The following is a 60,642-nucleotide window of genomic DNA, read 5'->3' on the forward strand; positions in this document are numbered from 1 at the left end:
TCCTAAAAATATAAACGGTGTTGACGGTTCGGCCCTTTGAAATGGAACAGGTCTGGGTTTGTGCGCTCACATCGCAGACACAGAGGCACAGTCAGTGTCCGGTGTGTTGGTAGGGTAATGGTTAGAGGAGTGTGTGTGTATGTGTGTGTTGGGGGGGTGTGTAACTTGGCATCGGCCCACATGGCCCAACTCAGTGCGACCAGCCAGCTGCAGCGAACAGGGCCGCCATTCATACCATCAGGTGACCAAACGCGCTAACTTTGGGCTTTGGGTGGCCGTAAATTTTGCCTTTGGCCCGGGCAGGTGTAACACATGAATGAGCATGAGGACATGAAAGGGGGCGCAATGTTTTTAGTGTTGGGTCCAGGCAGAGAGAGAGAAAGAGCGAGAGTGAGAGAGGGGATGAGAGAGAGTCAGAGAGAGACAGGGTTAGAGAGAGACAGGGAGAGAGAGAGAGAGACAGAGACGGGGAGAGAGAGAGAGACAGGGAGAGAGAGAGTGGTATACAGAGAGCGTAGGAGTAGGGCTTTAGAATGGAGGATGGGGAGGTTGTGTGGTCTGGTAGACAGGTGCTGTAACATCTGCTGCCTGCTCCACTGGGTGGGTGACAAGTTCCTAATGAACACATCCCTGTCAAGGGGTGTGGAGTCTGGTTCCACTCTAATTGCTGTTATTAGGAAATATGGATTAGTAAGCTTTGACATTTAGACAACGTCATCCCATTCTTACCAGGAAGTTGTGTAACAGGGGGTGTGTTATGTTCTCACCTCTTATTATGCACAAGGAATATGTCACAAGGCTGAAGCCACTAATCCTCAACCAAACATAATGAACGTGATCTTTCTATGACATTCTGGTTCTATTCATTTCACCGCGGCCATTTCCCCTTTGTTTATGTGTGTCTGTCTGTTCGTGGATGTGTGTAACAAAGGTTGCACGTCGATGGGGAATCCAGAAGAATCGACCAGCTATGAACTACGACAAACTCAGCCGATCGTTACGCTATTACTACGAAAAAGGCATTATGCAGAAGGTAAAAGAGGCCTAAGGCTGCACCCTGACAAGAGACATATGACGATGGTTCTGCGTGTGATTAGCTGTAATACCTTCTTCTCCATAGTCAACCATGTGCTCTGACAAATGTCCCTTTGGGGACAGTAAAGTTAATCTCATTTTATCTTATCTAATCTTATCTTATCTCCAGGTGGCAGGGGAGAGATACGTGTACAAATTTGTGTGCGACCCCGAGGCTCTGTTCTCCATGGCCTTCCCTGACAATCAGCGGCCCGTGCTGAAGACGGACATGGAGCGGCAGATCAACGAGGAGGACACAGTGCCGCTGTCACACTTTGACGAGAACATGGCCTACGTACAGGAGGCGGGGCCCTACTGCAACCCGCCACACCCGTACAGCGAGGGCTACGTTTATTAACGTGAAGCCCCAAGACGCCGAACTGCAATGTACTTCACAGTCACTACGAACAGGGGGGGAAGACTTTGTCATTCAGAGGACCCCGACTCACCCTCGCTCACAAACACCACCCTTTTTTTCTTCACATGTTTGTTGACCTCCAAGCCGTACTGCAGGATAGAGAGTGCACTTTATGACTTGACTGACAGTGTGTGAACCTGCGGGGGCTAGCTATGTAATTGGGTTGTTTCAGATGTTTATGTTGATTTTAAAGGAGGGATTCCCCCCCGAGCATGCCGTATTCGTATGAAACAGGACTCAAAGGCCAAAGGTCACATATGGACATATTCCTGCAGTCTAGGCAGGTGAATCCTCAGAGCTTGAAGGGGGGAAAAAATCATCCTGATCTTTTCGACAGTTACAGGAAACATCCTCAATTATTTCTCTCAGTCCTCTTTTTGTTCAATTGTACTTTCATCTCCATCATGTGTACTTTCTTACTCATTTAAGTGAATAATGCAATGTATTGTAATGACATGCTTTTAAGATACTTTTATGGTGAAGTGACATAATTATATACTTGAAACAGTAATGTAATTATACCAATCTTAGTTGACATCTACATGCTGCCTTGCTGCCAGTTTTAAACGTGCCCCTTTGCTAATACTGACTGCCCAACAGTACATCATGATATGACTGAGTTTTGGGTTCCTTTTCAAAACTACATTGACTGTGTAGACCTGTAGGAATTCGACACGAAACGGTCAGATGCAATCAAATTCACCCTAAACATACTTTATTATATGTAATGCAAATGACCTGTATTTAAGACAATGGAAGCGGAGACTGTACCTTTATTTAGTCTTTGCATTTTTATGTATATCACACCAGCAGTCGACTTAATGAATTACATATTTAGAACAAACATTTCATTCTGATTTGTCCTACATTATATGACGCAAATGGTTTTTATGTTGATGATGTGTAGCAGTTCAGCCATAACACTAGTCATCCGATATTTCAAGGCCACAATGTGGGAAATGTACAAAACAAATGTTCCTTTTAAATCCCATTACACAATGTTGCTTTCCCCCTTTTAAAATCAAAGGCAATGTGAGGAATGCATCCCGTACAAAAAAGAGAAAAACATGCTAAATGAAATCATATCTAACTTTTTCCTTTTTTTTTTTGTAGACAAATTATGTAAATGTTGCATACAGGAGTTGCATTTTAATAAAAATGTATCAGAAATATTTGGAATTTTATAGTATTATAAAGATCCATGTTATATATGAAATAGGGTTTCCATGTGTTATCAGGTAAATGCACATTGGTTGCTGCTTCTAATTGTAACCGTCATTTTATAGTCTAACAATAATGGCATCTGCAATTCTGCGTTCTATGTTTAGTTGTTTTGTTTATTCACATGTTTTGTTTTATATTCTTCAAAAATGAAAAAAATGAAGTCACCACGATGAAGTTCTGTAAAAAGTTAACAGGTTGGGATGGGATTAGCAATAGCCAATAATTCTGTAATAAAATAGTGCTGAAAAACTGGTATATGCGTGATTGTCACCCATGAAAATATATATATATATTTTTTTTTTACCATGAATACAATATTTTCTGATTTATTTAAGTCTTAACAAGTAAACATTTGTAAAGATAATAGAAGTATGGGATCTTGGTGAGCTATCTATGGCAACTATTGAAATAGAAAATATAATTTTTGTCGTAATTTCCACAGCCAATCTTACCACAAAACCTCTTGTTGCATTTAATCACAAATATTCTGTAAGGTTTCAAAACCACATTACTCAGTAGATTTACTGACAAGCAAAAACACAATTAGAGCAGTTCAACCAAGCATGTGTGGGTTGGTGTAGAGAAGGGCAATGGAGAAAAGTAACTCGTCAATTTCCAGGTTGGTGGAGATACTCTCTACCGCAAAGCATTTAGCCAAAAGTGACACACAAAGAAAAATCAATGTCTAATTTAAAGCAGTATTTTTTTCATGTTGGACAATTGTTGGTGTCTTTTATTCCTACTCTTAAAAAGCTGGAGTGTCAGTAATGAAAAAGTAACACTGCCTTAAAGTTATTATTGCCTTGTGTAAAGTGTCACTCGCAAAAAAAAAATCAATGACTAATTTAAGGAAGCGTTGTTTAATTGGTTTCACTGGGGGAAAAATGAAAACGGATGTGTAAGTAATGAAAAAGCACAGCTTGCCTTAATTTGTCAGGCCAGGTTACAGGCAAACCCTATTATAGGTCCTACTCCTAGATGTTTTTATTGATTGCCTATAGTGCAATGTATTGCCCCTTTAACTTTATCCATCTGATTGCTTTTTGGAAGCATTTACTAACACCTAACTTTTAATATGATGGATTACATGTTTGATTACAGGGTCGTTCCACCAATTCAGTGCTTTGAGAAGTGTGACTTGGTAAAAGAGTTGACCTAATTTTACCATTCTGTCATAAAGAACACATGTTCAACTATACTGAACAAAATTATAATTGCAACATGCAACAATTTCAGTTCATATAAGGAAAATCAGTCAACTGAAATAAATGAATTAAGCCCTAATCTATGGATTTTGCATGACTGGGCAGGGGCGCAGCCAATCAGAATGAGTTTTTCCAGACAAAGGGCTTTATTACAGACAGAAAAACACATTTTTGTTAAGTATACATAAAAAACTAGATTGACCATAACAGGGTTGGAGATTTCATCTTAAATCAGCCATAAATCCCCTCGTGATAGGAGGAATGGAAGCTTGTGTGCAACAAGCTTTTAATGTGGCAATTTAATTGCAAAAATATTTCTAGTCTGTCTATTTATGGATAACAGGGTTAACGTGGTATGCTCAACCCGCTCAGTTATCCACCACAAACATCAGTAAATGGCCAAAAATGGTCAAACCAGCTCTTCTGATTTGACACTGATTTGACTGTTAGATGTCCAATGTTTCTTTGGGTTAATATGTTTTAAAGGAATAGTTTCACCATATTAAAATGAGAGTTCAGTTCATGTAACAGGGTTGACCTTAAAATGAGGGACAGAAATGACTTGATAAAAAGCAACAAAATAACTAGGGCTTTGCAATGATGGCGAAACATGGACCTTTTTCACTTTAGCAAGCCTCTGTTCATATTACAAATGTGATTATATGGTATATATTAAAGGACATTTCATTTAATATAGCAGGCATTTAAAATATTGATGCACAATATCTACTTAAAATATCAAAAGAACATAAAATGCACTCTTTTCGTGGAACGACCGTACAGTCAAACTTGTGCTTCCGGAAAAAAGCCTTTTTGTCTTGGTGCCTCATCGCAGTTGTGTGTGTCCAAGGCTGTGGTTGACTTTGGCTGTTGAAATGAACTTCACGGTTCCAGAGCGGACACAAATGACTGTGGTTTATTCAAAGTTCCACATTGAAATCCCATGCAAACCTCTGTGTTTTAAATACGTGGTGAGCATTCATGTCATCAGGGAAATTGAATTCCCTACAAAAGAGGACTAAGCAAGAGAGCTTTGAGAGATCCTATAACATTTTATTTCACCAAGAAATTAACAGGTTTCAGAGAAAGGAGTTAATTTTGTGAAGCCCTCTAGACTTCATGTAAGGAGCTGAAAAACGCCATGCTAATCCTGTTATCTGGTTACAATACATAGAACATGGCTTAAAGGGATAGTTCAGCCATTTTACATTTTTCTTTCATTGTCCATATACTGCTTTTCAAAGAAAACACGTATCTTAGTATGTCAAATCACTGAACTATCACTTTAAGATTATTTTTTTTTAAACCTTATGCATTGTGTGACAGTAGCTACATTTTTCCCTTTACTACCAGTCACGCTAATATGGGATGATTCGTGTGTCTCTGAACTGTGATTCTGTCCATTCTGTCCTCCCCCACTGGAGCAAGCAGATGGCCCTTGGTTCTTGAGTCATCACAAACCCATTACGGGAGTGACTCGTGTTCACCGTGGCTGCCTTGATTCGTGCCCGATGGTCCTCGCTATACCTCGCCGATGTTTGCAGAGGCTCTAAGTTCTCTTTGGGCTTTATGACACACCATGTTTGCTCAGGTTAAATGGGTTGTGTTGCCAGCCGAGTCGCCTGATTGGCTCTGACACTGTAGTATTTGACAAGTGAAATGACATTGGGTCACCCCCATGTAGCAAATGTGTTTGGGCTTTCGAAACAAGTGTGCTTTTAATATGGTGTGTTTACCCGTGAGAAAGCCCCTAAGTGTGTTTCTATCTTTCCTGCCAGGGTATCTTTCCTGCCATGGTCTATCAGTGGCCAGACCAGTGAGCATAAATCATTCAGGGGTAAATCAGAGGAACAACAGTGGTTTTACAGGGAAAAGCAGGGAGATAATGAAGCCTTTGTAACAGCAGGCCCATTACAGCTGTTGGGACAGTTAAAGGCACTGTCTGCTGATTTAAAAAAAATTAATAGCGTGAGGAGGAGGCTTGAAGTGCAGGGCATCTTGCTATGGCATGCATTATATGAACTAGGTCTACAGAATTATAACCTAGGAGAAGCCACTTTTATCGAGGAACTTTGAATGTCCTTTGAGCTAGCTAGCTAGCAAGCTTGTGTGTTCAGAGCGCCACCAGAATTAAAAACACATCTTACCTTTTGTAGTTAATAAATCCAACGTGAAAAGTGGTATCTAGGCCTATAGTGTCCTTAACTAACATTGAAAAATGTTAATCCATTCTTCTCTAGTTTATAAAAAATCTATCTCCATAATCTCACAATCACGCTTGTAACTTCAGTAGCTATACTAAACTATGCTTCAGAGGGGACACTGGAATACGTTTCTGATTGAGGTGAGGGCTTTGCATAGGTGCTTTGTTGTGGGAATGTAAAAAAAATGTCTGGAACATAAAATAGCATTATTAACCGATTTCTATGCTTTAAAATAACTATTCTGTTCTGGAACAGTATATGGCTATTTCGTTCCAAGTTCCATTTCTGTTCCTTGAAAAATTTCATTCTTTGCCGGTTTTCTGTTCTGTTCCCTGAACAGGTTCCATATACAGTACCAGTCAAAAGTTTGGACACAAAAAAAGGGGGTTTCTTTATTTTTACTATTTTTTACTTTGTAGTGAAGACATCAAAACTTTGAAATAACACATATGAAATCATGTAGTAACCAAAAAAGTGTTAAACAAATCAAAATAAATGTAATATTTGAGATTCTTCAAAGTAGCCAACCTTTGCACACTCTGCATTCTCACAACTAGCTTCAAGACATGGTCACCTGGAATGCATTTCAAATAACAGGTGTGCCTTGTTAAAAGTTAATTTGTGGAATTTCTTTCCTTCTTAATGCGTTTGAGCAAATCAGTTGTGTTGTGACAAGGTAGCGGTGGTATACAGAAGATAGCCCTATTTGGTGAAAGACCAAGTGCATATTATGGCAAGAACAGCTTAAAAACGAAAAGAGAAACGACAGTCCATCATTAGTCAATATGGAAAATTTCAAGAACTTTGAAAGTTTCCTGTGCAGCCGCAAAAAACATCAAGAGCTATGATGAAACTTGTTCTCATGAGCACCGCAACAGAAAAGGAAGACCCAGAGTTACCTCTGCTGCAGAGGATAAGTTCATTACAGTTACCAGCCTCAGAAATTGCAGCCCAAATAAATGCTGCACATTGTTCAAGTAACAGACACATCTCAACATCAACTGTTCAGTGGAGACTGTGTGAATCAGGCCTTCATGGCCGAATTGCTGCAAAGAAACCTCTACTAAAGGACACCAATAAGAAGAAGAGACTTGCTTGGGCCAAGAAACACGAGCAATGGACATTAGACTGGTCCTTTGGTCTGATGAGTCCAAATTTTAGATTTTTTGTTTCCAACCACTGTGTCTTTGTGAGATGCAGAGTAGGTGAATATGTATGGTTCCCATCGTGAAGCATGGATGAGGAGGTGTGATGGTGTGGGGGTGCTTTTGCTGGTGACACTGTCAGTGATTTATTTAGAATTCAAGGCACACTTAACCAGCATGGCTACCACAGCATTCTGCAGTTTGCGCTTAGTGGGACTATCATTCATTTTTCATCAGGACAATGACCCAACACACTTCCAAGCTGTGTAAGGGCTATTTGGCCCTACCTGGCCTCCACATTCACCCGACCTCAACTCAATTGAGATGGTTTGGGATGAGTTGGACCACAGAGTGAAGGAAAAGCAGCCAACAAGTGCTCAGCATATGTGGCAACTCATTGAAGACTGTTGGAAAAGCATTCCAGGTGAAGCTGGTTGAGAGAATGTCAAGATTGTGCAAAGCTGTCATCAAGGCGAAGGGTGGATACTTTGAATAATCTAAAATATTAAATATGTTTTGTTGAGCCCTTTTTGGGTTACTACATGATTCCATATGTGTTACTTCACAATTTTGATGTCTTCACTATTATTCTACAATGTAGAAAATAGTAAAAAATAACGAAAACCCTAGAATGAGTGGGTGTGTCCAAACCTTCAACTGGTACTGTATACATATATATATATATATATATATATTACACACCAATCATATTTCATCCACTAAACATGAGGAATAGAATGAAAGTAAAACATGAAAACACACATTTTCATAAATACACATTGGCCCTTTAATGTCCAATATAGGTGGGCATACATCTACAACAGTTTCATCACTTGCACCGTACCCATCCAGGTCGTGTACTGTATAGGCTGCTGTAATTGTTATCTCCAGTAGCCAGTCACAGCGAATGGATCAAAGGTCTCGGAGAAGCTGCTGACTCCTGAGACGAACAGCGTCATCTGTAATTGACGAGGAACCCTCTCAGATCTAGGCATCGCCGGTGGTTCCATCCACACTCATTACACTGTTGCCCCTGTTGATCTGGTTGCCATCTTCCTGTTCTGGAGCAGATGAAACACAAAGAGCAGACTGGGCGCTGACTGACAGAAACTGACACAACGATCATGGCAGTAATAAATAGGGGCGTGGTCCATGTTTAGAAAGCTGTGAAATTGGATATTGAGATGCTTTCAGGTGGGAGCGTCGGGTCGAAGTAGTTTCTGACTAGACTGTGGGCGGAAGATGTTCTGATCATTGGGAATGTAAGACGGGGTAGTAATCGCTTGACAGTCCTTTCCTTTTCCCAGGGTGGATCTGTTGTAGAATGGATGCCCTGCTTGTTTTCAATGGGGATTTCTCACATTCATCTCATTTTGTCTACTACCATTTAAATGAAAACAAACGTACTTTGCCAAAGTATTTATGTAGGTCTACCTTTCTTACCATTTACACAATGTCCTTTGTCAAAATGGCTGACACTGTGTTTGTGTCTTGATGATGATCTGTGATTGCATGGCAGTATGGCATCTATTGTTCACATAGCTTTGAAGTTATGATTGCTGCCTGCATATGCAAATTGTTTTTGCATTTAGTGATGATGATGATGATGATGATGATGATGGTGATAATTTGTTGTTGTACTTATTGCTAGTGTGGCTACTTTTTTCATCTCCTGCCTGCACTACGAGTAGTGAGGGTTAACACTCTCACACGACAGCCCCAACACACCATGTGGCGTGCCACATTCCCTGCCAGCCAACGCTCGACTCCGGAGACGTTTTGTACACACAAACGGGAGGCTGTCAAAACCAACAGTCGAGGCAGGGTTGCCACGACGGCGCCTCGTCTCGCATCTCCTTCTCCGGGTGTCACACAGTTGGCCTGGCGCTCGACCCGTCTCTTCACCTTCCACAATGTCGTTTGATCTCTGCCACGCCAACACCACAGATCAGTCTCACGACAGACCCTAGTACACACAGCCACCCAGTGTCAGTGTGGTGGCCAACCATCTGTCGCCGGGCCCAGAGACCTTAGCAGCGTAGGGCTCTACCTCCTCACGCACAGTTTCCCCTCCCCTGGACCATTAGCTCTGCTACATACAGCAAGTGTATCCAGGGGGGGATCTTAATAGGCACAAAATGGAGTCCTAGCTACATAATTCCCATACGGCTGCTTTTCAGTGCATACATACATGATTCATTTTTTCAACCATTTACATGTTCTGCCATATAGACAGTAGTGTAAATAATAATAATGACAACACTAAGAAAAATGTATCTGGGAGAAGTTATAAAAAGTCTTAATATAAGAGTCACGTAACCCACTCGTTTAATTCCTAGAGAGAGTTTAGTCAGTGCCGAGCCTGGAAAGTACACTAATGTAGTCAGATGATGATAGATGTTGCATGGCTAAATTTAGACCATCTCACATTTATAACGACCTAATGCTCTTAAAATAGGCTTAAGAGGAGAAATAGAAATAGGTTCTGAGGCAATTATCAGTTTCTTTCTCTGTGGAGTTTTTACAGACGCGCTCGCTGTGCTAATACATGGCAGCCATGTCAAATCTACTAAATAATGCACCTATTACAATACACCTTCATTTCTTTGTGATGATAATTTATGGGCCATTCACATGTGAGATTGAGTACAGGTGGTAATATTCTAGTCATAACTCTCTTAAAGTTATTTTATTCTTTTCTAGCTCAATGTTAAAGTTTCCTCAATGTTAAATAAGGTAGGCATAGAAAAGGACCAGGACCTGATCCAGGACCTGGCAGGATTCTAAGGATGTGCATTGGAACTTAACAGAGTCAACAAAGTAAGCGAAACCAAAAATAGAAACACTATGATTTCAAGCTTAACAAAATGCTCCAAATGGTGTACATATGAAATGACACAAGCAAACAATTGTCTGCGGAGGCCTACACAGACCCTGGCCAATGATTTGTAAAGAAGAAAAATAAACCCCAGTGTGGCGCCTGTCAGATTTAGAACACTGTCTCAAAATACACGTCATAAACAAGGGAGACAAATATATTTTTGAATGTGTTTCTTTCAAGGTGTAAACAGAAGACAGAAGACCAAGAACCCTCCTCTTCTCGTCAACCGTATTGGGAACAACAAAGGTGCTGTGTGATATTGTAAATGGCACACCCAGGCTCCTCCACGAGCTTACATGATGTAACGTCATATATATATATATATGTATATATTACACTGTAATATATGCCTATATATGACATGTACGGTATATGAAATATATATGAAATATATATGAAATATACACAAAACCTGAACAAAGCCCGAGAGACAGCCATGGCAGTGAGTTTGAGTTGACCATTACAAACCCACTCATGTGAGGATCAATTCTGCTGTAGACCCCCGTCGTCTTGTTTTGGCAACAGAGGGCCGAAGGATTGGATGCCGAGCCAGGACAATATGTTTTTTCAAATGCCCCTCAGCCAATATTTATTTAGCTACAAGCTGGCATGTCTGAAGAGTTTTACAGAGCCAAGGCTACTGTGGAACCCTGGTTTAAACACAACGAGACATTAGGATCATCAGGCTTCAAAACCCTACTTGACATTGACCACAGTAATCTACCGCTCAAAGACTCTGGCAGGAGACTGTCATTTCTGCCCTAGTAAGTAACACGACAATGAAATAATCAATAGGGGATAACAACACGTATTGTGTGAAGTCAACCAATGAATAATGTTGCGGACAGAAAAAGAGAATCAAAAAAATATGGGAGGTTAAATGAAGCCTATTAGACAGCGAGGAGAGTCCTGAATCAAGGCCATCTAGGTGTCGAGAAACACTTGTTAAGTCATTCCTTTAAGATAGAGACAATAGGCACATTAGACACTTTTAACGCTATTTCATTGGCTATTCAGTGAAGTATGAGGAGTAGCCCTGTTGTAAAACACTGTTTACTGTAGCATGGCCATAGAAGGATGGGAGGAGGGAGGAAACGGGTGGTATAGAGAGGCTCTTTATTTATTTATTTTTTTTGCCTTTAAACAGATGGTTCCTTATGTGCCGAGCGGAAGTGTCTGTTAACTCAGTTGGCTCGCTATAGCGGTGGCTGCTGGCCAACGACAACAACAGGATCGGGGAGTGCGAGCAACAGTGCAGTTTGCTATCTTCAGATGCACTGCTAACAGAAGGAAGGCAGTCTGTACATACTGTTGCACGGCCATCCCATATCTATCTGTGCCAGGGGGACTCACTGTGGGCAACGGCTCGTCTTTACTCCTCCTGCAAGTCCAGGCAGGGAGAACAGTGGAAATGGGGGGAAAAGTAGTAAAAAGTGATGATGATCCCGACTCTTTGTGCAGAATGTGGGCCAAAGATGTCAGCATTAAGTCTGTTGGGAGGCAGGGAGGTTGTTTGTTTTGTCTCTGGCTCTGCCCTTCAGTGTCTGTAGGCTGGAGAGGGTATGGTTATAAGATGTGTGATTACTTTATGAGAAGGTGTTCATTTTCTAGTGTAGTGAGAAGTGAAGTATTTAGCCACAGATGTAGGATCTTAATTTGATAACTCTTTTGTTGCTGGCAATTTTCCTGCACTGTCGGAAATGCAGATGAGCTTCATGATTGACATAAATTCACTGAAAACCTGCACTTAAACACGGTTATATTAACAGTATTGCACTTTTCATGTAGCCTACTTTTGGCCAGCTAGTAGCCTAACCACTCATCAAGCAACATTATGGACTAAACGTTCAAATCCTGTTTGCTGTGACAATATAGGTTAAATTAAGACCCTACAACTGCATACTTCTTATCTTTAGATAAGATTTCATCATATAAGAAAGATATATACATGTTCAAGCCAGAAGGTCTGAATGAGTCATCCTCATCCTATATGAGATTTCACTCATTAAAAATGTAATTAATCTCTATGTTAATGAAGCAATATTGATCAACTTGAATCTACAGTATAGGTCTGGCCATAGAGAGGCTTTTATTCTCTATTTTTGGTTAGGCCAGGGTGTGACTAGGGTGGGCATTCTATGTTCCTTTTCTATGTTTTTGTATTTCTTTGTTTTTGGCCAGGTATGCTTCTCAATCATGGACAGCTGTCTATCGTTGTCTTTGATTGGGAACCATACTTAGGTAGCTCTTGCCCACATGGGTTTTGTGGGTAGTTGCTTTCTGTTTTGTACCTGACGGAGCTGTTTCGGTTGTTCTTTTTGTTACTTTGTATTTAGTGTTCAGTTCTATTTAATAAATGACAAACACGTACCACGCTGCGCTTTGGTCCTCACCTTCTTCCACCAACGGCCGTTACAAGGTCCCTATAGCAACAAAAAAAACTGCCATCAAATGTGTGTACTGGGAAAGTTGCTTCGCTAAAGCTTGATTGAATCAAACATCTCCCAATACGTGTCCCCCCCCCCCACATTGAGAAAAACAGAGTTTCTCTCTCTCCCTTTCATATTGCTGTTTTTGTGCTGCGTCTGGCCCAGTGAGCGATAGACAGTTACCAACCTATATTTCCAGTTGTATTCTCACCTCGCGATGCTGAGCGGCAAAGTGAAAATTGAAGACAGAAGGCTCGTGTGACAGGATTAATTAGACAGGGCCAAGTGAAGTCACACTCCTCATGGCAAACACACTTCAACCTTCAATTACACACAGTGCACAAAGCAATTAAAAGATCATTCTCCCCTCCTTCCTATGGAGTTCTACCTGTGACTGGCTCTCAGGCTCCAGGTCTGTCTATAGCACCGGCCCCAGGGGCCTAAGAAGCAGCACTACAGCACTAGGCTAATCCACAGGTAGGTAATTACAATTGATCAATTGGTGTTGGAGGTGTAATGGCTTATAGTTATTTTGGACAGGGCCTATTTTGAGCGAGCGTTCACCTAATTTTGGAGTTGTTTTGTAGGTGAGGATCTGTTGGAGAGGAGGGGGGGGGGATTCGGGGATAACTGTGTTTCTCAGTTCGTGAGACGTTGTTGCTCTAATGGGCTCTGTATATTTGTGTGGCGCGTGTGTGTGGTAAAGCTCATGTTCGGAAACATTTTTATTTTTGCCATTTAGTCTATATTTCACCTTTCTATTCATGGCATTTCAGAGGAATAGAAAACTGTTATTTCCACTGTTTTGACTGATGTACGTACAGTATGTACAGTAGGTTCATCAATGACCTATTACCACATATCTGTCATATCTGTCACAGTAGAATGACAGAGATCATGAGCCCACTCTCACTAAGTCAAACAGCAACGTATTATAAGACTGTAATATGGACACGATTGCTATAATTAGCCTAAAGTTAAAGCTGCAGTCTATAAAACAGTATCTCTCCCTCTTATCTACTGCACAATACAACACTAATGTGAGTTTTACACTGTGCTCTTCTCGTTAGCGCTGTCTCTTCATGCTATTCCTCAACAGGGCCATTGGCACTGTGCGCCATTCACCCCCTCCTTTGCTACCCCTCCCTTGCACCCCCTCCCTTGCACCCCCTCCCATGCCCGTGGTGACCCCTAGGCCTGGGGCTGGGTACACCCTGTTACCACCCATCCACCCTTCTCCCCACCGACCGGACACTTGATTGATTTAGATGTCTTGCTGGTGCTCCACCGCCCCTCCAGTGTTCCAGTAACATGTACAGCGCGGCGCTAGACAATCTTAGACACTACCGGATGGGAGTGATGATGTTTACTATATCAGACGCCTTTTTGCACTCTTTCTCTTTCTCTCTTTCTATTTCTCCCCCTCTTCTGTTTCTCTCCCTCTCTTTTCTTTCTTTCTCTCTCCCTCCCACGTCCTCTCCCTCTCTTTTCTCTATTGTTGTTTCCTTTCTGTTTCTTGCTCTCTTGTTCTCTCTGTCTCCTACAGCGATTCCTAGCTGGAAGCTGTTTGCAGTGTCGGTCTCCCTCACAAATAGAAAGCCTTGGGGAGAAGTTATCTTACAGATTTAGACCTCAAAGCAGTGATTTTAGAGATTCTGAAAGTCCAGCCAAAAGCGCCATATCTCTCTCCACGGGTCCTTTGAGTCTTTTTATGGATGTTTTATAATTCAGAGATGCACATTTACTCTGAAAATCAGTTCATTTAGGGATGCATATCCAAATGGAAACAACACGGACCTCTTTAAAACTGTGTTCATTTTTCCAACATTTAAATGGTTGTGTATTTGCACATGCCAGTGCCCAAATATTCAAAGGAGAAAACCATTGGTCTGTCTGTATCTTGTTACATCAACAGATTAATAAATGAATGAACATACATTTTTGTGTCTCTGACTAAGAATGATGTGGCTCTGCGCCTGTTCGCGCGCTGTGTACATTGCTAACAGAATTTGCCTCCTTGGAAAAACAGACCTAACTTGAGCAATACTTGGGTTAATTCCAATTGAAGCAGCAAATTGACATACTTCCCTTAAGACCTTGACATATTATTAAGATTTAATGGTTGAATTATGATCATTAAAACAACATGACTGATACTGAGGGCAGATGATGAGCTATTCATTTAAACCTACTCTTCCTGTAATAATATTGAGACAGTCTGCCAGTTATTAGATCATAATTAGCTGGTGCAATCTGTACGGAATCTGAGGAAATGACGCCAAGTTAGCAGTGCAACAGAGCTCACTCTTCAGTGTGTACATTTCACTGTAAGGACCCACAGATATCAGTAACATTGTTGCTTACACAATGACTTACAAATGTGAAGAAATGATTGCAGTGGATGGGGTAATTATTAAACCTTCAGTTTGGTGGCTAATATAATGAGCAGTAAATGAAAGGACATGAGTACCTCCCTGAGCCAATTTGAATTGGAAGGAACACAATCCATTTGGCACTGGGCCAGATGGTAGCTAACCAAAACATAACTGGTCCGGTGCTTTATTGTGATACCGCCACCACCCAAACATCAAACCTTGTTTTGATTGTGTGCTGTCATTGACTCAAAGCAGAGGTCAATTGAGGGTTGGACTCACTTCCTGCCAGCTTGCCCTTTTCTTTGTCCCCGAGAGAGAGAGAGAGAGAGAGAGAATGAGAGAGAGAATGAGAGAATGAGAGAAAGAGAGAGAGAGAGAGAGAGAGAGAGAGAATGAGAGAGAGAGAGAGAGAGAGAGAGAGAGAGAGAGAGAATGAGAGAGAGAATGAGAGAATGAGAGAGAGAGAATGAGAGAATGAGAGAGAGAGAGAGAGAGAGAGAGAATGGGAGAGAGAGAATGAGAGAGAGAATGAGAGAATGAGAGAGAGAGAGAGAGAGAGAGAGAGAGAGAATGGGGGAGAGAGAATGAGAGAGAGAATGAGAGAATGAGAGAGAGAGAATGAGAGAATGATAGAATGAGAGAGAATGAGAGAATGAGAGAGAGAGAATGAGAGAATGAGAGAGAGAGAATGAGAGAATGAGAGAGAGAGAGAGCTCATTGTGACTACATTTTTAGACAGGTGTAGACATTCAAAAGACACATTGTGATCTGATTGTGATCAGAAACCATTTAAATCATCATTATTCTGATATCTATTATTCTGATAGGTGGCACCATTGACTGATTACATCAATATGTATCTTACAATAAATAAATAAGTATTATTTTTGAAAGAATAGCTGTGAAATAATTTGCATAAAGGAAGGGACCAGGAAATCTGGACACAGTGCAGACACAGTGGATGGATAACAGACACATTTTAATAGCATGTGTCGACACATTTCTGAAAATGTGGGCACAATCAGAATGTAGACAAGATCAAGACAAAGGACCCATGTTAGCACCAGGTATAAACAGGGCTCTCTCTCTCTCACACACACACACACAGTTTGTCATGCATGGCTGGCCTAGCTCTCTGATTTCCATACAGTGCGTGTGTTTGTGTGTGTGGGTGTGTGTTCACTGTGCCAGTTTCAGTGATGTCAAATCTGCACCATCAGCTGTTTCCCTCACTCACATGAGAGCGTTACCCTATGGGCGCCCTTCTCCCAGCCTCCCTTAGGCATTTCTCCAGGTAGCGTTCGCCAAAGCCGCCCTATTAATAAGCAACATATTTGATTTTCAATACGCAAGGTATTGTGTCGGGCTCCAACTCTGTTCTGATATCCAACACGGAGACATCAGACGTATGGTAAGAGTTGAATTATTCACGGTAGATCAGGAGTGTGCGAGAGGTGTCATACCACCCTGGGGTGCACACCATGTTTTAGGTGGGTGAGAATGTGAAACTGAGAACGTAGAGGCTCACTACATACATACCGTAGCCCCAGGCGGACTGGGAGCTGAGCAGGCCAAGTCTTGCAATTAGATTCCATTTTCCTTGCCACAACATGTTGCCATATAAACCTGTACGTCTGGAACCCACTGAAGTGGTAATGAAAGGCTTCCACTGTACACTGATATCATTGATAGGAATCATGCACAGGAATATGTTTGTATTGATCAGAAAACAGAAAAAAACATCACATAGCATGAACATTGCACTTATCTCCACTCAGTGTCGATAACCTGTCATGTAGGTATTGCAAGTAACGTCTAATGTGCGTACAATTTGAAAAGAGCTCATTGGAATGTCCAACGGTTCAGATCCTTTTCGGAGACACAACAACAACATGAGATTGGTCCATGCTGGTTGCCCCGTCGCTGTCCTTGCGTGTCATTGTTTGGGAGTGGTGAGTAAAGGAGAGGAGCTTGTCCTGTGTTGATTACAGTACTGATGGGCCTCCATTTGTCACGCTCTCGCTAGCTCCAGCGCCGAGCAGCGGGGTTCCCTGATTACTTAATTGCTTGTAAGAGCTCATTAAAGCTTCCTATCCATCATAAGTCATATGGAGACTATCAGTTTGAGAGAGAGAGAGAGAGAGAGAGAGACAGAATGAGAGAGAGAGAGAAAGTAAGAAAGTGTGTAAGAGAGAGAAAGATAGAGAGAAAGAAAGTGAGAAATGTAAGAGAGACCGAGAGAGAGAGAGAGAGAGAGAGAGAGAGAGAGAAAGTGTGTGTGAGAGAGAGAAAGACAGAAAGAGAGAGAAAGTGAAAAAGTGAGAAATGTGAGAGAGAGAGAGAGAGAGAGAGAGAGAGGATGACAAGGATGATACCACAGCAGCTCAGAATTTGGTCGATGGGAAACTGACTAGTCGAGATGTCTATGCATTTGCTGAGAGACAACTAGGTTAGTGGTGTGCTATAAAAGGACAAAAATGTTACATTGTACCTGGTGATCAAGACAAAAAAATGAACTGAGATGGTGGGCCAGTCATTTGCCTCGGTTTGGATTTCAGGAGGATTTAACACACATCACCAATACAATGAGGATCTTTATGGAATTTCAATCCATTGGATCCTCAGCATGTATTAGATTTGGAGAACGATTCTTCTCAGAGACTTAACCAGGTGCAGCACTAGAATTGGATGCTGTTCGTATTAATTGGTGTTCATTTGCAAAGCGGCTGGAAAAAAAAACGTCTTTTGCCAAGAGCAAGTCTTACAAGCCCCCAGCTGGGGTTGTCAGGGGCAGGCTTGTTGGCATTGTGGCAGCATATGTTTGGTGCCAAGAACACCATCGATTTGCATTTCTTTTATATCAATTTCACAAAGCAGAAATGCTCTCTCTTGTGCAGAAATGATCCAAATGTGAGTGTTGCAATTAATCACAAGTGAAATATATCAGCTGATGAAAAGCCGTAATTCTAGTTGCGACATTTTGGGGGAAAGTGGGAGCAATCATTTACGACACGCGTAACATCTGCACCATGCTCGCTTTCACTTTTTGATAAATGTGCCGTTAAAGCGGTGTGGCTGGGCTCCATTTGAGACTGGCTGGAAGGATAGGAAGAGAAAGAAGCTGTATGAGCATTGAGATATTGCAAACACAATAAGTCATGAAGATTGTCCCTGCTGTCTCAAAAACATATATAGCGTAATGACAAGACACGTAAACTTGAAAAGTGTTTTCATGATTGAAATGGAATTGAAATCTTTGTGATACAGGCCAAAGCCTACTAGATAAAAAAAAATGCCATATGTTGCCTAAAACCTTGAAAGGATCAAGATTTAATTCAAATTCCACTTTAGAGACACTTCATACAATCGTTTTCAACATTTTTGAATAAACGTTTGGCGGATAACATTTTTTATGTAGGTGAATAACCCATACTGAAGCTGAAAAGTAGCAGAATGGAACATGTTGTTATATTGCGTTAAAGTTTGCCATGAATTTACAAACCAGAATGCAACTGGGGCAGATCAGTGTGACCAATTGGGATGCCTAATTGATCCAATTACACAATTAATTGTTTGGTAGGATTAGAGCCTTGAACAGCCTTGTACAGTATCTGTAGAGAGACAGGGCTGGCCTTGCCAAGAGCTGTTCGAGGTCCAGGTTTTTGCTTCCTCAAAGCGGTCTCCAGATGGGTAGGGGACTCAACACTCACCAATGGCCAAATGGTACAAACCGCCTACTGTTCCACAGATTCAGTATCATCCAAGGCCATATCACAATCTTTCTTTTGGTGGTAACTGAGGAACATACAGTACAGTCCTTCACCAATAACAGAAGAGGCGTTGGTAAAACTCAGAGTAAACAGTTTGTTCAACTATCTCTTGCTGATGCTGAGCGATGGTGGTTTCACTTTACTTCCTGTTTTCCCTGCTCACTTTCTGTCCCTCCATAAGATCCCCAGTGATCAATATAGATGAGGGGAAGGACAGCGCTCCACCAAAGGCTCTGTGGAGAAACCAACCTGTATCTCCTCTTGGTGCCTTGAGTAAGATTTGTTTAATTAGCTAAGTATCTCACTCGCTCAACACTCCCGTGCAACTCCCAGTTGACTTCTCAACACACATCCCCGCGTTGATAGAAGTTGCGATCACAAATCCACAACAACAAAAATGTACCACCGGGAATTTTTTTATTTTTTTAATTTTTTTGACAATGACCCCACTTTTCATCAACTTTTTCTCCTTACACCTAGCATTGTTATACCCAGTCCAACGGCCGAGAAACGCTACACCCCTTTTTTATTTTCCTTGGATAATGATTTACAAAATGCCTCTCATCAAAGAATTCATTAACAACGAACATTAATTTTAAAAAAGAAATGAGTAAACATCAATATCAAATCTCAGCACTGTGGAAGTGAATACATTATGCACAGTAATGATGTTTGAAAGGGGCTTTAGCACCTCTGTGGGACTCTTTTAAACCCCTTACCTCTTTAGGCAGTTGCTTATTTTACTACCCTTTGTTGTTAAACAACAAAGAGAATGGGCTCTCATAATGTTATATTAATCAGCGGATTAATATTTCAATTTGATTTGCTTTATAGTTGAGGTGCTGTTGGCATTTCCATTTTCCCTCCATATGTGCAGCGATGTTAAGTGGTATCATTACCATTTTCTACCTGGGGGTTCGGGAGATAACAGGCCCCAGTGATAGCTCTATTGGAAGGAGGGAGAGGGAGGTTTAAGGAGCGCTCATGCATTTTTAAAGGGCCTGTTTGGTGTGCCTTCACATTCAGTTTCTATAATGCAGCATGGAAACAGCTGAGTCACAGGCTTTCTGCTCGCCACAGGACAGGAAAAAAACAATAACTCCTCAGATTTAAATCAAATCAAGTGTTTTCTTTGTCACATGCTTTCATAAAACAACAGGTTTAGAGACTAACAGTGAAATGCTTACTTATGGCCCTTCCCAACAATGCACAGAGGGAAGAAAAGAGAAGTAATAGAAAAATAGTAAGACAAATAAATACACAAATGGTAACGTTAACTCAACTTCAATCCTCATACTCTTGGTTAGTAGTGGTGTTCCCTAGCTAGGAAACATGGTAGGTTTTGGAGGGGACAGGTAGAACTCACAGATGATAAATCTGATAAAGGCAGACGAAGAGTTTCCTTCCAAAACGCTATATATCCATTTTCAGAAATGTTGGTAAATAAGCTTTAATTGTTTAAAGAAATTCTGAAAGAGATTGGTGTGCTTTTTCACTATATAATCATGGAATGGGTTGTTCAATGACAGACATGTATTTGTTTTAAAATCTATCACTTGATGGTTTCATTACAGAGAGACAAATAGTCATGTTTTTTTTTGCAAAATGCTATATATCCACCTCACTCTCAGAGAAAGAAGTAGTAGTGCTAGGATTTACAGAGTCAAATGTAACACTTAACTATGTTTAATAAAGAACTGTACAATGACACATGTGACATCAACATTTGTTTTAACACATAGTTAAATCAAGTAATATCTGTATGTAAAACATTTACATTTGATATTTTAGTCATTTAGCAGATGCTCTTATCAAAAAAAGAATAACAGTAAGTGCATTCATCTTAAGATAGCTACAGGTAGGCGAGACAAGCACATATCACAGTCAAATTTACAGGATACAAACACTGTATTCCAGTTTATAGCGTTTTGCAAATAAACACATTTTCATACTCATCTAAAATCTATGAATAAAAGAATAGTCATATTTTACACACACATGAAGGTGTGTAATAAGCAATCATTTCTGATGGAAAAACACAAATATGAAAAATGTGTGGATATAGCATTCTGGAAATAATCTTTTCAATATACACCAATCCAACGAGCCTTGAATGGACTAGATAATAAACGCCATGAGTTTTAATATGCAGTGGGAATCATGACAAACACTTCCTCTAACTTGACTCTTCAGATCTATAGCTTCGCCGTAATTATACATACACTGTAAAGCACTTATCTAATAGCTTAGATATATGTAATTTAACACATTTTGATAGCGGTGTGACGCCAAATATTTACATGTCACACATTGTCATCGCATATTTGATGACCACTTTATAAGTACAAGGTTGTTTACATAAGGTTGGCAATGTTCGTGTTAACTTTAAGGCTAATTTGTCTAATGATGTCAACCCTACTGCTAGCTAATCATACAGCACACCTCTTAAAGAAAACAGGTGCCATTACATAATGGTTCATTTGTCATAAACACCACACTGCAATGCAGTAAAAATAAACATAATTGCCAGACGGATTTTGAGTGACAAGTCATTAGATAATTGTTTGCGAAAGCTGATTACTATGACAGGCATTGTGGAATATAAACGTATCCCCTGGATGCGCAACTAATGCAAACTATTGGCGCTATAAGAAGCAGTGACTTTACTAAAGTATACCTTTGAAATAATTTGACAACACAATGAGCAATGAGCAATGACAAACAATGCATTGGTTCGAAATAACATCATCCTTAATGCTGGAATCCATAGTGGTAAAACTGCCAAGTCCGTTTGCGATATTAAAACCGAAAAGACGTTAGTTCAAACTACTAACACAGTTTTTTTCCCCATCCGACATCATTGCATGCGCGATAAAACAGCGAGTATGTACTAAGATGTATTTTTACCACAATGCTGGATGCTCATTTACTCAAAACAAAAACAATAACAAATGCGCCTGGGGCTGACAGTGGTGCTGTTGCGCCTATTTTGGATTTTGGCTATAAATACTTTTGATAATCCTCAGAAAAACACTGCATGTAACGGAATAGATTCAAAATGTGTGTGTTTAAAAAAAAATCATTTTACCTCAATGTATACTTTAGAGGGGCAGTTTACCAATGCACCACTTCCTGTCCTAGGGTAATCACAGCTGATTGGTTAGAGAGCTCATTCTCTGACTCCCTGACCCCTGCTCTTCTGTGTTTATAGGCCCCTAATGGGACAGTTAACTAATGCTCCCTAATTCCCCCAGTGACCAGTGTGTGTGTGTGTCTCTCACCCTTCCTAATCAGGGGTCTAAACTGAAAAGGCCCCTCACTCCCAATGAAATGCTCCCAGCTGTAGGCCCCTCGTAGCGCTGGCAGCCTCAGCCCTGTCATCGAGCGCCTGCCTATCTGACCTGCTAATTTGGATCATATGTAAGTGCTCTTAAAGTGGCGGCCCTTTTGACATGCCACAAACAGCAGCTGTGGCAGCTGCCCCCGAGAAAGCTTTATTTAATTCAATTACATCTTTGGGAGATATGTAAACGAGTCGTATAAGGGGCGTCAGGGTGGTAGTGGTGGGGTAAGAGGGATTTGTAAGGAGAGTTAGGTGGGTAGAGGGGGTTTGTGTGGGATGGGGGGTCACGGAATGTTGAAACAACCCCTCAAGCAGCCCTACCACCCCACCAGTCTTCCCCTTGCCCCCACAGACCCTCCAAGCCGCACCCCCTCCCCCCTCCTTCCACACTCGCCACCCCTAGTGTCAAGGCCCAGGTGGCTCGATAGGCAAATGATTGGGTGAATATCTGTTGCAACCCCCCTTGCCCTCCCTACCTCCCTCCTTCAAGGGGGGATAATCAGGGTCAGGATCCTCTACCACACTGATCAGTGCGTCTCAACCCCCGGGCAGCCCTGCAATTAATGCACCGTTGAAAGGGAGCGAAAATATTCGCCATCTGGCAATTAGGGTTCATAGGCTTCCTCTCTCTCTCGCTCCCTCTCTGGGCTTTAAATGCAATTGTGATCTTATTCTTACCAGCGCTCCACCAGCCCCTAATACTGGCCCTAGGCCCAGTGGCATCTCAGTGCTCACAGGGCCTAGCGCTGGAATTAGACACATGTAATCCAGGGCAATTCAGCAGCCCCTCTTAGCCCCTCAATAGAGGTATAATAACAACTCTACCCCTCTGTTCTCTCTCCTCATGTGGAATTCATCCCTCGTTCATCTCGTGCTCTTAGCTCCAGCTGCTTGTGGCCTGAAAAGGCCTGAAAGAGCCTGGTGTCATCAAGATCAAATTAACTCTCACTACTCGGGAGCAAAGGTTGTCAATGACACCGCGTTTGTTGTTTCACACTTCAATGATGTTATGATTAGTCATTTACCCCCCAACAATGGATGCCGAATGCGTGTGAATGCCCTTTTCACGTAAAAGAGTGAGAGGGGCTGTTGAAAGACAGTGATTTTGTGTGACGCCAGATTCTTTCCAGGTTTTTGGAGCACATTATGAGATTCAAATCTGGAGATGACAAATAGAGTGATTAGCTCTGGCATTAATGTAAATGGTTTTTGAGTTGTAAATTCTTCACCTCAAAATGTGGGCCCTGAGTGAATCAGAGGCACAAACAAAGGAGGTACATATCTGAGGAAGCAATAGGTCACAGTTCATTTAGGTTACTCAAAACTCCAGAGCATACTGTGAACCTGTGAATGTTAAGCACTACCCTAGGGCAGTGTCTCATGAATTGATTTAAATTAATACATTTCCCCTAAAAATACATGGAATTCGAGAAAATACTGTCATTTGTGCTCGTGTCTATCACCTGAAGTGGCATGTAAATCATATTGTCAGTCATCCAAAGAATCCCAGAAGATCAAGTTAGTTTGACAGAGTCTGTCTCGACGACAACACCTGTACGTTCAACAAAGTCGACTCGACAAGGTGGTAGCCTGTCATGTCCCCCTTGATCTTGTGACCCCGATCTCTCACTGTAATTACTCTCGTCATCCCTACAGCGCCCCGCCACCATTGTTGCTTTCCACACTGGGATAATTACACACATTGAATTATTAACAGTCATTATCAAAGCTTGTGCTTAACTTGTTTTGCTGTAGTGTAAGGTTCCTGTGATCTCGGGCAGTCATTACTTATTAACTCACTGGATGCTTTCCCCCAGTCTGAATGTGTGAATGTGTGGCTCTAAACATGCACCCATCCCATATACCCCTATTTTAACTTGAACTAAATGGCAGAAAAAAATATTAGGGTTATTCCGCGCGCTGATAAAACTAAAGTGAAAATGTCTATTTATTGACCCAGATGAAATCGTTATCATAAGGGGAAATTAATTAAACCAGTATTTTGAATTGACTGTGTACATAGCTGAAAAGCCGTTTTGGCCCGGTTGTACTTAATGCATCTGTTTCTTCAGGGCCCGGCCCACTGATGGTTTTAACCCTGGTGGAGATCAGCTCATTCCAACAGAACACATGGAGACAACGGTTATGTAGGAAAGACTATTGGGGCTACTTAATGTTAGAAAGACTATGTAGGTTACTTGATGTAGAAAAGACTATGGGCTCTATTCAATCTGTATCGCGGAAGTTCAGCGTTATAGAGTGATTGAAATTTCAAGGCAATGTTCCCGCATTAGTGGAGACTGCATTCCCGGTGAACGGTGCACATGACGGCTCAATCTGACATTACATTTACATTTCTATCTCGCTTCAGAGATACAGATTTAATAGATCCCTTAGTGGGTTACTCCATGTAGAAAAGACTATTGGGGTTACTTTATGCAGTAAAGACTATTGGGGTTACTTTATGCAGTAAAGACTATTGGGGTTACTTTATGCAGTAAAGACTATTGGGTTTACTTTATGCAGTAAAGACTATTGGGGTTACTTTATGCAGTAAAGACTATTGGGGTTACTTTATGTAGATAAGACTATTGGGTTTACTTTATGTAGATAAGACTATTGGGGTTACTTTATGTAGATAAGACTTTTGGGGTTACTTTATGCAGTAAAGACTATTGGGGTTACTTTATGCAGTAAAGACTATTGGGGTTACTTTATGCAGAAAATACTATTGGGTTTACTTTATGCAGTAATGACTATTGGGGTTACTTTATGTAGATAAGACTATTGGGGTTACTTTATGTAGATAAGACTATTGGGGTTACGCTATGTAGATAAGACTATTGGGGTTACGCTATGTAGATAAGACTATTGGGGTTACTCTATGTAGATAAGACTATTGGGGTTACGCTATGTAGATAAGACTATTGGGGTTACGCTATGTAGATAAGACTATTGGGGTTACTCTATGTAGATAAGACTATTGGGGTTACGCTATGTAGATAAGACTATTGGGGTTACGCTATGTAGATAAGACTATGTGGGCTACTTTATGCAGAAAATACAATTGGGGCGACTATGTAAGACAGACTATGTGGGCTACTCTATGCAGGAAAGACTATGTGGGCTACTCTATGCAGGAAAGACTATGTGGGCTACTCTATGCAGGAAAGACTATGTGGGCTACTCTGTGCAGGAAAGACAATGTGGGCTACTCTGTGCAGGAAAGACAATGTGGGCTACTCTGTGCAGGAAAGACTATGTGGGCTACTCTGTGCAGGAAAGACAATGTGGGCTACTCTGTGCAGGAAAGACTATGTGGGCTACTCTGTGCAGGAAAGACAATGTGGGCTACTCTGTGCAGGAAAGACTATGTGGGCTACTCTGTGCAGGAAAGACAATGTGGGCTACTCTGTGCAGGAAAGACAATGTGGGCTACTCTGTGCAGGAAAGACAATGTGGGCTACTCTGTGCAGGAAAGACAATGTGGGCTACTCTATGCAGGAAAGACAATGTGGGCTACTCTATGCAGGAAAGACTATGTGGGCTACTCTATGCAGGAAAGACTATGTGGGCTACTCTATGCAGGAAAGACTATGTGGGCTACTCTGTGCAGGAAAGACTATGTGGGCTACTCTGTGCAGGAAAGACTATGTGGGCTACTCTGTGCAGGAAAGACTATGTGGGCTACTCTATGCAGGAAAGACTATGTGGGCTACTCTATGCAGGAAAGACTATGTGGGCTACTCTATGCAGGAAAGACTATGTGGGCTACTCTATGCAGAAAAGACTATGTGGGCTACTCTATGCAGGAAAGACTATGTGGGCTACTCTATGCAGGAAAGACTATGTGGGCTACTCTATGCAGGAAAGACTATGTGGGCTACTCTATGCAGAAAAGACTATGTGGGCTACTCTATGCAGGAAAGACTATGTGGGCTACTCTGTGCAGGAAAGACTATGTGGGCTACTCTGTGCAGGAAAGACTATGTGGGCTACTCTATGCAGGAAAGACTATGTGGGCTACTCTATGCAGGAAAGACTATGTGGGCTACTCTATGCAGGAAAGACTATGTGGGCTACTCCATGCAGGAAAGACAATGTCCTTTTATTCTCTGTAAAAAATACAAATATGACATCCTATTGTCTGTTCTTGCAGTACAGTTCCTGCAGAAAAGATTGAACAAAATTGTAGAAGGGAAAGTGTTCAGTATATACAGCAATTGCAAAAACAAATTCTAAACGGGTGCTTACTTTCTTCACTGGTAATTTCAGTGCAATTGAACGATTTTTCTCCAATAACAATATGGGTCACTCATTTTCAAATGGAATAACACCGAATCTGCTAAACAGGTCTTTCACCTCACCATATTTGACTAAAAGTAGTCTTCAGTAAAAGCCACCTGGCTCTAAATCCAGCAGCATCCAAATGTAATCAACTATGGAAATAGCAAGACAAACATTGAGGAGAGAAACCGTGACGGACAACTGTGACCTGTACTATTTCTGCCCTCCCTGACTGTGCACTCGGGCTACAGGTTATTTTCAATCACTGAAGTCATGAAAAGATGCGACCAGACTAGGTATCGTCTGTCAAAACACATCAGATCAGAGCTAAGGAGAGTTGTGATGAGCCCCTTTCATAAACACTTACACACAGCACAAGCAGTGACAACCACACACGCTTAGAGGAGAGGAGGGGAGAGAGAGAGACTGCCACCGCAGCGGATCAACACAAGCCCTTTTTGCACATGCAAATGTGGCGCAAGTGGCACGCCGAGCTGCAGCCAGCCGTGATGGGCAAGTGCCAAGTTGCCAACCGGCACTTCACCTGCATGCCCCCCCTCTCCCTCCTGCCCTCCTCTACTCTCACTTCTCCTTTCCCACCCTTCTCATTCCTCCTCTACTCTCACTTCTTCTTTCTCACCCTTCTCATTCCTCCTCTCCTCTCCCTTCTGCCCTCCTCTACTCTCACTTCTCCTTTCTCACCTTTCTCATTCCTCCTCTCCTCTCCCTTCTGCCCTCCTCTACTCTCACTTCTCCTTTCTCACCCTTCTCATTCCTCCTCTCCTCTCACTTCTGCCCTCCTCTCCTCTCCCTTCTCATTCCTCCTCTCCTCTCCCTTCTCATTCCTCTTCTCCTCTCCCTTCTGCCCTCCTCTCCTCTCACTTCTCCTTTCTCACCCTTCTCATTCCTCCTCTCCTCTCACTTCTCATTCCTCCTCTCCTCTCCCTTCTGCCCTCCTCTCCTCTCACTTCTCCTTTCTCACCCTTCTCATTCCTCCTCTCCTCTCACTTCTGCCCTCCTCTCCTCTCCCTTCTCATTCCTCCTCTCCTCTCCCTTCTGCCCTCCTCTACTCTCACTTCTCCTTTCTCACCCTTCTCATTCCTCCTCTCCTCTCCCCTCCTCTACTCTCACTTCTCCTTTCTAACCCTTCTCATTCCTCCTTTCCTCTCACTTCTGCTCTCCTCTTCTTCACTGGACTTTTTCTCCTCTCTTATCAACCGTCCCCATCTCTCCGCTCCTCTCACTTCTCCTCTCTACTATATTCTCCTCTCACCCTCCTCTTTCTCTGTCATAAACCTCTCTCCATCTTCTCTCTCTCTCTCATCTTTCCTCTCTCCACGTTAACGAATCACCAATCACCTCGTCTCCCCTCGTCCTCCCAGCATTGAACAAATGGGTAATAAGTACCACTTTGTACCTCTCCGTCTCTCTCTCCTTGTTCCTCTCTTAAGATCCAGAGTGAAAAGTCTGATTAAATAATCATTGGAGTAGCGGCGAGCATGGTTTTCCCCCTGCTCCTCACCTTGGGGACATATTGTCCCCTGTCACTGGAACCTCGGGGACAGAAGGCGACACCGTGGGGAGGCTCAGCGGGGGAGCGAGGAGCTGATGAAACGAAGATCGGGTAATGAAGGCATGGCCCATGGCTTCCGCGGCTCCGCCATATGTTTCACCAAATGCAAATTGCCCCCAATTCAAACAACTTTTTCATCTTGATATATGCAAATGTGTTTATAAATACTGGCTTATAAATATAGCATTACACTTTTAAAAGAGGGAGCTTAAATCCTTTCTCCCTCCTTGTTGTTGTTGTCGGTGGCGACGTGTGACATAGGTAATGAAAAGGCTTGGACCCATGGATGCTTAATGGTCATCTGGCCCATAAGGGAGAGCCAATAAGAAAAAGCCCAGTGAATGCTTTTACCAATCAAAATGGGCGCACTTATCTAATGAACCAATGGACATTTAAAAGACTTCCATTTAGCAATGAGCTATTGAGGTTGTCTGACCTGGGCAAATGCCCTATATGACATAAATGACCAATATTCAAAATAACATGTCTATGAATAAACTGGTGGCCTTGAACAAAATAATGCTGGTTTCTGGTAGAATAAACATTTTATATCTGATTTTTACAGTACAGTAATATGTTTGACATGGCCCAGCAGTATTTCATGGCTGTATTCCTTTGAGAATATTGCCTAGGCTTAACAAGGAAAGAAAAGTTGATTCTGTTTACATGGAGTTGAGCTCTGTCAAACAGCTGCTTCAGGGGGACATCACCTAAATATGAAAAAGCTTGGAGTGTGTACAGTACTTAGCTGGGAGGGATGAACCCGAAACATCAACATCAAAGAGGGAAAATGTTAAATAATGATAAAGCGATGATTGCACTCTAATTAACTTGATTGAGCTACCCAGGAGCTCAAGAGCCTACGTATATTTCAGCTCCAACTTGGAAAACTTTACAATATGTCATCATATAAGAAAAGCTTACAAACTCAATTCACATCTTATGATATTGCCAAATACTGTATGCATTCAACATACATGTCATACTAATCCTGAAGGCACAATGATCCCCAAACATTAGTGTTTTACCCAATACATTACTGGGAGTTTTTTATATATATATATATATATATATATATATATATATATATATGAATATGAGAGAGAGAGAGAGTGAAAGAGTGAGAGAGTGAAAGAGAGAGAAAGAGAGCGCGACTTTTATTTTTTATATACTAACCGTGGTCAACACAGTTAAGGAAAATCACCCAAGTAAAACCTCTTAAACATATTAAACTGAAGCAACAATGAGATAATGATAATCAAATGCAGAACTTTGTGTTAAGTCAATTATCATAATAAATGTCAGTGACATAAAGTATTCGTCTTTCCTACATAAAGTATCCAGTCTTTCCTACATAAAGTATCCACAGTCTTTCCTACATAAAGTATCCACAGTCTTTCCTACATAAAGTATCCACAGTCTTTCCTACATAAAGTATCCACAGTCTTTCCTACATAAAGTATCCCATAGACTTTCCTACATATAGTATCCCAAAGTTTTTCCTACTTAAAGTAGCCTAAATCGTCGTTCCTACATAAAGTAGCATACACAGTATTTTTTTTACCATAACCTTTGTCTTTATCTCCCTTGTCATGACCTTTTATAACCTGTCATAAAAGGCATTGTGTCATTCATACAACAGCCTTATCAATCTGCTTCCAGTTGGGCAGCGTCGCAGGCTGAGGTTAGCAGGTGTCAGTCGCCTGAGAGGTGATCACATCGCCACAGTGCATGCTGGTTCCCTTGGAGATGGCCCCGGAGTCTCTGCTGCTTGTGCCAACATCTTCATCATCACCCGCGGCAACAGCGGCCGGCAGCTCGGGATGGGACCATGTGGCTTACAGGCCAAGTGGGTTTAGCTGTTAGCGAGGTCTCTGAAAGCTAACAAGGTATTCTGCTCTGTCTAGGTAACATGTTTGTTTTGTGTCCACCAGAAAACCATCAGGAGATTGTGACTCAATGGAAAAATAATGCATTTGGTTTGTTTGCAGTATGTAAGAAATAAGAACTACACCGAATGAGTTTGTGCAGCTGTCGTTACCACCACTAGGCTTGACACTGACAGTGTAGGTTGGGGCTCTGGCTGAGACTGGTGAGCTCACTGGCCAGGTATAGTCACTCAAGTTGGATGGGGTGAGAAAGACCAGCCTGTGAGACAGACAATGCTATGGGATATGAGAGAAAAGGCATGGGCCATTTCAATAACTGTATTTTACCATGATCAAGGCTGTAAATACAGAGAGAAAGAGAGAGGTATTCAGTGAAGTCATGCCTGGGCCTATTTGGGTAGCTAAGAGAAAGTTCAGTATTGATAGATGAGGTGTGGTGTGGTTATTGTATCCTCCAGGTTCACAGTCAGCTCATTAGCCTGTGTGCTCTAGCGCTAATTTGGGGGGTTATGAACTAGATGTTAATTAATCACACCGCTCGCAGATACTGACGGCCCGGCGTGCGACTGTGAGCATGCATACAAAGCAGCTGCGAACGCTGCTGCCACCCATGTACTCTCTCAAGTGTTGTTGTTTGTGGGAGAAGAACACGGAGCAAACCGCAAAGTGTTACTGCGGTCTGTGGTGTGACACAGTGCCAGGTTCTAGAAAACACAACAACTGAAAAGCAGGTTCAAAGGGCTTAGGAAAGTGACATTTTGTAGAATGACTGAAAATTGGGTCGACATTATATTTTATACAATGCATGGCCTGTTAGTACTCAATTTTTTGGGTTTCATCGTTATTGGTCAAGGGGGAAATATCAAAAGTAGAAATGAATGGTTGAAAAGCTAAAATGACCGTTTTTTTGTTTGAGCAGAGTGGACCTGACTTCTGTTTGTTAAAAGCAAACGTTTTATCATTGGGCTCTTCAACGTTAACTCGACACAATATTACACACTTCAGAGAATAATATAGCAGTGTCCAAAAATACATGCCTAAAGCACATAGTACACTGAATGACAGACAGACATGCTGTACATCAACATGTAAAAACTCCATTGAGGGCTCGCTTCAGTGTTCATAGGAGTTACAATAGCGCCCTCTGCTGAATGTTCGATGTATAAAACCAACAGACGAGACCATCAGTCTGGTGCCACCATGCGTAATGTTTGACGGAGGACTACAATAACGATCACAGTGATGATGATGATGATGATGATGATGATATGAAAATAAAGGGCTGAGATGTTCTGAAAAGACATATGTAGTAAAACAATGGGAAAACTACGTACAGACAACACTGTACAACAATGAGAGCTCATGATGCCAATTAAGCAGAGTGTTGATTAGTACAGTAGGAATCACTTGCTAGTACATTAAAGGGGATGGGTGAGGGGCTGGGTGCTAGGGAGCATCCCTGTGACACACTAACAAAAACAATGAAAGTCACTCATTAACACTTTACAAAGATGGAGCTAGTTTACAGTAACACAATATCAGGAACCCTGCTGTTCACATGACAATAGTATGAAAGGCTGTGATACTGATAACTGATCATATGAAATCAGAATTTGTAACTATTTTGGTGTATGGGGATTAGTCACCACAGAGGCTTTGCAGTCACTTTACAATACATTATTGTAAACCCTATGTATCCACATTGTGAGTACTATACAAGTGTATAACAATGTGTACCTGCAATGTAATGACACTGTATCTACCCGTGTAAGCAGTACCATGTAAATATAGGTATGCATATGAGGAACACTTAGGACGAGATTCAATCAAAGGCACGTTGTCGACAAGCGTAGTGCACTGTCGATAACGTGCCTTTTGAAGACCGTTTCCCTGTTGTTCACGAAGGTCATATTCATGGTAAACATTGGGATGTCGGCTCAACTGTAACTTACACACTGCACTTGACGTTTAAAGGTCTGTCGCCAACGCTCCTTTGATTGAATTCTGGTCTTACCGTAAAGTGGGACCCGACAGAATGTCTGCAGCAACACCTTTCTACACTAGAGGGCAGTTTAGTATCAAATAACAGCCTTTACTGTAAAAAACCAACAACCCTCAATATGTATTTTACAACTTTATGTTAGATGGTTCCTCACCTTAGAGTAGCATATGGGCCAGGAGAAACTTTAATCCATGGTTTAAACAGCCACTACAAACTTTTGCTAACTTTAGCCACCACAAGCTAACAATCAATAGAAGTGATGGGGGCATGTGAGCATGTAAAAAAAAAAGTCCAAATCACCTTTAAGTAACATCAAACTAACTGTGAATTTCAATTGATTTCAGGTGATATTCATTTTATTTTTTAAAACACACTCACATGCCCCCATCACTTTCATTGATTGTTAGCTTGTGGTGGCTAAAGTTAGCAAAAGTTTGTAGTGGCTGTTTAAAGAAAAACTATAATCCATGGTTCAGTTATCTTGGCCCATAGACTACTTTCTAACATCAAGTTGTAAAATAGTGAACTAAACATTTTACTACTTTTTCAGAATAACATAATGTACACAAACTAATAAAACTGTGAATCTCTATTATTTGCATGTATCTTTTAATTATAGCCAAGCCATGCTACATATGGCAACATATACAGTACCAGGAATAAAGCAGAGTGCTGTGAAGAACTTCCTGTGAAGAACTTAAACTCGTCAGTCTAATTTCATGCCTAAAGTTCACGGGTCAGTTTTGCCCTACTCTGCCAATCCTGAAGGTCAATGAAAAGAGGTTGTTAAAGAGGAAAATAATCTCAAAAGGAGAAAGCCATTGAAATCCTTCTGATTACAATTGAAGAACTGTGAAACCGCCATTTAAACCAAAAATATCTTCCCCCTTTCAAAACACAAATATTGGTAGTACATTATTCACTAGGAGTCTCACAGGGTAATTCCACATAGGCACCAAATATTCTTCTTCTATCCCCTTACTAAACTGCCTTGAGAGAATAGCATTTAGAGAGGTTGGGCTGCATGAGAACTCAACAAAAACACATTTCTCAAATATATCTCCCTATAGCACTCAGTGATGTTTACCCCCCACAGATCCTAGAGGTCTCTCTCTCTCTCTCTTTCTCCTCCTACTGACAGTGGAAATATTCCCTCTAGACACTTGGCATAAACCAAAGGAGTGGGAATGTTTGCTTTGGTTGTAATTGCTGAATGATAAATTCCTCCGCACTGCTATTGATTTGACTCTCTCCCAGTTCCCCAGTGCATCCACATCAAAGACATTTATTTGTAAGCTTTGTTAAAAACCACAGTTAATGCTAGTCCTCTGGTCCCTCTGTGCCTTCTAAAGTCATTAATAATGTACAAAGTGAACATTCTGGAGTTTTGGCCATAGTTAATGTGGGCAGAGGATACGTAGTCTATCGGGGATTGATGCAAATATAGGAACACATTACTCGACCATTTAACCCCATGAGATCATCTTAAAGGGGAAATTAAACCATGGCATGGTTTAACCCGGTTTTAAAATCCCCAGGAGTTTTTCATATTAATGGGTCATATGTATAACGACACAGGCGAGACCCAGATGCAGACACTGGAGGCACGAGTCTCTGATATTTATTAAAACAACAAGGGGCAGGCAAGAGGCAGGTCGAGGACAGGCAAAAGTTCATTAACCAGGTCAGAGTTCCAAAGGGTACAGGGAGACAGGCTCAAGGTCAAAACCAGTAGCACGGAAAAAACAACACTGGTTGATTTGACAAGACGAACTGGCAACAGACAAAACAGGAATAAATACCCTGGAAATCATGTGGAAAACGGGTGACACCTGGTGGTGGGTGGAAACAATCACAAAGACAGGTGAAACAGATCAGGGCGTGACACATATGTACCAGATACCACTGGAATCTGGCTGTATTACAGCAGATATTACAGTACACAGCGGAGCCTCATAAGACACAAATGATCAAAATAGCTTGCTTTGTGTCTCAAACATTTTCAGTTTCAAGCAAGTGTTGCATCCATTCAACTGGATACACTAAATAACAAAATGTTCAGTGTATAGCCTACATACTCCCATCACCTGAAAATATACATTTTAAGCATTCCTAAATTTGACCTTCAACCTCCTATTGGAGCGATGGACCTGCAGACATGTTGACGCCCATTTTGGGAAGACATAACTGGATACCCACACTGTGAATCATTATTGGGCTATAAGAAACATTTCTATTTTCAGGTGTAGGAGGAAGAATCCACATAAAAGTGCCACTCCTAATACTTAAGTTCTGCTAAAAACACTGCTCTCAATAGTCATTTGCTGAACTAAGGTCAGTCTTGTGCACTGTAATACATGCTAACATGTACTGGATTAAGGGAGCGTAAACTGATTCTAGATCTATGCTTAATTAAGGGCAACTCCGAGCAGTGATTTAATACAATGTACTCCCTAACCTCACCCCACCTGACCCCACACCGTCTGTACCAGCCACAGAGTCCTCACACCTCTCTCTTCAGTAACTCTGTGGAATGTAGCTTATGGTACAGCCCGTCACCACTGTTACACACCTCAACCAATAACAACGGCCGCCATTGGAAGTCCTCAAATTCCAGGCAACTGTATCTCTGAAGCCTTGGAGTCCCCAGAAAACAGGGAGAGCAACTAACCTGCTGTAGTTCAGTCCACAATAATACAGTAGTATTTCTTGATGATAAGAATCGACTGTTAACTTAGCATTGAACCAGAGCTGGCTATTAAGGATGGTAACAAAACTAGTGGAAGGTTAAGGAGTTTCATGCTGCGTTTGTTTAATGCTGCAAGTCATGTTTTTTATGTTGCGGTTCAGTAGAATGAATGATGACTAACTCGTATCACTCTCCTCATCTTGCCCCTCTTCCTCCTTGCTCCTCTCCTTTATTGTCTCCTTCTCTTTAAGCATCACTTCTTTCTCCCTCCTCAATGGCCCCCTTTCTTTTTCTATCTTCTTCCACTGTTTTTCGATGGCCTTTAACACTTCACTCATAAACATATGTGCCAAGTCAATGACCTTCCTTTCCTTCTTCATCTTTTTCTCCTCTATCTTCCTCTTTTCTTTAAACTTCTCTCTCTCCTTGAGCATCTCCTCCTTTTCAAGTAGCATCTCCATGAGCTCCTGCTCAATGTGATCACCAGCTTCCTTCATCTCCAACCTCTCCTCCCTGAGCTCCTCTTCCTCCAACAGCTGTCTGCACGACACTGCCTGCACTCGGTCTCCTCAAATCACAGTTCTCTCGCAATGAGCTTTTTCTCGTTTTTAAATGTTCACCATCTCCTTCTGAATCCTCTCTTTCTCTTCCTGTAACTGCTCTTTCTCTTCCTGTAACTGCTCTTTCTCTTCCTGTAACTGCTCTTTCTCTTCCTGTAACTGCTCTTTCTCTTCCTGTAACTGCTCTTTCTCTTCCTGTAACTGCTCTTTCTCTTCCTGTAACTGCTCTTTCTCTTCCTGTAACTGCTCTTTCTCTTCCTGTAACTGCTCTTTCTCTTCCTGTAACTGCTCTTTCTCTTCTCTGACCACTTCCAATCCCTCCAAGACTATCTCGTTGTGTTCGTGTAACTTCTCCCACTTTTCCTTCGTCATCACCTCCTTCATCTCCTGTTCCTTTCTGTCCATCACCACCTTACTCCTCTCTTGTTTTCTCCTCTCTTGCTGATAATCTTGCCACAATGCCGGCTTTTGCTATCTTCATCCGTTCTCCCTCTGTTCTGTAGTAATCTTCCCCTCCCTCTTCGCTGTCACTTGTCACCTTCTCCTCCATCTCTCCCTCCATTCTTTCCTTTGATCTGGCCATCCTGGACTTTCTTTTGACTTGCCCTCCTTCATGTGATCCACAGACGTCATGAGCTGCTTGTTGAAAGAATGACACTCAGTGAGAAAGTGGACACACAGAACCAAGCCAATGATCAACAACAAAACAGAAGACAAACAAACCCTCAAAATAGCTGGTTTTGCACTTTATTCACATAAAATGGTCTCCTTACAGTCTTGTCTAGTGGCCTTTGTTTTGCTCAGTCAGTGGCCTACAGATGTGATGAACATAATGCATCATGTATTGTCAAAGGATTACTTAGAAATGGTTGTCATGGTGATTATGATTTCTAGAATGATGCAGGAGTGCCAACATTCTGAATGTATAAACTTTGGAATAAAATGGGAAGAACAGGACATGCAACACAGACACACACACACACACACACACACACACACACACACACACACACACACACACACACCCACACACACACAATGTTATAATCCTGGGTCATTACACTCAAAAGTACCATACTGACAACTGTAATTTTGGCAAAGCTGAAAATGACAGAGGCCTACTGTATAATATTATTTTTGAATAGTAGGTACCTGTATCAGTCAATGTTTATGTAATGACTGTTGTGTTAGACTGCATGGCACAGAACATTGGGTTCAGAGTTAGACTTTGACCATTGTGGATGAGCTAACACCCACTGGTAAGGACACCGTCAACAAAACATCGGGAAGAGTTTTATTATTATTAGGTTCTGTTGTTTGTTTAATGACATCATGGCGGGTTATGTCATAGTGAATGGAGTCTTGTTTGCTTACGAGGTGCCGCTGGTCATTACTGTTTAGAGGGAGGGCTGTTTTCACAGAGGTACTTCTGAATGACTAAACCAAGTCATTGTGAGCATTGACTATCGTTTAAACTTACAGGGCAGACTTGTTATGTAAAAAATACATGCAATAAACCAGTTTGTGATTGTTTATTATTTCCTGTCTTTCACGTTAAGCTGACAGATCTCAGTTGGTCAATGTCCACAATGTGAACCACAGAGCCTCATTCCCATAGATCTACATCTATCTGTCCAGTGATTGGGTTAACAGGAAATTATACTCTGACCTGTAAAAATGAAGCAATGAATAAGTCAAACGTTCATTTAGGGAGACCACGTGCGATCCTTCGGAAAGGATATCCCCCCAGGTTAGCTAGATAACTGAGAACCGTAACACGTCTTGTGTCCGTGGTGAATAAACGGTCTTCAACAAATGTTCGGCTAGTTGGTAAATTGGGAATGATCAATAACACAATCCTCAGTGTGACCTCTCTGTTTTAGTGTGAAGGCGATCTATTTATATAATCACAATATTACACACCGTCATAGTCTTACTCCACTCCCTTATTAGCATGGGAGAGCCTCGGGTTCCAGAGGCTCAGAATGTCTTTGTATTGGAGTTCAGGTAGGACACATACCTCTTGCTCTGTCTCTGCATCAGTGGAGGCTGCCTAGGGGAGGACGGCTCATAATAATGGCCGGAAAGGAGCAAATGGAATGGCATCAAACACATAGAAACCATGTGTTTGATGCATTTGATACCGTTCCACTAATTCTGCTCCAGCCATTACCACGAGCCCGTTCTTCCCAATTAAGGTGCCACCAACCTCTTGTGCGCTGCATGGACATGGTTTTTTAATTGGCTGGGTTATGGCCTACTTCCCTATCCTATAGCACCGCTTGTTTCTCTGCCTGTAGAGTGGGTGAGTGTGAAAGAGAATGGGGAGAAAGGGGAGAAAAGGGGGAAATGGGGGTATCCCCCCTACTGTGAGACAGGACAGCGGATGGGGGAACAAAACAGAACCTTCTCTCCATTAGCAACAGTGCAGAAATAGGATACCATCCACTAATGTATTTTTATATTCAACTAGGCAAGTCAGTTAAGAACAAGTTCTTATTTACAATGACGGCCTAGGAACAGTGGGTTAACTGGTCTAGGAACAGTGGGTTAACTGTCTTGCCTAGCGGCTGATTTTTACCTTGTCAGCTCGGGGATGCGATCTAACAACCTTTGGGTTACTGGCAAACACTCTAACCACTAGGCTACCAGCCGCCCCAATGTGACAATTGATGACACACTAGCAATTCAAATAGCTCAAAGCACCGTAGGCGGGGTGGAACCTGAGTGGTATGTGGACAGGGATTTCCCAATGTGCTTCAAAATCAAACTGCTTCCTTTTATACTGGTTTTGCAGCTTTGTTTAGGAATGATGGCATGTGGACTTGACTATTGTCATGACAGACCATGAAGATTTCTTCCAGACCTACACCAAGTCCACAAAACTGTCACATTCTATGCCAAAATAAAACTGTACTGTATTTCTATCATTGATCGTCTCTGGGCCTTCTGGTGGTATGCCCTCACATGACAAGAAACTCTGCGATGCAGATGTTGACGACAGCGGATGAGGGATTATGTGCAATGGCTTTTCCTGCCCAGAGAGTTCCCTTTCTCCACATGCCTGTTGTTTGTCCTTCAGTGACCGGTGTGCTCTGCCGCTGGTGAGGATTTTGTACAAGGAAGCACCTGCTCTAGTGAAACAGGTTCTGAGCAGAGCTAGTCCAAATCACAACACCACCCACGCCTTCTCCCACCGGAGGGGTCCATTGTGAGGACAAGGAGACAGTTGGACTCAAATAACACTCAGGAGTGAGCAAAGTGTCAACAAATACAAACATGTATGTTCTTTGTGAGTAATATGGGGTTTTGGAGGGTTTGGCTTGTACTTTTCTTCAACTTTTTATCCAAGTTCTTGGAAAATGAGGATTTGCTGACGACAACTCAATACAGTGTGGGATCTCCCATAAATTCACACGCAGACCATCTCTAATAGGTTTTCAATATACAGTTGAAGTCAGAAGTTTACATACACCTTAGCCAAATGCATTTAAACTCAGTTTTTCACAATTCCTTACATTTAATCCTAGTAAAAATTCCCTAAGGAATTGTGAAAAACTGAGTTTAAATGCATTTGGCTAAGGTGTATGTAAACGTCCGACTTCAACTGTATATTGAGTATTATCATTATTTACTCTGTGTTAGTGAGAACAGACAATGCAGAATCACTTTGGCACTAAATGACAGCATGTGCACACTTACTGTCCAGCGAATCAAGATGCCAGTTGTCATTGTCTTAAGGTCCACAGCTCAGAATATAACATAAACAACACACCACCTCAAGCAGTATGGAATGTTACCCCCGGTGACAGATAGTGTTTTTGCCATCTGCTAGCTAATTGCCTTCCTGTTTCTGCAGCACTCACTTTTCCTCTCATTCAAGCTTTTCCAGTTACCTGCCAGGCTATTGTGTTGCCCAGAGCGAGTGGGCCACACTTCAAGATCAATGTCAACAAGCATGCCAGCCTTCCGGTGAAGAAGTGAAGTGTCAGTAGCGGGGTATCAAAACTCCCAAAATCATCCAAGTGAAGTTCCAGATTCCACTATTGTGGTATTGCACCTGTAGTTATCTAATCTGTTAGCACATATGTAGGATGAAAGGCAACTACATTAGTGGAAAATCTGTACTACAAATCTCTATTGAGCTCATGTTTAAGGGGAGATAGGTACTGAACTGTCCTTGCCCTTGATGACAGGGGATGATGGACAACCCCTAACTGTCCTCCGTGGTTTCAGGGAGAGCTAAAAGGTGGAACAGGCCCTCTTTTGAAGTGTCTCCATCCTGAGTCAGATTGTCTTTCTCAGCACAGGGCCTCACTGTGTCAAAGACCCAGACTGCATAGAGACAAAGCTACATTGTGTTCAGTCAATGCAGCCAGAGAGATATACTGCTAATGAGCTTCCAGTCTACAGCCTCAGATCTGGCACTGGGAGGCTCGGCTAGAGTTTCAACTACCATCACAAAGTCATTATCGCCGTGCTTTCATTTCAGAAACAAAGTACCGCTCAAAGGAATCTGTTTGTTTGATCCAAATGGTGGGCGCCTGGGCGGAGCAGCTTCTTATGGAACAGCGGAGAGTCAAGTCCCTTTCAAAGAGACAGACGAATTAAACTTTCATCAAGTTATCTTGACGTCCTCTCATTCAACGGGACATTATTTGGTTATGAGGAACACGTGAAATAGAATAGTTATTGTATTTCTATGGTTCAGATGTGACAATTATGGTGTAAGAAAACCCAATACATTTCTTTGTGTGTAGCAATTGAAGAAATACAAACGCTTATGTGTAAACGCGTTAGAAAAGGTCTACAGCATTGGCCTTATTTGGAAGCGGTGAGAGGTAAGAATCAGGAAAGCGACAGGGACCATAGCAGTAGCAGGAAACAGATTGAACAGGAACCACCTGTGCTCATGGAGTAGAAAGTGATATTGGTTTCCCACAGAAAATAACAGGGACAAATGGCCATAATGACCACAAGGAGTTCTGTGTTTCTCAGGTTGGCAACTGTTGGATGCATGTCCATTCTAGCATGCCAAGTCTAATGCATGAGGCAAGATAATCACTATCCATTCAGTCCTCTCACTGCACATTGTTGCACTTGTAGTTCTACCTATTCTTACAGTAGGCCTTAACAAAAGTAGATATTTGTTGGACGGTTAATGCTTAAATCAAGGACGAACCAAGATGTGTTCAAGGTCTTGGGTCTAATTCAAAAGAACAATACCTAATAGTTAACAACATACTGAAAATGTCAAATTCATATGAAAATAAGTGTTGGTCAGTGGTGTCAGAGAGCTGCATATGGGTCACATGTCCCCACTAAGGACATAGCAAATTACCAGTAACGAGAGGATTATCAGCCATATCTAGGCAGATAAAAGCACAGCTTTACTAGTGAGTCCACTACAGCTTATCAGGCCCTTCACTTCCCTCAATGCCATAGAGCAGCCTCAAGGCCTATAGTATGCCAAATAATTCTAACAACACTGAACATACGGTACTTGTCCATTATTCTTTGGTAACATCCTGATTGTGACTTATCAAATAGCAGTCATTGATAATATTAACATACATACTGTGGTGGTTTCGCAAATAACCCTAATTTGGTCTTTTTTTAACCTTTATTTAACTAGGCAAGTCAGTTAAGAACAAATTCTAATTTTCAATGATGGCCTAGGAACAGTGGGTTAACTGCCTGTTCAGGGGCAGAACGACAGCTCGGGAGTTTGAACTTGCAACCTTCCGGTTACTAGTCCAACGCTCTAACCACTAGGCTAACCTGCCACCCCGTCTTCACTCCAAGCAGGGGACAATGCTTGAAGAATTTGGGGTGAGTTGAGAGTGAAGGGTTCATGAAAACAGTGGGAGAGAAAGTGATACGAAACTTAACTCTGCATGCAACATACAGTAATTGCTGCCATATGATCCATCAGAGAGAAAGAGAGAGAGAAAGAAACCTGAGTTGAAGTAAAGAAGAATCCCATTGCTTCCTCCTGATAACAGGGTTTCTGTTATCCGCAACCCTGTTGCGCCTTCCTAGACAGGAGTGTTCCAGTGCATTGGACACCGATGAGTGAGCACACCAGAGAGAAGCAGTGATGAATGCAGAGGGAAAGCAGGGGCAACGGCAGGGCCCAGGCTCTGTTACCAGGGGTGGGGCACCAGATGCACTGGGGATCCTGACTTTAATTTAGTTTGATTTATGACCAAGGGGGTCAGAGAGCAATAACCGCCCCACGAGGTTTCACTTGTAGAGAAAGGGGTTCTGTCCCGTGTCTACTTCATATGAAACCTACACTATCATTCTAGTTCGTCTTTTGTAATATTGTATATATTTGGGTTCACTAGCTGACATATCACAGCTGTGTTTCAAAACTGACTAAGCTGATCAAACATGAAACCCTTACTATGAACAGATCAATGTACTTAATTCGAAGTACCCCACTGGGCACACACTGGTTGAATTTCATTGGAATGACGTGGAAACAACGTTGAATAGAGGTTGAATTGACATCTGTGCCCAGTGGGACCATTCTTGCAAGTTACTTTAGCACACACATTTTGGTCCAAAAACATTCTTCAAAGCCGAACACAATCCTAATGTTCAAATTGCTAGCTGTAGCCTACAAATCAAGCCCTGGCACTGTAAGATAAGGGTTTGAAGATAAATAATTTAATTACCACAGATTCTGTCAGCCCGCTAACAGTTCCAAGCTCTCCATGCCGACAGCTGAGGACAGAGTGAGAGAGATTAACCAGACATCTCCTCTTACTGCCGTAAAAAAAAAAAAAGAGGAGACACGGGACAGATAAGGGGAATGTTTGAGTGCAGACCAATGAAACACAGACTCTACTGAACCCAATCATTTGCTCTCTTATCTTGACTTTAATGTGACTGTGGGGCAGATGGTGCACTCGTACAGCCCCCCCTCTAATACACCAGAGTACTGAAGCAGAGCGCCTCGGCCTGAAAGCAATGAGCTCCTACACTGAGGGCCATCCCTGAGTGCCATGGAAATCGAAACAGATTGAGGACCCCTGGCCAGTCGGTGGTGGGCGTAAATGATTGGGCAACATCAATACGACCCCTCCTAGACTCTGTTAAAAGCGTCTGGTTCCATTATTCAATCCCAATGTTCTTTGTAGTTAATGAACTCCTATAAAAGAGTCTTTATGGCACGGCTGTTGAATTACCTTGCAGATAGTAGGGTGCCCCCACAGTGTCTCATAGAAAAGGCTTGCCAAGTGTCAACCTTCTGTGTATAGAAAGAGACGTTTCTGAGATGTCTACCCCTTACAACTAGAACTACATTTTAGTCAATTACATTAGCAATTAGGGCTAAGTTGTCAAAAACTTTCTTCTGCACACTGATGTTTAACAGTTAGGAATTACATACAATCATAAATCTATCACATCCATTAGATATGACATTAGCGACATACTGTATAGAACAAGAATGATATGCAATGGGACAAAGAAGAGAAAGTCATGAGGGGAAACTGCATTGACTTCTGTATCGTATGACACATTAACCTCTCTTGGATTGCAACTTCATTTTTAGGTTCAACATCCTTATGACATGCTGACTTGAATATCAATGCGACAGACAGGGACCTTCCAGACAAAGGCAATGTACAGTTGAAGTCGGAAGTTTACATACACCTTAGCCAAATGCATTTAAACTCAGTTTTTCACAATTCCTGACATTTAATCTTAGTAAAAATTCCCTGTTTTAGGTCAGTTAGGATCACCACTTTATTTGAAGAATGTGAAATGTCAGAATAATAGTAGAGAGAATGATTTATTTCAGCTTTTATTTCTTTTATCACATTCCCAGTGGGTCAGAAGTTTACATACACTCAACTACTATTTCATAGCATTGCAGTTCAATTGTTTAACTTGGGTCAAACGTTTGGGTAGCCTTCCACAATAAGTTGGATGAATTTTGGCCCATTCCTCCTGACAGAGCTGGTGTAACTGAGTCAGGTTTGTAGGCCTCCTTGCTCACACACGCTTTTTCAGTTTTGCCCACAAATTTTCTATGGGATTGAGGTCAAATCTTTGTGATGGCCACTCCAATCACTTGACTTTGTTGTCCTTATGCCATTTTGCCACAACTTTGGAAGTAGGCTTGGGGTCATTGTCCATTTGGAAGACCCATTTGCGACCAAGCCTTAACTTCCTGACTGATGTCTGGAGATATTGCTTCAATCTATCCACATAATTTTTCTCATGATGCCATCTATTTTGTGACATGCACCAGTCCCTCCTGCAGCAAAGCACCCCCACACCATGATGCTGCCACCCCCGTGCTTCACGGTTGGGATGGTGTTCTTCAGCTTGCAAGCATCACCCTTTTTCCTACAAACATAACGATGGTCATTATGGCCAAACAGTTCTATTTTTGTTTCATCAGACCAGAGGACATTTCTCCAAAAAGTACAATCTTTGTCCCCATGTGCAGTTGCAAACTGCAGTCTGGCTTTTTTATGGATGTTTTGGAGCAGTGGCTTCTTCCTTGCTGAGTGGCCTTTCAGGTTATGTCGATATATAACTCATTTTACTATGGATATAGATACTTTTGTACCTGTTTCCTCCGGCATCTTCAGAAGGTTGTTTTACTGTGCTGTTGTTCTGGGATTGATTTGCACTTTTTGCACCAAAGTACGTTCATCTATAGGAGACAGAATATGTCTCTTCCTGAGCAGTATGATGGCTGCGTGGTCCCATGGTGTTTATACTTGCGTAGTAATGTTTGTACAGATGAACATGGTACCTTCAAGCATTTGGAAATTGCTCCCAAGGATGAACCAGACTTGTGGAGGTCTACAATTTTTTTTCTGAGGTCTTGGCTGATGTTACTTTGATTTCCCCATGATTTCAAGCAAAGAGGCACTGAGTTTGAAGGTAAGCCTTCAAATAAAACCACAGGTACATCTCCAATTGACTCAAATTATGTCAATTAGCCTATCAGAAGCTTCTAAAGCCATGACATCATTTTCTGGAATTTTCCAAGCTGTTTAAAGGCACAGTCAACTTAGTGTATGTAAACTTCTGTCCCGCTGTAATTGTGATACAGTGAATTATAAGTGAAATAATCTGTCTGTAAACAATTGTTGGAAAAATTACTTGAGTCATGCATAAAGTAGATGTCCTAACCGACTTGCCAAAACTATAGTTTGTTGACAAGACATGTGTGGAGTGGTTGAAAAACACATTTGAATGATGCCAACCTAAGTGTATGTAAACTTCTGAACTCAACTGTACAGTATGTGTCATTTTTGAGAAACATAGTTCAAAGTAAACAAGTTGGTGAGACAACAAGTAAGCAAAATACTTCACAACTAGCCTATTTAGATTTGAGCTGCCTCCATATATTTTTCCCCCGCATCCCCTCACCAAAAGAATCAGTCCTTTGAGTTGAACCCTTGCTTTACAGGTCACAACTTTTCCTAACGTTTGCCACCAGACAATGGAGCCACTACAAAGCTATGGGGACCTCAGTCTGCCCCGGTCCTAATCCTGCACAAACGAGACGAAAGCCAGATTTCACAGGCTCGTGCTTCACAACAATTAGATTGGCGTTTTTTAAATTTTTTATACACACACACACACACACATACACGTACATGTGTGTGTGTGTATGGCCAAATGGCAGAGAGAATGACAAAGTCATCTACACATTATCTCTCTTTCTGTCCCCCTCTCCCACATAGACAGTCTCCCATACAGATCACAGCTGCCAATGTTCAAGCCCTCTCAGTCACAGACAAAGTTGACAAAGCAATCATCACCTTGACAATGAGCCTTTCACAGAGCCTTCCACACTGGGTAAGGCAGGGGATGCCATCACAGAGCCTTCCACACTGGGTAAGGCAGGGGATGCCATCACAGAGCCTTCCACACAGGGTAAGGCAGGGGATGCCATCACATGAACACGCAGGCAGCACTGACTTCTATGCATGGTAAAACAACCCAGACAGGAATAATAAAATCACATTCACATTCAGTGAGTAGCTAATGAACTAACTCATAGAGTTGGCGTTGCCAGCACGATATCCAAACCAACTGAGCAATATTTTATCAAAATAAATCACCACAAGCAACAACAGCAAGGACAACACAATTGTTATTGGTCTTACTTCCCATGACTTCCAAGACCCAGAATATTAAATGAATCATTTCTAGGAACATATTCGTAATAAGAACAATGATACAGAAAGTTATAATCCCTAATGAATGGATAATGAATGAATCTATGGGACCAACGATAGATTATATGCCAGGGATCATAAACTACATTAAGCCGCAGGCAGATTTCTTCCTTGAGCGGATAGTCAGGAGGCCAGAACACAATGACAAATCATTTGAAGACTGCAAATTTGAAGCCCAAACTGATATTTTTGACTAAAACATAACAATTTCAAACCTTGCTTAGATTTGTATACGTTCACATATATCTATTATGGTTGGGAATACTTTGGAACAGATTTCCAAATTAAAATCACTCGGAGCTGATTTGCTGGTGGGTTTTTTTGCTCAGAAAACTTGGGGGGCCAAATAAAAATCACCCGCGGGATAAATTTGGTAAAACCCTGTTATACTGTTCACTTTTTCTCAGTCTCTCTTTTCATGCTTCTGAGGGTTAATGTAAAGAGAGCAACCTTACACCAAAGAGCAAGAGCAAGCTTCTCTAGAGCTGTCTGTCTTTCTTTCCCTCCCCTTGCAGGTGGCCCCCGTTCACCCTACTTTCAGAGAGGCTGCTAGGACGATGGAAGAATTCACATGTAAATAGGCCACTCGCTCGCTAAAACAGGAAAAAGATTCATCCTGATATAACCCTGCATAATGAGCAGCATAGGAATATGCATTATTGCTACTTCCCTTGAGTACAGTGTACACAGCTTGAAAATGTATAGTTATAGAAAATATATTTTTACTACACAGAAAGAGAAAATATTTCCACAAAAAAATATTTGATTCCGACTTGCTCCAGAAGATAGACTTGATGTACATGTTCTTGCATTTTGAGAAAGTGAGTTGAAGCACGACATTCCTAATCTCAAGGTTAGCTAGTAGAGTAGTGGAATGAGGAGTGGTTCTCTCCTTTCCTACAATTGTCTTCCTAAAGCGACACGCAGTTTGCCAGTGCAGCCGTGAGACAATGCCTTTCCTACAGTGATCCTGTTACTGAGGAGAGGGACTTACTATCGTCACAGAGTTGACCTCAGCCAGGGTCAAGCGGTCAAATAAAACCCACCAACTAGTAGATGTCCAGGAAACTAGTTGGGCACAGGGATATCATGTGACGACGGGCCATTACAGGGCATGTACTTTCCCGTGTTAGTGTATAATTGAGTTAGCAAAAGCAAAGTGTGAGAAAGGAAACCAGCTTCAGGATTTCCAAAGCTATGTTCAAACATAATCCCTAGTTAATTACATCAGCAGATCAACAGAAGAGACCCTGCCACCAGGCCTGTATCAGGATCTGACCCCAAAACTAGTCCCATGATCAGACTCACACTCACTCCCATTACCTCCATTTCCTAGAATGGAGAGCAGGACATGGGAATAACAGGAATATGTGTTGCTGCCATCCAATAGGGTTTCCTTCCTTGGAAAACAAGCTGGGAAGAGTTGCGCAACACAGATAAGGAGTGACACCCTCAAGATTAATCTTGGACCTGAGACTGTACTGTCTGTCTTTAAAACCTGATGCATATCAATCAAAATGACAGACATTGTAAAATGTGGTGTAGGTTTAACATTACTAATATCATTTGAATCAGGAAAGAAAAGACAGTGAAATGGCATCTATAATACACAGGACCATTACAAACAGGTCAAAAAATTTGGTCAAATACATCATGAGAACATAGAGCAAATTCTGCACTTGAAGTGGAGCATTGTAAGGAACAGAATAACATATGCAAATATAGTACTATATTTAGTAGGTCAACTGCTGCTCCCCCTGTTGCTCTACAGTACAAGGTTATAATTGTTCTAAAGGGATGGGTGAGCAACAGGCATCACTTCACTGAGCTATGTGACAACAGCCTCTCCCCATCACAAAAATGTTCCCAAGCCTCCAGTCTCCTCCTGCCCCAGCCTGTTGTAGAGGGTATGGCATCTGGCTTGGCATGCAGAGTAGACTGCCCTGACTGCATTGCTGAGCCTCTCGGCTCCAGAAAACAGAAAAAGGACTCCAGGCCCTATAATCACACTGCAAGTAAACACTCAACCACCATCACCTCAATCATATCCGTCTTGTTTACTTTCAGAAAGAGAAAAAAGGGAGGAGATTCATTATCCATCAGTACAAAGTGTGAGCAGGAGCAACCAAGATTCATTTTTGATTTACTTCAGTTTCATTCAAATATGAGAATCAGAGGACATACATTGTACACATCTCATCAGGTTTATCAGATCTGCAGAATTTCTCTGAAAATATTATGACAAATAATCAAAATAGAAATATCCTTCATACAAAACAAAAGCAGTGCTGCAAAGAGGTTTTTATTAAAGATGAAAACATGAAACACATAACCCATCTATTGTCCATGTGGCTAATAGGGACCCAGTAGTTAGCTTCTTCTGAAGCAACTAAACTCTTTGTGTAATAAGCTATATTGGGAAACCTCAAGGCTGTAAACTCCATCAAAAAAGGTCATCTAAAGTGCATTAACAAACAGACAGTAGAGGTACACTAGACAGAGAAAAAGCGCAAGACTGTACCTTCCTTTTGAGAAGGAAAGAAACATGTAAAAAAAATGTTTACAAAAAAGGTACATTTAAAAGTAGCTTAGGCACTCTTTACAAGGTTCAAAAGTTCCCTTTGAGGAAGACCACGTTTGTTGTCCTCCCACTAACCTTTGTAGAGAGAAGTGAATTATTTTCTGTTCTTCGTCAAACATGTCATTTTTGGTGTTCAATTTTGAAGTAGCCATTACTAATGGTCTAATATCAAGGATCAAAACCATTCTTTGTAACGACAACTTACAAATTCCTATATAAATCCATAAACACCAAATCCTTTATTACCTTCATAGTGCTTTCTCAACCACTAAAAAGCAACAAATACCGAAGATGAAGCAAAGAGACTTTGCTGTCTGAGACACGAGAACCTAGTTTAACATTGACTGATATAACTCAGTGTGCCGAGCCTATGGGAGAATTCCTATATCCACCCAGGTGCGAGAACATCTCCTTTTTGTCCTTCATTTAAAACAAGAGATTCAGTTCCCTCCTTGATCATCTCTTTTTCTTCTGTTGGCGGAGCATCTTTCTCCGTTTAAGGATCATGCCATGGAGTCTCTCCATGCCATCTTTCAGTCCGTCTCCTATGATGGCACAGGTGGGCTGCAAGTGCCAAGGCGTGCCAGGGCCTAGTTCCTTCAACGCTAGTGCCTTTTCAATCTCCGCCAGGCTCAGAGAGTGCCTCAGGTCTTGCTTGTTAGCCACCACCAGCAGTGGCACTCCCTGATTGTCTCCGGTCTTGGCGATCTTATGGAGCTCCGTTTTAGCCTCCTCCATGCGTTCGGCATCTACAGAGTCCACCACGAATACAATTCCATCGGTACAGCGTGTGTATGACTTCCACAATGGACGCAACTTCTCTTGACCACCCACGTCCCAGAAATGGAAGGTCACCGTCCTGTGGCCGCCCAAAGACACATTGACCTTTTCTGCATTGAAGCCTTTGGTAGGCACTGTGTTGACAAACTCATTGAACTGCAACCTGTACAGGACAGTTGTTTTACCTGCAGAGTCCAGTCCCAAAATGGCGATATGGAATGACTGAAAGAAGGGGATTCTTGAGAGGAAGGTCTGTGGTTCTGATAATCTATTCCCCATCTTTTCTCATGTGGGGAACAACAGGTGGAATAAAAGGGTTGGTCTACTTTTCCAACGATGATTGGCACTGATTATATTCCAATTAGAAGACAACCGTGACCTAAAAATAAAACAAATTTTACTTCAGCCAAGCAAAAATAGGACACAAATATAAGTCTACCGCAAACTTAAGTCGACACAGAATACTTATAGACTATATGAAGGTGATCAAATCAGTTATCCATGTGTTATTCACTTATTGAGGGCAGCATTTGACCTGAGTAGTGCCAAATGCATATGACATTCATTAAACACCCTCAATTATAAAGGCTCAAATGAAAATACAATGCAGAAATACCGGACTTTGTCAAGGTATGCTACACACTTGAATTTTAGGCGGCAGCAATGCACAATCCTATTGCCAAGGATAGGCGCGTAAATGAATATAAAGTCGATAGGCATACAGATGCTGACAGCCAGTAACGCCACTTGACCTGATACCAGGCTCTCAAATTGCGGCATAAATCTTTATTATAGCCTACAACCGTTCCGTCCAGCCAGACATTTTCGTGCAGGGCATCACTTACATCTATCCACTCTGAATACGCGGAACTGTGTTCACGAGGTCCAGTAACATGTTATCCAATGTTCACAATACAGAGCTTCTGATGACTGTCGCGCGGTCAGCAGCGTCCTATTATTTTTACTAGACGGTTTCATTCCCATAGAATAATACTGCAGTGCAATTTGTGGAAAAACCTGCTCATGTTCTAGCAAACGATTGGTTCAAGGGGTAGTCCATCAGTAATGTATCCATTCAGACCACGCCCATCACCTGTTGCTGCAACGTCATTATTCCAGCCAATATATTTATTATACTATCATTACGCAATACTATGCAACATCAACAATGCCTAAAATAAAAACGTATCTGATAGTATGCTAGGTCAAAGTCTAAACATAATATTTACGAATGGTTATTAACATAACATAGCAAGCCAAGCATTCTGTAGGCTATATTCGTAAAAGTAAAAGAAACAAAAAGTAAAAGAAAAGTCACTAAATAGTTTGTGATATGAATTAATTAAAATGAACAATTTATTGAACTATAAAAAATGCCTAATTTACCGTTTTTGTTGTTGCTGTGTTCGTGTGTCGCATGTGCCTTGGCTTGGGTTTTGATATACGCTAAACAGCGCCGCCCCATGATGCGTCCTTAGCTGTTTACTTTCAAACTGTTGGGCAAAAGTACAAATTGTATCCCACGCATACTGAATTTATAGTGAGAATAATCACAGGATTAATTGTAGAAATTATAATCCTGCGGTATCTATTTAAATCATGTTAATTATATATAATTAAAAATAAATACGTTAGCCTCTGTTTTTATAAATAGCGCCCCATTGAAGTTTACATTTAAAATAATGAAGGTGTGATTTAGTTTAGGGACGTCCCAGGGTTTCTGGATAGCACTATCCGTCTTGTCAGGGGGTTGCGAAGAAGGAGTCAGACGGAATCAGGTGCAAAATGAACAAAATGGTGGAATTTATTTACAGGTGCAGAAGGTTAGCTTCCTTTTAGGCAGAGTGCCGACAATTCCTCACACAGTTGAGTTTAGCAGAGCCCCAGCTGGGACAACATGCCACTCCAGCCTAAATTTACCCGAAAATGAGCCATCTGAGGCTAGTAAATTAAATAATAATAATAATAACCCAACCCTTAAAACTGGGATAATCCAAAATCAACATAAACAGGTATTTCCTCAGTTTAAATAAAGATCTCACTCAATACTTCACTAGTTTCAATATCACTAGCAAATACATAATACATTTCAACACATCTGGACATAATGTCACATAAATATTCAACGAAGAAAGATATTAGGCAAACACCCATCAACAAAGAACATTGTAATTACTAAACGCAAGCACCTGTTGGATAAAATGTGGACGTGACCAAAGCGCGCCATCCAGGTCGAACCAGTTTACAAACAATCGAAATTGGCGATTAAATAGTAAATAAATACATGAACAAACATTTGCAATAATTTGGTTCCGGGTTCCGAAATTAGTTTGGCTGCTCTCTAATCTCTTGTGGACAGACGACTTTAACATAAATGGTACATTCATTTGTCACCATACAACCGGAAGTGTGAGATAATGAGCAGCATTAGTTCTGGTGCTTTAGAATTTCGGAAAGGGGAGGGAACATTTGGCCCATAAGATTTGCCCCTAACTTGCGAAGAGAACGGGTGGAGCTGTTTGTTCCCTTCTCCCTCCCTCATGTATGGACCCAGAATTTAATCGAGCATCTGACTAATTACTCAAGGTTTTTGTTCAGGATTAAGCAAGGTTTGGCTGCTCTCCAATTGTGAACTTTAATTGCATTTCGGCCGACATTTTAGAAATTAGTTTCAATGGCATTGTAATGACACACTTTGTTTACATTTTCCAGTTACTGGGATTATCTTTGTCTCCTATTGTCTTGAGAGCATAGATTTATACACACACAATAGCCTATTAGGCCTAGATAAATTGAAAAAAAAGGACATCTTTCAAAAAGTGTCATGGCATGGGCAATTGGTTTGCAATGAAGTCTCTAGTCTAGCCTACAATTATTGTATTTTCATGATACCTCAAAGTATTTTTATTATGCTATAGCCTGCAAGATTCCTTTCTGTGAATGCAAATATTTCAGCCATGCCTTTCACACACCCAGATTAGAACATATTATCTGGCTTAACACACTGGACATTTTAGTGGAGCCTATGCACAGATCACTGCACAGCTGTGGACTCCATAGAAGACTTTAGAGGTCAAAGTGTCAGCCAGTTTTCCAAGAGCTGGAGATCTTCTCCTCTACTCTGTCCATGAAAGCACTGTACACTCCGCGTCTGTGCCTGTGTCTCTGAGAAGAAGAAAATATTTTAGAAAATGTATATCAGTAGACACTTGAAGCAGCCCTAAGCTTTTTACCAAAACAGTGGCGGGCGGGGAAATGGTTTTGTTTTAGCACTTTTGTGTTAAACAGCATAATAACTTGGTAACTGACTAAGTCACGCTACAGAAGTGGCCTAAAGTATCATGAAAGCATTGAATTAAAATGGTGTGGGGCCTATAGCCAGACTGGGCATAAACCAGACCACTCACAGTGTAGGAGGCAGATTTTGGGGGCCAAGGCAATTTAGGGAGTGTGAGCCTGGCCTCCCATCTAGGCTCTGTTGGCTTATAGGTGTCCATCTTCCCAAAAGGTTCCCTTGAATAAATGTCTGTGTCCGATCTGGTCCCCCTAACTGGAGTAGAATGGAAACCAGTGTCACAGTCGGCAGGATATTGCTGAGTTTGCTGTGTAATGTAGGCATAGTTTTGATAAAAGGCCATGGACTTAGCCTTCAAATGATAAATGACTTTGTGCTTTTGTCATGAGTAAGCACAAAATGGATGATGCTTGTCTAATTACAGTAATAGAGCAGTGTCTCCGCACCAATATTCAGGAAAGCTGACTTACTTATACTCAGGTGCTGAGATTTGAAGTTCAACTGACCAGGATCCCTTTCAGCTGCAGTAACCATATTTGGCATGTCATCAGCAAGCTGAAATAAATGTTTCAGAGCAAAATGTTTTTCAATATATTTGTCGCCATCTTGTGTTAGAATCATACGCGGCAAGAATTTAGTACCAGTATTTTGTACAAATCATGGAAATCACAAAGAACATGTAAGGAAGGTGTTATGTTATATCACAGCAACATACCTGTCTAAAGTTATGTGGTTTAGGGTTCTTGTAGGCCACAGGAGGGTATTTCCCTGTTTTAACGAACATCTGCTTGGATTCTAAAGAGCCAGGAGGTCTGTATGATGTGCTGAACTTTGGCAGTGCTTTTTTATTCTGGTCAATCTCAGGAATTAGAATGTTTGGGGTAAATCTGTCCACACTTAAGACTGTCTCACTGGAGGCAAGTGTCAGTAAAGGATGATGTGTATTTTTTGTCTTCTTCCTTCGAGGGACACTCAGAGATGTGTAGAGTTTAGGAGAGAAATCAGGCGGCTTCAAGTTCCATGGGTCAACCTGATGTGAATAATGAGGACGAATAAAACCTTCGCTTCTTATGGTGGCTAAGTTCAGGCTAGCAGAAAAGACTGTCTTTTTATTCAAATAAACTGATGTCGAAGGATCCAAGTAACGGTTAGAGGTCATTGTGATATCACAGTCCTGAAATTGTATGAACGGTAACCTGTTCAGGTGCAAAGAAAATAATTAAGGGCTATTGAACTTCTCAACCATACAGCAGTAGCAAACTCTAAAGTGTCTAACATTACACACTTTGCTTCTACTTCTTTTAAATACATCAAATGGCGTTGACCAGGGATAAATTATTTTACTCTTACCTTGAATTTCAAAGACACAATCTGTTACAGAAGACACATGTTCAGAAATGACCAAGTTTCAAGTTCAGCTTGCACTGTTTGATGTGAAGTAAGGGACAACACAGGAAGAAAGTGTTAATACAATAAAAGTGGTTGCTAAGTGACCAGGGTCTGGAGACTTTACATAAAGAATATGCAAAAGGTCTGAGAACAGCAGGAGACTCCGCTAAAAGAAAAAAGAGAAACGTCCTAGCAACCGAGGAACAATGTGCCCTCTGAATGCCAATATCAACCCTTAAACTTAAGGACCTGTCAGATTAGTAAAGACTGACTAAGTAATTTGGAGGCATATGAAATGACGCGGTCTGTGCTTGGTAGACTTTCTATCCTGAAGGGTAGTTTTCGAATGTGTAAACTTTAGTGTAGCTTCTTAGAATATTTTATTAAATCTACAGTGTTTGTCTGTTCACAAATGTGTTTGATCACTGAATTGTTATGAGTAATAGAGTAGAAAATGATATGGTAATTTACACAGTCAGGATGTGAAGAGAGAGGCAGTCTAATCTCATACTAGACGTAACGTAGTACATGTAAATCCGGGACACTCAAATTAGTATGATATGTTATGTTTGGTATGGTTACAGAACATAGAAGGCTACTTAGTCGGGGTGGATGGGTGGGCATATAACACGAACGTCTAGCAAACCTGAGGTTGCGTATTTGAATCTCATCATGGACAACTTTTGATTTTTAGCTAATTACTTACAGGATTAAGATTGAATCCTACTACACCTGCTCTGACTCTCGTCGGATGTGTCAGGGCTTGAAAACTAGTACGGACTACAAAGGGAAACCCAGCTGCGAGCTGCCCATTGATGCAAGTCTACCAGACGAGCTTAATGCCTTTTATGCTCGATCGAGGCAAGCAACACTGAAGCATGCATGAGAGCACCAGCTGTTCCAGACGACTATGTGATAACGCTCCCGTTTGCCGATGTGAGCAAGACCTTTAAACAGGACAACATTCACAAAGTCGCGGGGCCAGATGGATTAACAGGACGTGTACTCAAATCATGCGCGGACCAACTGGCAAGTGTCTTCACTGACATTTTCAACAGAATCATCCCGGATACCCTAGACCCACTCCAATTCGCATACCGCCCCAACAGATCCACAGATGACGCAATCTCAATCACACTCCACACTGCCCTTTCCCACCTGGACAAAAGGAACACCTATGTGAGAATGCTGTTCATTGACTACAGCTCAGCATTCAAGACCATAGTATCCACAAAGCTCATCACTAAGCTAAGGACACTTGGACTAAACACCTCCTCCTGCAACTGGAACCTGGACTTCCTGATGGGCCACCCCCAGGTGGTAAGGGTAGGCAACAACACGCCGGCCACGCTGATCCTCAACACTGGGACTCCTCAGCGGTGCACTCTTAGTTCCCTCCTGTACTCCCTGTTCACCCACGACTGCGTGGTCAAACACGACTCCAACACCATCATTTAGTTTGCTGACGACACAACAGCCTGATTACCGACAATGATGAGACAACCTATAGGGAGGAGGTCAGAGACCTGGCAGTGTAGTGCCAGGACATCAAACTCTCCCTCAATGTGAGCAAGACAAAGGAGCTGATCGTGGACTACGGGAAAAGGCGTGCCGAACAGGCCCCCGTTAATATCGTCAGGGCTGTAGTGGAGCAGATTGAGAGTTTCAAGTTCTTTGGTGTCCACATCACCAATAAACTATCATGGTCCAAACACACCAAGAGAGTCGTGAAGAGGGCATGACAACACCTATCCCCCCTCCAAAAGATTTGGCATGGGTCCCCAGATCCTAAAAAAGTTATACAGCAGCCTCCTGGGTATACAGCAGCCTCCTCCGGGTGGCGCACTGGTTAAGGGCGCTGTACTGCAGCGCCAGCTGTGCCACCAGAGACCCTGGGTTCGCGCCCAGGCTCTGTCGTAACCGGCCGCGACCGGGAGGTCCGTGGGCCGATGCACAATTGGCCTAGCGTCGCCCGGGAGGGGTTGGCCGGTAGGGATATCCTTGTCTCATCGCGCACCAGCGTCTCCTGTGGCGGGCAAGGGCGCAGTGCGCACCAACCAAGGTTGCCAGGTGCACGGTGTTTCCTCCGACACATTGGTGCGGCTGGCTTCCGGGTTGGATGTGCGCTGTGTTAAGAAGCAGTGCGGCTTGGTTGGGTTGTGCATCGGAGGACGCATGACTTTCAACCTTCGTCTCTCCCGAGCCCATACGGGAGTTGTAGCGATGAGACAAGATAGTAGCTACTAAACAATTGGATACCACGAAATTGGGGAGAAAACGTCAAATTCAAGGTAGAGTTCTCCTGGCATCCGCCAAGCCCAGATTCGTCCGTCGGAATCCAAGATGATGAAGCATGATTCATCACTCCAGAGAACGCGTTTCCACTGCTCCAGAGTCCGATGTGGCGAGCTTTACACCACTCCAGCCGATGCGTGGCATTGCGCATGGTGATCTTAGGCTTGTGTGTGGCTGCTCGGCCATGGAAACCCATTTCACGAAGCTCCCGATGAACAGTTATTGTGCTGACATTGCTTCCAGGGGAAGTTTGGACCTCTAGTGAGTGTTGCAACCGAGGACAGACGATTTTTAGCTACTCGCTTCAGCACTCAGCAGTCCCGTTCTGTGAGCTTGTGTGGCCTACCACTTCACGGCTGAGCCGTTGTTGCTCCTAGACGTTTCCACTTCACAATAACAGCACTTACAGTTGACCGGGGCAACTCTAGCAGGGCAGAAATTTGACAAACTTACTTGTTGGAAAGGTGGCATCCTATGACGGTGCCACATTGAAAGTCGCTGAGCGCTTCTGTAAGGCGTTTATACTGCCAATGTTTGTCTTTGGAGATTGCATGGGTGTGTGCTCGATTTTATACACCTGTCAGCAACGGGTGTGGCTAAAATAGTCTAATTCACTAGTTTGAAGGGGTGTCCACATAGTGTATCATACGATTTGAAAATTCGTAACATATTGCACGAATTGTAATTCGTAACATATGATACAAAGTTAATGATGGACATCCACAAATTAATACATACCAATACGAAACCTAACATATCATACTAATTGGTGTCCCTTGATTTACCTTTACTATGTTACGTCTACCCTTGAGTCCAGGTTGACAGGGAATTTCTAATTATTAATTTGGTCTCCAATAGTTTACCTCTTGTCAGGTGGGGTGAGGAAAATAAGAAACCACTAGATGGCACTACATACTCCAAGTGAAAAGTATGTCGTATAACATCAGTTGAGGAGGCTCTACAGTGTGTGTGTGTGTGTGTGTGTGTGAGAGAGAAAGAGGAGTCTACATAGGTGTAGAGGGAATGTCTCTTGTTATATGTAATGTATGTAAACTCAGCAAAAAAAAAGAAAATTCCCCTTTTCAGGACCCTGTCTTTCAAAGATAATTTGTAAAAATCCAAATAACTTAACAGATCTTCATTGTAAAGGGTTTAAACCCTGTTTCCTATGCTTGTTCAATTAACCATAAACAATTAATGAACATGCACCTGTGGAACGGTCGTTAAGAAACTAACAGCTGGCCTCTCGGGTGGCGTAGTGGTCTAGGGCACTGCATCACAGCGCCCAGGCTCTGTCGCAGCCGTGGGGTGACACACAATTGGCCTAGTGTCGTCGGTTAGGGAGGGTTTGGCCGGTAGGGATATCCTTGTCTAATCGCGCACCAACGACTCCTGTGGCGGGCCGGGCGCAGTGCACGCTAACCAAGGCCGCCAGGTGCACGGTGTTTCCTCCGACACATTGGTGCGGCTGGCTTCCGGGTTGGATGCGCGCTGTGTTAAGAAGCAGTGCGGCTTGGCTGGGTTGTGTTTCGGAGGACGCATGGGAGTTGCCTGTATGGGAGCCTGTACGGGAGTTGTAGCGATGAGACAAGATAGTAATTACTAACAATTGGACACCACGAAATTGGGGAGGAAAGGGGGTAAAAAAAAACACACTAACAGCTTACAGCCTGGCAATTAAGGTCACAGTTATGAAAACTTAGGACACTAAAGAGGCTTTTCTACTGACTCTGAAAAACACCAAAAGAAAGATGCCCAGGGTCCCTGCTCATCTGCGTGAACATCCCTTAGGCATGCTGCAAGGAGGCATGAGGACTGCAGATGTGTCCAGGGCAAAAAATGACAATGTCTGTACTGTGAGACACCTAAGACAGCGCTACAGGGAGAAAGGACGGACAGCTGATCATCCTCGCAGTGGCAGATTGTGAGCACTGATGGAGGATTGTGCATTCCTGTTGTAACTCGGGGAGTTGTTGTTGCCATCCTGTACTGCGGGACAGGTACAGGATGGCAACAACAACTCCCTGAGTTACACCAGGAATGCACAATCCCTCCATCAGTGCTCAGACTGTCCGCAATAGGCTGAGAGAGGCTGGACTGAAGGCTTGTAGGCATGTTGTAAGGCAGGTCCTCACCAGACATCCCCAGCAACAACGTCGCCTATGGGCACAAACCCACCGTCGCTGGACCAGACAGGACTGGCAAAAAGTGCTCTTCTCTGAAAAGTCACATTTTTGTCTCACCAGGGGTGATGGTCAGATTCATGTTTATTGTCGAAGGAATGATCGTTACACCAAGCGAGGCCTGTACTCGATTTGGAGGTGAAGGGTCCGTCATGGTCTGGGGCGGTGTGTCACAGCATCATCGGACTGAGCTTGTTGTCATTGCAGGCAATCTCAACGCTGTGCGTTACAGGAAAGACATCCTCCTCCCTCATGTGGTACCCTTCCTGCAGGCTCATCCTGACATGACCCTCCAGCATGACAATGCCACCAGCCATACTGCTCGTTCTGTGTGTGATTCCCTGCAAGACATGTATGTCCATGTTCTGCCATGGCCAGCGAAGAACTCGGATCTCAATCCCATTGAGCACGTCTGGAACCTGTTGGATCGGAGGGTGAGGGCTAGGGCCATTCCTCCCAGAAATATTTGGGAACTTGCAGGTGCCTTGGTGGAAGAGTGGGGTAACATCTCACAGCAAGAACTGGCAAATCTGGTGCAGTCCATGAGGAGGAGATGCACTGCAGTACTTAATGCAGCTGGTGGCCACACCAGATACTGACTGTTACTTTTGTTCAGGGACACATTGCAGTCAAATGTCTGCGGAACTTGTTCAGTTTATGTCTCAGTTGTTGAATCTTGTTATGTTCATACAAATATTTACAAATATTTAAGTTTGCTGAAAATAAACAGTTGACAGTGAGAGGATGTTTCTTTTTTTTGATGGGTTTATTTCAGCAGTTCTCTCAATATTTCAGTTAAATTCTGAGGCATATTTCCATCAGTAAGACACAGTGTAGCCTACCTGGTAAGCAAACAGTTTATAATGAATACTTCATCAGAAACCCTCTAGAGACAGGCCAAGGCATGCAGAGATTATGCCTCGTCCAGACCTTGACTTGCTATCATTCTCTGAATCAGACCGCTGTTTTATGTCTACTATACAGGTAGCTACATGGAGATACTTTTACAGACTAAACCTCCCAGACAAATCAGAGTGTCAGCAGCAAGTTCTGTCCTGCACAATACATTTGCAGCTTTAATTATGTCTTTGTAACAACTGTCCCAATAGTAAAATGAGTAGCCTCCTCATCAATATTTTGTGATCATTATGAAATGGATCTAGTCACATCTCAGTGTTTTATGTCAGCTTTATCCCCAAGCAACAATGAAGTTGTTGGACATTACGTTATATAGAATAGTATGATGAGTTATCCTCAAGACTGTTTCCTCCTTAGGCAACTAAGAGAAACATGCACAAACCATAACTGCATTCATTGTATTCAGTTGCCATTGAGCACTGCTAAGTCAGCCATCTATAATGGTCAATTGTGCTATGAGTAAAACATTTTTGGACATGCTGAAAGAAACCTTTGTCTATTTTTTTCCTGATAGATTCCCAATATCCTGTGGTCGAATGAGGATGGAACCTCAGGTCTAGACACAGACAGAGGAGGTCAGATGTCACAGCTGCAATATATTGGGGTCAGACGTAAAGCGGAGGGTATCCCCTTACACAAATTCATATCTGCATGTGGGAGAGTTTACCCACGCAGTTGGTGTGGTGGCCTTTTTATTTGGGCCCATCATGGCAGCTGAACAGAGAGGCTAAAGGCAACAGGAAACCTAATACAGGCCATACAACCCCTGTAAAGGAGTTGACCCTAATGCCCCTATAAAGCTGGGTTTAACCTTTGCCTTTTCAGCTGTGTCTTAGAATAGTTCTTGCCATTGTATCCAGTATCATTTACAGCTACCAAGCCCTCAAGGTTCAGCTGTACCAATTATTGTGGGTTTTTGTCAAAGCTGTCAACCTGAGAGGCCACTGATGACCCTCTGTTTAAGTGCACTTAAACACATCCCACTTAACCCCACAGTAAGTGTAGTAGAGAGTGCCAAAGCAGAGAACTGTCAGCGGTGCCTAATTGCTATATTGTCTGAACACAAACAAGTGAATAGCCCAGACAAATCACGCTGTGAAACAGAGAGATATCTCTGGTAGCTGTAGGTGTACTGAAAGAAAGAAACACACAAAGCTAAATACAGATGGAGAACACAAAGAACAAATGGCAGCCGATAGTATATGTGTGGACTGTGGAGGTGGGCTTTGAAAATGGTTCTTCCATTAACCGCTTGGGTTCATTACTAAGCTGCATGTCTCCTATTTCCTCCCCAGCCATTCTCCTTCAGCTCAACGCCCCCGTCTGCCTGGGCCACAGCCCGTCTCTGACCACGTTCCAGGACCCAACGTCTGTTTTTACCGTTGTTTAAGCTCGGTCACAAAAGCGACTGTGGGTCCTAGATCCAGCCATTCCCCCCCATCCTTTCAACTGTCTACCCTCTCACCCCTCCTCCCTTAGGTAGGGCTACTTTTATCTTTGTCTGGAAACAGGATGTTTGGTCTTAGGAAAAAAGGAGTGAACAGATTGCAGTGTAAATCAGGGTGCTGGGTCAATGTCATATTTAGATGTCATGTCAGAAAGGGTGGAACACTGAATGCATATCTAAAAAGGTCAGAGGTCAGCAACTGACTTGATGAAGACCTCATATTTTAGGTTGTTTCTGGAGCACAACAAGCAGTGTGGGTTATTTTTTATTTCCTGTACATCTAGGGCACCAGAAGCACGGTCATGTATATCGACAGCTTTAATACGGCATGTTACCATGTTATCTAATAGCCTCCCATCCTTTTGTCTGTATAACAATGAACCATGTCAATATGCCAATCTGCTCAGCAGTACCTCCTCCTTGGCAACTGATTATAATGAACATCACTTTCTCCATAGTGCCATCTTTC

The 60,642-nt window shown here is 42.2% G+C and overlaps 3 protein-coding genes across 10 annotated transcripts in view; 1 reads left to right on the forward strand and 2 right to left on the reverse strand.

The window, feature by feature from the left end:
• Positions 1-2,969, forward strand: part of etv1 (ETS variant transcription factor 1) — an 18,800-nt gene extending 15,831 nt beyond the window's left edge. For all 6 annotated transcript variants that reach the window (XM_042304560.1, XM_042304562.1, XM_042304563.1 and 3 more), the window contains 2 exons: positions 932-1,033; positions 1,205-2,969. In XM_042304560.1, the coding sequence (XP_042160494.1) occupies positions 932-1,033; positions 1,205-1,432 (330 nt within the window). In that variant the 3' untranslated portion in view covers positions 1,433-2,969. The remainder of the gene's footprint in view (positions 1-931; positions 1,034-1,204) is intronic.
• Positions 2,970-47,571: 44,602 nt separating this feature from the next.
• LOC112223022 (ADP-ribosylation factor-like protein 4A) lies at positions 47,572-50,962 on the reverse strand. 3 transcript variants are annotated; one of them, XM_024385954.2, is made up of 2 exons: positions 50,836-50,962; positions 47,572-49,025 (listed from the first exon to the last, which is right to left on the reverse strand). In XM_024385954.2, the coding sequence occupies exon 2, from the start codon at positions 48,923-48,925 to the stop codon at positions 48,323-48,325; it is 603 nt and encodes a 200-aa protein (XP_024241722.1). In that variant the 5' UTR covers positions 48,926-49,025; positions 50,836-50,962; the 3' UTR covers positions 47,572-48,322. The 3 variants fall into 3 exon arrangements, with proteins under 3 accessions (XP_024241722.1, XP_024241721.1, XP_024241720.1); XM_024385953.2 differs by lacking the exon at positions 50,836-50,962 and adding an exon at positions 50,033-50,134; XM_024385952.2 differs by lacking the exon at positions 50,836-50,962 and adding an exon at positions 49,492-49,738.
• A 210-nt stretch (positions 50,963-51,172) lies between these two features.
• Positions 51,173-53,126, reverse strand: si:dkey-30e9.6 (uncharacterized protein LOC564083 homolog). Its single transcript, XM_042304390.1, has 4 exons — positions 52,657-53,126; positions 52,412-52,496; positions 52,054-52,196; positions 51,173-51,811 (listed from the first exon to the last, which is right to left on the reverse strand). The coding sequence occupies exons 1-4, from the start codon at positions 53,098-53,100 to the stop codon at positions 51,728-51,730; spliced, it is 756 nt and encodes a 251-aa protein (XP_042160324.1). The 5' UTR covers positions 53,101-53,126; the 3' UTR covers positions 51,173-51,727.
• Positions 53,127-60,642: the final 7,516 nt, after the last annotated feature.

Source organism: Oncorhynchus tshawytscha, linkage group LG23 (assembly GCF_018296145.1).
Source record: "Oncorhynchus tshawytscha isolate Ot180627B linkage group LG23, Otsh_v2.0, whole genome shotgun sequence".
NCBI classification, from domain to species: Eukaryota; Metazoa; Chordata; class Actinopteri; order Salmoniformes; family Salmonidae; genus Oncorhynchus; species Oncorhynchus tshawytscha.

Coding starts and splice junctions, on each gene's coding strand:
- LOC112223022 (XM_024385954.2), bottom strand. CDS start 48,925: ATGGGGAATAGATTATCAGAACCACAGACCTTCCTCTCAAGAATCCCC.
- si:dkey-30e9.6 (XM_042304390.1), bottom strand. CDS start 53,100: ATGACCTCTAACCGTTACTTGGATCCTTCGACATCAGTTTATTTGAAT. Junction 52,497..52,656: donor AACCACATAACTTTAGACAG/GTATGTTGCTGT, acceptor CATTTATTTCAG/CTTGCTGATGACATGCCAAA. Junction 51,812..52,053: donor CAAAATCTGCCTCCTACACT/GTGAGTGGTCTG, acceptor TCTTCTTCTCAG/AGACACAGGCACAGACGCGG.